Source organism: Pecten maximus, unplaced genomic scaffold (genome assembly GCF_902652985.1).
Source record: "Pecten maximus unplaced genomic scaffold, xPecMax1.1, whole genome shotgun sequence".
Classification (NCBI taxonomy): Eukaryota; Metazoa; Mollusca; class Bivalvia; order Pectinida; family Pectinidae; genus Pecten; species Pecten maximus.
The window spans coordinates 4,299-76,387 of NW_022979568.1; the positions used below are offsets into that span (position 1 = coordinate 4,299).

The 72,089-nt window shown below is 40.2% G+C and overlaps 1 protein-coding gene across 1 annotated transcript; it reads right to left on the reverse strand.

Annotated features, from left to right (window-relative positions):
• Positions 1-34,486: 34,486 nt before the first annotated feature.
• LOC117318935 lies at positions 34,487-47,981 on the reverse strand. The gene is made up of 5 exons (XM_033873866.1): positions 47,952-47,981; positions 40,006-40,134; positions 38,848-38,931; positions 38,738-38,815; positions 34,487-34,840 (listed from the first exon to the last, which is right to left on the reverse strand). Exons 1-5 carry the CDS (start codon positions 47,979-47,981, stop codon positions 34,730-34,732), a joined length of 432 nt encoding a protein of 143 aa, XP_033729757.1. The 3' UTR covers positions 34,487-34,729.
• Positions 47,982-72,089: the final 24,108 nt, after the last annotated feature.

Below are 72,089 nucleotides of genomic sequence, written 5' to 3' on the forward strand. Positions count from 1 at the left end.
TACCGGAAGTATATCTACTTCCGCTAATCTATTCTTCCGTAATCGTTATGTAATCTTAGCTCTCATTGGTTAGTTATTGTGTATTGTTGGCTAGAGTATAAATAGCGTCTGCACGTGTATTTCGATAGCCAGACGGATGCGTTTAGTCGCAGGTCAGCTCATTCTTTAGCTTCTTCTCTCTCTCTCTAACTCTAACTGTGATGTAGTAGTGTAGGGTACTTTGTATTATTAACATTGTAGTCACATATTCTGTGGAACCGGGATGGGGTGGTTTATTACACACACATCTGTATACCGGTAGGCGAAGTTGTAAGTAGCTACTGAGTAGAACAGGGTTATATACTAGGTAGTAAGGGTACGTATATTTCTAGGTATTATTGTTTGTATTTGCGTATGTATAAACTCGTCAAATGTTCACGGGGTATAATAAATGTGTTATTGAATGTTTATCTGCCTTTCTTGCTTATTCCACTTATAGCCTATTATTACTTACACAACGGAACCTCGAGTACAGAACCTGGGTACTATACTTCACGACTAGACAGGTGTACCTCGCCTGTTACAAACTGGTGCCGTGACTATTTGCTCGGGTAATCCGTTGTTAGCCTAATCAGTATTTTCTATATTTTTGTAGAATTTTTGTAGAATTTTGGTAGATTTTTTTTTCTCACAAGTGTTAGCCATGCAGGGTAAAGGGTTAGATAGGCCTAGTTGGTCGGTACCTACATGTAATGCCCCTAATTTTACAACACCTGTAACTAGTCATACGGACACATACTTGCCTCGTATGAGGGCTGACCCGTATACAGATTTGTACAGTCAGTCTAATTATTACACAGGTAGCGAGTTCGTCGACTATAGGCAGTGCGATACTGTTGACATGACTGGGTACGACTATGGCTCACAGAGTGCACGTGCTACTGTTTTGGCAGGTGTGACACCTATAGCTACGTATAGTATGGATGACAGAACGGAGCATGACTTGTTAGATTCCATTGACAGTAGTAAACAGTCAAACATAGGGAAGTCTGTGTCATTTGCTGATAGTTTACCTAGGAACCTAGTACAAAGTACACCCATTACAACAAGGCCTTATTACCGTAATTACTATGACAATTACGACGACGTGTCTTGTACATACAGTCAGGCAATTTCGAGACCTATTCCAGCGACAATGGTACAGTCTAGGAAAGATCCATGGAGGGTTGGGTCAGATGATATTACTAGACATATGCAGGGGTCTCCTGGTGCGTACTATCGGTATGCTAGTGAACCTCTATGGGATACACCTAGTCAGAGGGAGGTTGATGGGCAATATAATTACCGTACAACAGGTAGTTCAGGTGCTAATAGAAAAAGGCGACAAAAAGATCCCCAGGCATTTGATGGGTCCTCGAATTTGAAAGATTTCATTGTTCATTTCGAGCAAGTATCTAAATGGAATAATTGGGAGAAGGATGAGATGGCCCAACAACTTAGCATGTGTTTAAAAGGGAAGGCACAAATGATACTATCAGAACTTACCCCTAGTCAGTTAGAAGATTACTCACAACTTAAGTATGTACTATACACAAGATTTGCACCACCGGGAAGGGAGGTTGCTCACAAATGTGAATTCAGGAGTAGGATAAAGAAGGAGGGTGAATCTATAGTGGCTTATGGGGAAGATCTTAGGGCTTTAGCAGCACTAGCTTTTCCTACATTACCAGGTTCAGTGAGGGAAATGCATGTCATTGACCAGTTTATTGATGGGTTGGGTAGTCAAGAGCTACGTAAACATGTACAGTTTAGACATCCTCAAGGGTTAGATGACGCCATTAGTTCAGCTATAGAGTTTGAAGCCTTTCTTAAGAAAAACTCCTCGGTCCCACTTAGGAAGCCAAAGGCATTAGAGCCTGAAGCCCCTGTGTTTGTACAAGCAGTTTCTAGGGAAGATCTGGTAGTTGCCCCAATTAAGAAAGAACCAGAAAAAGATTTGGGTACCCTGCTGGTCGAACAGTTTGAGACATTATCAAAGAAGTTATCATACAGAAAGAGGCCTAGGCATCCAAACAACAAAAACTCTTTGTCTGGGAAAACTTGTTACAACTGTGGTGAACTTGGACATTTATCTTATGATTGTAAGAAGGGTGTGGAAAATAAGGATCAGGAAAACTAGGGCGGGTTGAGCTTGAGCCCGACAGTTCAGCCCAAGAGTCAGATAGCAAAGAAGGGCCTATTATCAGATTGAATGCAGTTCAACCAAGTTTGTACTTAGAATCCACTATAGAAGGGGTCAAGACTAACTTTTTGTTAGATTCTGGGTCGTCGGTTACTATTATACACATAGATATGTATAACCAGATGCCCAAGGGGACAAGACCTCAGTTGCGAAGTGGTAACATACAGCTGACAACTGCTTCAGGTCAAAATTTACATGTAGTGGGGAAAGCAGATTTTATCTTCAGGATAGGGAGATTGTCTTTTGAGAATGAGGCTATAGTGGCCCAGTTGGAAGGTTTGACAGGGATTATAGGGGTAGATTTCCTGACCAGAAATAAGGGGGAAATAAATTTTGGAGATAATACCCTCAAACTAGGTGGCCAAATAGTGAAGGTTAGCCCAATTCAGAACTCTAAATGTGCAAGCGTTAGGGTTACTGAGACAGTTGTTATACCTGAAAATACAGAATGTTACTTCCCTGGATATGTAGATGGGGACATTGATGGTGAGATAGGTATAGTTGAACCATTGCAAATGGTGGACAATAAAGGCTTACTTATGGCTAAGACTCTTGTTTCTAAGGCAGGTAGAAATGTTACCCTATCAGTCTTGAACTTGACTTCTCAGGCAGTTAAGATACATCAGAACACCCATGTAGGAAAGATAGAAACGGTAGATCAGGTATATAGTGTAGATGATTCTGAAACACCAGAGATATCAGATAACACATTACCTAAGCACTTACAACCATTGTTAGATGGGGTCTCTAGTGAATTGACACCTACTGAAAAGGGTAAGGTTAAGTCCCTGTTGACAGAATATAAGGATGTATTTTCTGGTCCAGATGGCAAACTTGGTCACACAGATGTTGTAGAGCACAAAATAGATACTGGACAGACACCTCCTATAAAAATCCCAGCACGTAGGATAGCTCCAAAACAAAAGGGTGTAGTGGAGAAGGAGTTAACATCTATGTTAGATAATGGGGTTATAGAACCTAGTAACAGTCCATGGGCAGCTCCAATAGTTTTGGTCAAGAAAAAAGATGGGACGATACGCTTCTGTATCGATTATCGGAAGCTAAATGCAGTAACACAAAAAGATGCTTTTCCCCTACCTCACATAGATGATGCTCTAGATACTCTAACAGGTGCTAAGTGGTTTTCCACATTGGACTTAGCTAGCGGTTACTGGCAATGTGGGATGGATAGTCAGGACAAACTAAAAACAGCATTTTCCACACACCAGGGTCTTTACCACTTCAATGTAATGCCGTTTGGGCTCTGTAACGCCCCAGCTACCTTTTGTAGGATGATGCACTTAGTACTTGGGGGTCTCCTATGGTCAAAATGTTTGTGCTATTTAGACGACGTCATAGTGTTCGGGGATTCTTTCACCAATGCATTAACAAACCTAGAGTCAGTGTTTCAGTGTTTAAGGGAAGCAAACTTAAAGCTAAAACCAAAAAAATGTAGTCTTTTCCAAACTGAAGTTCTGTATCTTGGCCACGTTGTGTCCGAAGCTGGCGTTAGTACTGACCCAGAAAAGATTAAGGCTGTCGTGGAATGGCCCCGTCCAACGGACATATCTGGTGTCAGAGGCTTCCTCGGTCTAGCTGGATACTATCGTAGGTTCATTCCGGATTTTGCTAGTGTTTCCAAACCTCTTACCAATTTGACAAGAAAAGACAAAAGGTTTCGGTGGGACGAACACTGCGAGCAGTCATTCATTAAGCTGAAAGAGCTGTTAACAACTGCGCCAGTTTTGTCTTACCCAGCCTCAGACGGAAAGTTTGTGTTAGACACTGATGCTAGTAATACAGGGATGGGGGCTGTGCTCTCACAAATACAAGATGGGGATGAACATGTTATCGCCTATGCTAGTAAGACACTGAGTAGATCCCAACAGAACTATTGCACAACACATAGGGAATTGTTAGCAGTAGTAACTTTTCTCACTCACTTTAAGCACTTTTTGTGGGGAAGGAATTTCTTGATTAGAACAGATCACTCATCTTTGGTGTGGCTGAAAAACTTCAAAAATCCAGAAGGTATGGTAGCTAGATGGTTATCAGTGATTGACATGTATGATTTCGAAATCAAACACAGGCCCGGCAAACAACACCAAAATGCTGATAGTTTATCGAGAGTGCCAACACGTAAGTGTAAATGGGAAGGGTGTGTAGACTGTCATTTACAATCAAAGGGAGATAATCCACCCCAGTTTAGTCCCGTTTACTGTCGTAGTGGTCAGAATGTGTCTGATGAGGTTCCAGTGGTGGCAGCTGTCACATCTCATGAGTTGATCAATTGGTTGGATAGTTGGGGCCCTGACACAATCCGTACCTGGCAAGAACAAGATAAATACATATAGCTCAGTTTAAACATCTAAAAGCAACATTGCTTCATAAACCCAGACGTCAGGCATTATCAGCTTTTCCTTATGAAGTTAGGATTTATTGCCAATCCTGGGAGGAGCTTGTGTTCCTGGAGGATGGTATCTTGTATTTGTCAGGGGGAGTTAATCCAGCAGGGGAGGTAACTCACAGGATAGTGGCTCCACAGAAACTGAGGGATCAAATTTTCAATCAGTTACATAAAGCCCGTACATCAGGTCACCTAGGTAGGGATAAAACTACTGATCTAGTTAAGAAAAGATTTTTTTGGCCTGGTTTATCTGAGGATATCAGAAGGTGGTGTAGACAATGTGATCAATGTGCTAGGCGTAAGGCTGGTCCAGGGTTGGGAAAGTCACCTTTACAATCATCAATCACGCAGGTAGCAAGACCGCTGGATAGGGTAGCCATAGACATCTTGAGTGGAATTCCTGTAACAGAGTCTGGAAACAAACATATCATTGTAGTGTGTGATTATTTCACTAAGTGGACAGAGGCCTATGCGGTTTCTGATCACACTGCATTGACAGTAGCAGACAAGCTGTGTACAGAATTCATAAGTAGATTCGGGGTACCTGCTCAAATTCATACAGATAGAGGGGCAGAATTTGAGGGTGAATTGTTCAGTGCTTTATGTGAAAAACTAGGAGTCTCAAAAACGAGAACTACCCCTTATAGGCCCCAGTCAGATGGGTTAGTCGAAAGATTTAACCGTACGTTAATACAAATGCTTTCGTCTTTTGTAAACGAGCACTATGATGATTGGGATGAACACTTACCATACATGCTAATGGCATATAGGGCAACTAAACAGAGTAGCACAGGCTGTAGTCCAAATTTGTTGATGTTAGGGAGAGAAACCAACTGTCCGTTAGATATAATGGTGGGTGTCCCTTCATCATCTTCAGTAGAAACTTGTCCGCAGTTATATGTAGAATGGCTAAGGAAAACCATGGGGAGTGCATTTGGGTATGCATATGGATATCTTGGTGAAGCGGCTGCTCGCCAGATTAAACATTATGATTGTGGGCTAAAACCTAGGGCTTACTCTGTAGGCAATTTTGTATGGAGGTGGTACCCTCCAGCCTTAGCATGTAAACTAGGTCAAGGTTGGACAGGACCTTACAAGGTCGTCAAGGTCATATCAGAAGTAACTTATGAGATACAAAAAGAACCTAAAGGTAGATCCGTAAGTGTTCATGTAGACCATTTAAAACCTTATGAGGGGGTAGTTGTTCCGAAGGCCTGGATGGAAGAGAACGAGACTTGTTCATCTGATTCAGAGCCTGGAATTGATGTAGATGTAGGTGACATGACATCAGAGATGGAGAATGTTGAAACTCCAGTGAAAACTCCAGTTAAAACTCGTGCTGGTCGGGTGGTAGTCCCCAAGAAAATATTTTCACCATAAGTACAGGGCCCGGTTCCACAGAATGTCTTCTACCCTCTCCTTTTCTTTCCTTTCCTTTCTTTTTCTTTCCTTCAATTCTCTTTTCCTTAAAAAGAAGTAATAAAGTAACAGTGAATTATATGAGCATGTTTGTTTAAGCTGAATAGTTTATATATACCATATCATTATTATATAATAGTTAATTTGTATTATTATACAATAAAATTAACTGTGACTAAGGGAAGTTTATATGGATTATAAATATAAATATACACTTTACGTCTAGTATTGTTTTATCAGTGCTAAATTTGTTGATAGCTAGCAGTATTAAATTTGAAATTGACATACCTGAAATTGAGTTGGATATGAGGTATTATCACTCGGTATATACTATAGCGCGCACATATATATGTATTATATACTAACTGATAATTATTCATTTTATAAATGCTTACCATTTTCTTGTAATTTCTGTGTCTGCAGATATGGATGTACTTGATTTGATGGTTGAAGTACGTGAGGTGCAGGCCCTGGACAGGGATTTAAGACCTGTCTGGAGGGAGTCTGGCATGCCTTGTCCTGTGGCATCATGTGGTACAGACATGATCTACACCAAGTACAGGAATCTGGTGGCGCATTGGGTGCAAATTCATCGTCCCTACATTAAGAAGTATCCTTGCTGTGTTGGCACCTGTGCCAAGATGGTTATCAACAAGCAGCAGCTTCAGAGGCACATGACAAGATCTCATCATCTACCTGTTGATGTGGCCAGGACCAATGTTGGCAGGTGTCAAGGTTCTATGGAGTCCAATTATCGGTACATCTCACCTGGGGAGGCTCAACTTCCTGTGGCTGAGGTTTCGCATCGTACAGCCAGCTTCCGGGAAGCTGCAGCTCTCCGCCGTAGGGAGGCTGCAAATGTGGCAAGTGTGGAAGCTGTGAATCTCTTCCCAGGAGTACACCAATCACGGGACGAGACCGTCGACGTGGACATCGAGGGAGATGAGGTCAAGGTCACAACCTATGTGAGGGGATGGGGGCAAGACCACACCCCCAGGGAAATTAACTTGCCAGAATTCCTGTGGAATAGTCAGTAAAATATATACAGGGTGGACTTAAAGTTCCTTCATTTTTTTTTTTCTTGTAAATACTGACTGTTATATACCCTGTTGGACGTGGTGTCACTTGTAATTTTTTTGTGTACATGTGTTAGATAAATTATTAATATGGATGCAGCTGTGCTAACGCGTCGCGTGTGGTGTGGACCCTGATGTCGCGATCAGTTGGACTTGGACAATAATTTTTGATTATGAAATAATTGCCATTTGTTTTAATGGCGTGATTATGTTTGAATTTAGTAACACTTTGATACATTTTTTTATACATTATAATATATTGTTACCGTTATATATTTACTTGAATGTGTGTTAGTCGTTTACATATTCCTGATTACATACTGAGGCAGCACTTAGAGTTATTTCTATTTTGTTGAGATCAGACTCTGCATTTTTGCATGAGATAGGTCTAGAGCAAAATGTTGTTCAGTAGTGTAATAGGGATAGGCATGATATGTTTGTGTATATAGTTATCTGATATGTTGTATATATATATGTTATAGGCAAATGTTACCTAGTTTAATGTTTTAGGTTGACATTGGCCTATTTTTCAAAGAGGGGGGGAGTGTAGCAGGAATGAATAGTGTAGGTTATATATATTAGAACATACCTCGTGTTTCACTGAGCGTCGTTAGTTATATACCGGAAGTATATCTACTTCCGCTAATCTATTCTTCCGTAATCGTTATGTAATCTTAGCTCTCATTGGTTAGTTATTGTGTATTGTTGGCTAGAGTATAAATAGCGTCTGCACGTGTATTTCGATAGCCAGACGGATGCGTTTAGTCGCAGGTCAGCTCATTCTTTAGCTTCTTCTCTCTCTCTCTAACTCTAACTGTGATGTAGTAGTGTAGGGTACTTTGTATTATTAACATTGTAGTCACATATTCTGTGGAACCGGGATGGGGTGGTTTATTACACACACATCTGTATACCGGTAGGCGAAGTTGTAAGTAGCTACTGAGTAGAACAGGGTTATATACTAGGTAGTAAGGGTACGTATATTTCTAGGTATTATTGTTTGTATTTGCGTATGTATAAACTCGTCAAATGTTCACGGGGTATAATAAATGTGTTATTGAATGTTTATCTGCCTTTCTTGCTTATTCCACTTATAGCCTATTATTACTTACACAACGGAACCTCGAGTACAGAACCTGGGTACTATACTTCACGACTAGACAGGTGTACCTCGCCTGTTACATAACAACCCTACAACATATCTTTTTGTTAGTACTTATATTGAAATTCATGAGAAAGTGACATTTCGCTAATTTTGCGATTTGTTCAGAAAATCGATAATTTCAGTCAAAGAATGTGTTCGAGGTGTCCGCCCTTCTTTTCGATGACATACTGAATTCTGTCCCTGAAATTCCTCACCACCTCCCTGCATGTGTCTGGCCGGACGTTCCTGATTTCCCTGTTGATGGCAGTTTTGAGTTCTTGGAGATTAGATGGAGGAGGAGTGTAAACACGGTCCGTGAGGTAGCCCCAAAGGTAAAACTCTAACGGGTTCAGGTCTGGAGAATGAGGTGGCCACTCAATGTCAGTACGCAAAGATATCAGCCTATTGCCAAAAGTGTCTGCTAGCCAGGTCAACACTCGATTTGCTGTGTGGGGTGACGCCCCATCTTGCTGATACCACACACCATTTAGTTCATGTCCTTTTCTCCTCAGTGCTGGTATGAACCTCTTGCTGAGGATTTGAAGGTATCGATCTGACGTCACAGTAGCCGTTTCGCCTGCCGACTCATAGAAAAAGTGTCCAATGATCCCATGTCTGCTTAAAGCTGACCATACAGTTACCATGTCACTAAGCATAGGTTTTTCTTCATAAAAGTCTGGTTTGGATGTCCCCCAAAACCTCATGTTCTGCTTGTTCACTTGGGCACTCAATGTGAACCACACACTGTCTAAAATGTCGTCGTGTTCCAGCACCCAGTTCGTGAATGTTAATCTCGACGCAATATCACTTTCTTTCAGGTGTTGCATTAGATATTTTGTATCGTGTCAATTTGAGATCGAATTTCATAATCCTTTGCACTGATGATTTACTTGGATGTTGGTTCATGTCAGACAGTACCTTTCTGATGGACCTCTGTGGTGTTTCCTCTATGATGGTCTTCACTTGACTGATGTTCTCGTCGCACCTAGCGCTCCTCCGTCTACCACTGCTTCCTTTCCTGCGATCGGTGACACATCCATGAGCTTCGAATTTCGATACAATTCTGTAAATCTGCTTCCTGGAGATGGACTGCATACCTGGGTGACGTTTTCGTAACATTTCATTCACTAAAGTAGGGGATTTTCCGGTCGCATATTAGAGTTCAATAATTTCAGCCTGAATCTTCATGTTGCTGGAAAGTCACTGAATTGTGACATCATCGATGACGTCATTATTTCTATTATGACGTCATCACACGTACTGATGATGTAATTAGTACGTGTGTTCCCAATTAAGTTAAATAAGGATACTCCTGCTTTCCATGGCCCTGCAGGTAGGGCGTAAGAATTGTACCTGCTGCCCCTATTGCATGATCGTAAGAGGCGACTAAACTTGGGATCTTATCTTTTCTCTTGATAACTTTCTTCTTCCTAATGTCTCCCTTGACAATGCCTCACTTTTGGCCTTTAGTTGATCGTTCGCCGCTGTGCGGAAGGTTTTGGGTTCTGTCCCCTAGCCGAGACATACCAGAGTCTTTAAAAATGGTAGTTGCTACTCCTTCTTAGCGCTCAGCATATTTGGAGTGGGACGACTGGTTGGCCCGTTGTCAGTATAATGTGACCGGGTGGGGTGTGCCGCTGGGTGTCTTCGGCAGTATGCTTCAGTGAGGTAGCACTTTAAATCGGCAAAGGTTCCGGCCTATCACAAGGAGACTCAACACGAACATACCGCAGCCTCCCAAAACACACATACGCACTCACCACACTCATACATGTTGCACGCACGGGAGGCCGTCCTTAGATGTTAATAGGACGTTAAACAAAATAAACCAAACCAAACCTATCACAATACAATTTAAGTTTCGCTATTTTCATGTTGAATACTTATTTTGGAATATTTTTGTGTTTTATTTTTACGTTTATTGGCACTCTTGAGGTGTTAGGAAATACTGCCATGGTTTTTTACGATGGAAAAAGTGGGCGTGTTTTGAGGAAGAGGATATTTTTCCGACTAAACCTTTCATCTTGTGTATATATTTATATTATTTGGTTAAAAAGAACGGTAATGTTGGAAGTTTAACTGACGCTTAAGAGGGCATTAGATGGGCACACAATATTGTGGATGAAACATCTCCCACGGATTCTTTACTTGTAAACATTTTTTTTGAGGGAGCTAAGCGATTATTGGCGAAACCTGTTAGGAAGAAGGAACCTATCACAGTTACTATTTTGAATAATGTATATGACAAGTTTTTTATTGTTAAATTTCTTTGATTATATAAATTGTTCCTATGTGTTTATTTGCATACTCAGGTTTTATGAGAAGTGCTGAAGTGTTAGCTTTACGGAGGTAGGATATCCAGATACGCACAACACATTTAGAAATTTTCGTGGAACGGTCCAAAACAGACTTATACAGAAATGGTGCATGGATTCTCGTGAGCAGAACGGAGTCGCGTTTGTGCCCAGTGTGTAATTTTGAAATTTATTCAGAGTTGTCTGGGATAAGTGATGATTGCGAGGAGTTTGTTTTTCGTAATGTCACGAAACATGGCGAGAAGTATGTTTTACAGAAGGCTAATAAGCCGATGTCCTATTCGCGATTTAGAGAGCAGTTTATAGAAGTGTTTTCTGATTTTGTGGCGGATATTAAATGTTATGGTTTACACAGTCTTTGTGCAGGTGGAGCTTCAGCTGCGGCTAATTGTGGTATTCCGGAAGGATGTTTAAACATCATGGGAGATGGAAATCCGAAACCGCGAAAGACGGCTACATTAAAGACAATTTGAGGAACGTTTAAGTGTTTCTCAACATCTGAATTTATTATCGTTTTATTAGAAATGTGACTATGTGCGTATCTTGGTTTAGATATATATATTTAAATGTATGAAATATTTTCCGGATTTCCCCCCGTTCTTTGAGTTCATCCGTTAGTCAGTGCCTATGTCGCTGGGAAATACACATCAGTTAGTCAGTGCCTATGTCGCTGGGAAATACAACTTTTGTGTTTGTGTTCTTTATCATATTGGATAGTTTAGGAGAGAAACACCTATATATATTAAACATGTTTCTTTTTTTGTTTTTCTCTGTCACATTGTGACCAATTTGATAATTCAATGAATATATTTTCTTTTAAGTGTAACTGTTGAACTTCGATGTTTGTCGCAGTGTTTCAACGAAAAATGAAACAAACAAAAAATTAGAATGGGTAATTTGTCTAAACCTTATCTGGTTATATGGAAAAGAAAGATCATAACTGAGATGAGAGTTTTGCTTTATGATAGAGAGAATAATTTATTGAAGAGAATGTATGACAGAGAAGAGAAAAGACTAACAAAGTATTTAATATATAAATAAGCAGAAAAATGAAAAATAGATATAACAGTAGTTAATGGAGATGATGAGTAAACAAAAAGGAAAAAAGAAGAAGAGAAAACCATCACCTATCTTCATACATACATGTATACATACATGTATACATACATACTTTACATACATACATACAGTTGGGAGCAAACACAACTTGGTAGTCCAGTGCACTACAAAAGTTAACATCGTAGTGCACCTGAGTTAACATCGTAGTGCACTAGAGTTAACACTGTAGTGCACCGGAGTGAACATCGTAGTACACTTGAGTTCACATCGTAGTGCAGTGGAGTTAACATCGTAGTGCACTAGAGTTAACACTGTAGTGCACCGGAGTGAACATCGTAGTGCACTTGAGTTCACATCGTAATGCACTGGAATTAACACTAGTGCACTATAGTCAATACATACAAAGAATTTGATATACAATGCATAATCTCTTGAACATATAAATGTTTCATTAAAACAAAATTTCAAAAATATATATACAGGGACTAGTCCATGTATATTGTGTGTTCATGATGGTGTGTACATTTTATTCCAGATATGTTTATTACATGTATATAAGTATACTACATGTCACGTATTGGTAAATAGAATATACACAAAAACTGACAAAATACAGGTACAAAATGTATCGTGTTACATTAATTCCACCCATTATACATCCATGCATTGACACTAAATTAAGATAAATTATAATTAAAGAAACATGGAAAATACCAGTTTTGAAATTAAAATTAAATCGATCAACATCAAGCAATATGGATTCTGCCTTCATTGAAACATATATTGTACATGCAACATAAATGTTATAGTTTGTATACCGTCAGGTATATAGTCTTTCCAGACCAGGTAAATCACACAAAATTGGATTATGATTAAACACAGCTGAGGAATCTGGCACAAGGAGTCCAGTTGTTCTGGGCATGGCCAAAGGGCATTAAGCTTAATTAAGGGTTTACCTGTACAGGTACTGTACTAGTCATGAATGGCTACCCCTCCCCTAAACACTCATGTAATTATATATAATTAGTCCCCAATCGAATTTTTATCGTATGTACCTAATAAGTGTATAAATTAGTTTCCCCGTTAAAATTATTGATTATTATTGAGAAATAAAAATACTGGTTTGCAAGTTTATAATAAGACTTTCGAGATAATATTATAAAAGTTTTTAAAATCCAAACAAAAACTTGTGGGTTTACCTGTCGTTTTGATAAGTGTCACCAAGCTGTGTGTATTAGAGTATGGGTCAAATTCAAGTGTCAAACATTATAGTTACAGTCATGCTAGACCTAATGTCTGCATCGACTAGATCTTAAAAATAATAGGTAAAACAAAAATGTTTATAATTTGATTACTTTATTCATTACTGATGTTTACATTCTTATATTTATAAATTGAAATTGAAATACATTTTTATATTTATAAGATTATCAACAAATGATTTTTTTTCAAATGTCTATAGGGAGGTTAATTACTTATCATTATTATTTTGCTGAAATGATTGATTACAAAATGTTGCACTTGACTGACCACTTTTACATGGAATTTACCTGGTGGTCACTCAGGTATGACCATACAAGACCAAGGTGCGAAAATTGATCTGTTGGTTAGACCTTACCTGTAATTATCCCCTATTGTTCTATTCTCACACCTGTAGTCTCACCTGACCAAGAAAATACTTTACCTGTATCTTAGTTCAGAATGTCTTACCTGGTAACGCTGGTTGTCGTATATTGATCAACAAGAATGCAAATTTATCAAAATTACATTTAAAGTTGGATTATTCACTTTGACTTTCTTTTTTTGGTGGGGGAGATGGGCACTATTGAAAAAAAGTCAAGGTACAACCGAGAAACCACAGGGAGTTCTAACTTGTTCCTCACTTTGAACTGTTTTCAAAATTATGTAACGCGACTCAACTTAATTACAGTTCTGTGAACAGTATACAATAGTAAACAGTGCTTGGTCAATTGTTTTATATTTTGTATCTGCAGTAAACAAAATTGCTTTTGTTTTCACTGAATTTTCAGTTTCATTATTAAAATGACAATCAAAATGCAGTATTGCTAATTAGTATATGGATGAAATCTAAAATGATTTCTCATTTTATAACAAACATGGCTTTCAATGGAGATTACTTAATATGTATACATAATTATAGGTATATTCGCTAATCAATTAATAATTAAATCATGAATATAACTATAATTATAACATTGTATGTGAAGCTTTCAGGAAAATATATAAATTTGTATGCTTATTCAATATAAAACAAATAATCAACATAAGTTGAGGGGAAGCTACATACTTTTACACACAATGAATTATATAGTGCCACTAAATCCTAATAAAATCTTAACTGCAAGAGACTGATACCAGTCCAGTGCCCTTGGGGCCCCTAGACCACTGCCTTTCATACCTGTTACATATTAATTACCCTGTGCGGTGTGGGTCACACCTGATCAGGCCGGTTTCCCCAATTAACTCCAAGGGGGTCCATTTATAGCAGGCATCATACCTTATGGAACTATAGGTACCTTATCTAACTATAGGTCTCCTCTCATAATATGTAAGTTATTAATTGACAAGATTAATGTACCTGTAGTCAGGTTTCATTAATACATCATTTACAAACATGAAATAAATGTAAATATAAAATCAAATAACTAGAATGTCTGAGGATGGAACTTAAATATTTCATAGTTTTAGCGTAGTATTAAAAATACACATTTCCTACATCTGGCATGCATTGAATTCCTCTGGCCTTTATACGTTAAGACTGACATTTTGACAGAATATATTATGTTATATTTAAGTCTAAATAAGAAATCTCTCTGTCAGCAAGTCTAAATTAGTACGGAGTCAGAAGGTTTAATTGTGCTAAATACACGAACATGGGTAGCTATACCTTCCAAACTTGACTTGCAGACATAATATACGACACATCAAATCATATAGCTCATAACAACATTTACCCAAGAACTGAAGTGCACATCATAGTGCACTTGGGTTAACATTGTAGTGCACTGGAGTTAACATTGTAGTGCACTGGAGTTAACATTGTAGTGCACTGGAGTTAACATCGTAGTGCACTGGAGTTAACATCGTAGTGCACTGGAGTTAACATCGTAGTGCACTGGAGTTAACTGCACTACGATGTTTAGTCTAGTGTACTACGTTGTTCTCTACGTGTGCACTACGAAGTGCACTTGGTACAAAGTTTAGTTTGCTCCCAACTGTACATAGATTCATGCTTACATATACATACATGCATGCATGCATACCAATGTCATCGATATCCCTATACTCGTTCACACACACATACATTTAAATTTAAACATATAATCATACATTCACATACATTGGTTTGGTTTATTTTGTTTAACGTCCTATTAACAGCTAAGGTCATTTAAGGACGGCCTCCCGTGCGTGCGACATTGCTCGGAATCCAAAGTAATGTTATTTTGCATTGTTTTAAGATACGAGATATTCGTAAAACACGGTTTTGTATTAGTGTGTTCTTTGGATCTCGTGATTGTAAATTCTGAAGGTTTGGTTTGGTTTGGTTCATTTTGTTTAACGTCCTATTAACATCTAAGATCATTTAAGGACGGCCTCCCGTGCGTGCGACATGTATGAGTGTGGTGAGTGCGTTTGTGTGATTTGGGAGGCTGCGGTGTGTTCGTGTTCAGTCTCCTTGTGATAGGCCGGAACTTTTGCCGATTTCAAGTGCTATCTCACTGAAGCATACTGCCGAAGACACCCAGCAGCACACCCCACCCGGTCACATTATACTGAGAACGGGCGAACCAGTCGTCCCACTCAAAATATGCAGAGAGCTCAGCAGGAGTAGCAACTACCATTTCTAAAGACTCTGGTATGTCTCTGCTAGGGGACAGAACCCATAACCTTCCTCACAGCGGCGAACGCTCAACTAAAGGCCAAAAGTGAGGCATTGTCAAGGGAGACATTAGGAAGAACGTTATCAAGAAAGAGGTGAAAATATAAGATCCCAAGTTTAGTCGCCTCTTACGATCATGCAATGGGGCAGCAGGTACAATTCTTACGTCCTACCTGCAGGGCAACAACGCCTATTGACGGCGGTAAACCTCAATGAGGAGAACACCAGATCTCATTGGCTTGACGGATTTTACCTCGCCCGCTATTCCCTGAATTCCCTTCCTCAACAGGATAGGCGATAACTCTGAGGTTTTCTTATCCTTATCTCTGGAGGACATGGTCAGGCAATGAGGGAACAACGGAGAGGCTCCAGTTCCAGATAAAGTTTTGGTTGCAGTTTGGATTTGGATTGGTATTGGTTTTGTTTGTGGGGTTTGGTTAAGTATCTTTGTGTTTGCTGCATGTGTGTCTGTTGTGCTTGATGACTCGCCTTTGCGTTTTGTGTCATTTTGATAGTTTGTACCCATATGTATGTAGAAATTGTTAACTATTTTTGTCCCCACCCACCACGGAGCCCAACAAGGGGACACTTTTGTTGGCACGGGTTTCCAGTGTCAAAAGTGTCAGAGTTACATCGAATAGTATACTTGCAAGAGAATGAAGCAGTTTTGTTCTCCAAAGCAGCAGTTTGGTTCTCCCACGATTGCCCCTAAGCCACTGTCGTCTGGAGACGTGACCAGCCGATTGAAAATACAGGGACCATATTGCCACCCGTCTAGTCTGAGTTTGAAGCCAAAGTCGTGTGTTGCAGACTGGCATGGTTGATAATCAACTTCCAAACTACTCAACCACCTTCTTCTCGGGATTTACGGGGCGCAAACCACGGCAAACGGTTTGGCTCAAAATTGAGCTACTGCATTAGATTACTTTTGGTCTGGTTCCTCAACTTTGACCTCTCTGGCATGGTTTGACCTAACAAGAGCTACTGAAGCTCTGGCCAGCCAAGCCCAAAGTTTCTTTGAAACGCTCAAACTTCTGGACCACGGCAAGGTAGTAATCCTTGCGAAAGATAGAGCAACTGAGTAAATATTAAAGAATCAATAGACAATATAGTTAACATTTTACCAATAGTGATATTGTTGATATGAATTCATTTATTAGAGTTTAACAACTGGTCCCCCATGCAAAGGTAAATACTGTACACATAGACCACGTGCTATGGAACACGACTGGATTGACGCTGAATTGTCAAAAACAAAAACAACTATCCTGTACCAACGGATATATAAGCAACCCCAAACGTCACTAGGTCAGGAAAGAAGAGTTTATTTAGGCAACACAGCAGCAGAAACAGGAGTTCCATCATCAGCACGAGTCACTGACAGAGTTAGTGGATTGATTTGAGGTCGTGCAAGTGGAGTACTGGCCATGAGAGGAGATTTGGGACGAGGTGCAGCTGCCTCAGCATACGAACGTGACACTGATGCAGCACGAGGAAACAAAGTTACAAGCTGGTCTGATGTGGTGATCTTATGGTTTCTGTCACTGGAATCACGAACTATGATAGCACCATCCTTAGTATAAGCCTTGCTTACCACACGATCTCGCACAAGCCCCCTAGCTTCCGCGAAAAGTTTTGCACGTTGGGGTGTGAGGGCTTCATTGATGAATGCTCTTGGATTTTCATTAGTTTGATTGGAAGCTTTTAAAGAGAGGTGCGCAATATAAACCCTGGCTCTGGTTCTGTAGGAATTTAATCGAACAATGATTTCTCTTGGACGAGTGGAATCTTGTCGATATCTATTGACACGGTGAGAATGAGAAATATCAGCATAAGTAAGAGGAATGTTCAGTCTGTGCTTGAATATATCACTATTCAAGCACAGACTGAACATTCCTCTAAGTTTGTCATCAGTGTTCTCTTCCCTCTGTTAAGGGATACCAGCAATTTTTAGGCAATTAATCCTACAAGTATAGTATAGCTATCTGATCAACGAGGGGTTTTGTCGCCTCAGCAATAGCTTTGGGAATATCCAGTTTGCTTGAATTCGTTTGTAGAATATTGAGTTAGACAAAAGTTGTTCAACTCGTGACTCCATTACATCACCTGCCCTGCAGGTAGGACGTAAGAATTGTACCTGCTGCCCCCCATTACATGATCGTAAGAGGCGACTAAACCTGGGATCTTATCTTTTCTCTTCTTTCTTGATAACTTTCTTCTTCCTAATGTCTTCCTTGACAATGCCTCACTTTTGGCCTTTAGTTGAGCGTTCGCCGCTGTGAGGAAGGTTTTGGGTTCTGTCCCCCAGCCGAGACATACCAGAGTCTTTAATAATGGTAGTTGCTACTACTGCTTAGCGCTCAGTATATTTGGATTGGGACGACTGGTTGGCCCGTTGTCAGTATAATGTGACCGGGTGGGGTGTGCTGCTGGGTTTCTTCGGCAGTATGCTTCAGTGAGATAGCACTTTAAATCGGCAAAAGTTCCGGCCTAGCACAAGGAGACTGAACACGAACATACCGCAGCCTCCCAAAACACACATACACACTCGTACATGTCGCACGCACGGAAGGCCGTCCTTTAATGACCTTAGATGTTAATAGGACGTTAAACAAAATAAACCAAACCATTACATCACTACTTTCAATGGGCGTTTTTTTATTAATGATTCCATCCACACTAACCTGCTCATCCTGGCGAAATAGTCTCGCTCCCTGAGAAATATTGCCACTGTTGTTGTTTTGTCGTTATCTCGGCATGATGATGAATTGAATACAGGATTCACGTTCATGGATTAATTTGACAGACAGTGAGACGCTTTTCAATATGGAGTAACAGGGGTGAGCCGATTTAAATAGCCAGATAGTAACCATTTCTAGGATACCTCAATAGTAACCATTTCTAGGATACCTCAATAGTAACCATTTCTAGGATACCTCCATAGTAACCATTTCTAGGATACCTCAATAGTAGCCATTTCTATGATACCCAGATAGTAACCATTTCTAGGATACCTCAATAGTAACCACTTCTATGATACCTCAATAGTAACCATTTCTAGGATACCTCAATAGTAGCCATTTCTATGATACCCCCATAGTAGCCATTTCTATGATACCCAGATAGTAACCATTTCTAGGATACCTCAATAGTAACCATTTCTAGGATACCTCAATAGTAACCATTTCTATGATACCTCAATAGTAACCATTTTAAGGATACCCCCATAGTAGCCATTTCTAGGATACCTCCATAGTAACCATTTCTAGGATGCCTCAATAGTAACCATTTCTAGGATACCTCCATAGTAACCATTTCTAGGATACCTCCATAGTAACCATTTCTAGGATACCTCCATAGTAACCATTTCTAGGATACCTCCATAGTAACCATTTCTAGGATACCTCCATAGTAACCATTTCTAGGATACCTCCATAGTAGCCATTTCTAGGATACCTCAATACATGTATATATTAAAATTAATTAATTAATTAAAATCTTAGGGGTTTATTTGACAGAGAAGCATTTAAAATCAAATTTTAATCGTCTGAGTTCAATATTAGTTTAATAGTTCTACATGTACATGTACATGTTGTTTAATTAACGTAATTATTAAAACATAAATAAAAATATTAAAGACACTTGAATAAACTGTATATAATTCAATAACCAACACAAAGGTTGCTTAATTGAAATAATTCAATTGTTAAGAATCTTTTTTTTTATATGCATGTTACAAAATAACTTTTTACACGTTTTATATTTCCAACATCCTCATTATGCAAATTCCACATGCACTTGTTTAATACAAAATTAGAATTAAAAATGACAAATGATTTAATATACATAATATGCAAGAAATGGTGAGCGCATGACACAGTAGAATACGAGGATTTCCACCCTACTAACATGGAAGTGATTTCTACCATATAAATTTCTCACACCGGGAAGATAATTGACATGTCTGAGTAACTCTAATTGGCCAGTGTATTGAAAGAGCAGGGGTGGGGAGAGGAGGGGGATTGATAACCTTGATCTCTATTTTTAACATGCGAGACATACCCAGAATTTCCTAAGACTGTCTTACTCTTGCTGGTGTTAAAAGACCATTTACATTACGAATAAATATGAATTATAACAACTATACACACATATGTGAATAATATAAATATCTACAAATATTGATAGATAAATAATAAATATATTCATCAAAAACAAATGAAAATAAAAAATCTTCCACAGACAGGAATGAACCCGGCCTCCACCACGGCGTAAGGAAAAACGGCGTCATCATTTAACTTCCACCCACGGTCTCCCGCCGTAAGGAAAAGCGGCGTCATCATTTCATGTTCACCCACGGTCTCCCGCCGTAAGGAAAAGCGGCGTCATCATTTAACTTCCACCCACAGTCTCCCGCCGTAAGGAAAAGCGGCGTCATCATTTAACTTCCATCCACAGTCTCCCGCCGTAAGGAAAAGCGGCGTCAACATTTCATGTTCAGCCACAGTCTCCCGCCGTAAGGAAAAGCGGCGTCATCATTTAACTTCCACCCACAGTCTCCCGCCGTAAGGAAAAGCGGCGTCATCATTTAACTTCCACCCACAGTCTCCCGCCGTAAGGAAAAGCGGCGTCATCATTTAACTTCCACCCACAGTCTCCCGCCGTAAGGGAAAGCGGCGTCATCATTTAACTTCCACCCACAGTCTCCCGCCGTAAGGAAAAGCGGCGTCATCATTCCATGTTAACCCAAGGTCTCCTGCCGTAAGAAAAAGCGGCGTCATCATTCCATGTTCACCCACGGTCTCCCGCCGTAAAGAAGAGCGGCGTCATCATTTCTTGAAGAGCTGCGTCATCATTCAACTTCCACCCACGGTCTCCCGCCGTAAGGAAGAGCGGCGTCATAATTCCATGTTCACCCACGGTCTCCTGCCGTAAGGAAAAGTGGCGTCATCATTTAACTTCCACCGACGGTCTCCCGCTGTAAGGAAAAGCGGCGTCATCATTTCATGTTCACCCAAGGTCTCCCGCCGTAAGGAAAAGCGGCGACATCATTTAATGTTCTCCCACGGTCTCCCGCCGTAAGGAAAAGCGGCGTCATCATTTAACTTCCACCCACGGTCTCCCGCCGTAAGGAAAAGCGGCGTCATCATTCCATGTTCACCCACGGTCTCCCGCCGTAAGGAAAAGCGGCGACATCATTTAATGTTCTCCCACGATCTCCCGCCGTAAGGAAAAGCGGCGTCATCATTCCATGTTCACACACGGTCTCCCGCCGTAAGGAAAAGCGGCGACATCATTTAATGTTCTCCCACGGTCTCCCGTCGTAAGGAAGAGCTGCGTCATCATTTAACTTCCACCCACGGTCTCCCGCCGTAAGGAAAAGCGGCGTCATCATTTAACTTCCACCCACGGTCTCCTGCCGTAAGGAAAAGCGGCGTCATCATTTAACTTCCACCCACGGTCTCCCGCCGTTAGGAAAAGCGGCGTCATCATTCCATGTTCAAACACGGTCTCCCGCCGTAAGGAAAAGCGGCGACATCATTTAATGTTCTCCCACGGTCTCCCGCCGTAAGGAAAGAGGCGTCATCATTCCATGTTCACCCACGGTCTCCCGCCGTAAGGAAAAGCGGCGTCATCATTTAACTTCCACCCACAGTCTCCCGCCGTAAGGAAGAGCGGCGTCATCATTTAACTTCCACCCACGGTCTCCCGCCGTAAGGAAAAGCGGCGTCATCATTTAACTTCCACCCACGGTCTCCCGCCGTAAGGAAAAGCGGCGTCATCATTTAACTTCCACCCACGGTCTCCCGCCGTAAGGAAAAGCGGCGTCATCATTTCATGTTCACCCACGGTCTCCCGCCGTAAGGAAAAGCGGCGTCATCATTTAACTTCCACCCACGGTCTCCCGACGTAAGGAAGAGCTGCGTCATCATTTAACTACCATCACGGTCTCCCGCCGTAAGGAAGAACGGCGTCATCATTTCATACTGCTATTAATTTCCTATGCAGTATATTATCAATGTAGACACGTTCAGCTTTATTTTATATATTCTTTAGATAACGGAGGCACCATTTCTTATTTATAGATCCCTAATAGAGTTATTCATGTTAACGTTGACATGGAATTTAAAAAGTCAAAATGTGACGGTCTATAAGTTAGTTAATTAAGATAACTGACAATATATCGTATAATTTTCTTCATCACCACAAGTTTTCATAATTTTGAATTGACTTCAGTCGGATCCGTTCAGTTTTTTTTTATCTTAACTGTATTTTGTTCACGTTAAAGTATCACATGGGATTGTATTATAACATTTCTTGCATTTTCTTTGTTTTTCTTATTGAGTTCATAACAATATGAGGTTGACATCTAAATCTCATCCAATAGCTAAAAGTATATAATCAATTTCATCTTATTAGATATTATGATAAAAAAATATCATTTGGGGTAAGCCCTGTCACGATTTAGGTATTTTTATCTTCAATTTAATCAAAGCACGTTTGAGCTACATAAGGACATATTTCGACAGTTTGAAAATCTACAAGTTTAATTTAGTCTCAAGGCTTGTTGGGGTATAGGTCTGTTTGAAGAGTTTTCACTCAATCACAGCCAAGATCATTCTGAGGCGGGTTCTCCAAGTAGTAGTTGGTGCCTACCTTACTGAACAACATACGCTGCCCAGAACGATAGTGGACATGGACAAGGCCACAACTAAAACAACACCGGGCGATCCTTGTTCTCAGCTTCCTCATCATTGGTTCTTAAAGAATGGTTATTAAAAAGGTGGAAACTCATAATGCCCCTGTCACACTTTACCGGATTGGGCCACCGGACGTGAAACGGATAACGTTTTTGGATATCCGGTGATGTTCGTCAATATCCGTTTTATGTCCGTTTTATGTTCGGTTCATTCGTTTCATGTCAGGTGATGTACGGTGCGTCCGGTGGTATCCGTTGGAAAGTTTTGTGCATGCACAAAACTTGAAACGGACAGTAACGGATAAGAATATTCGTTGGCTATCCTGTGCATGTCCGTTTTGTCCTGTATATATCCTGTCATTGTTCGTTAATATGCGGTAGGTGTACGGGGGGCATGCGTTACCCAGTCCGTTGATGGAACTTGGAACGCATACGCCACGCATAAACCGGACCTTCAGCGGACACATAACGAACACATAACGGACACATAACGGACAAACACAGGATACTTGCAGGATTAACACCGGACACGACGAATAGACAAACGGATTGAAAACGGATAACACGCACAGAACGGATGAATACAGAATACCTACAGGATACCTACAGGGGGAGGAACTGACTACCGACAGAAACTGATTAATTATCGCAGGCATATAAAAAGGTTCTTGGAAGCTTCCAAATTAGATTCACAGACAGTTGTCAGCATGGAATGTCAGACTAAAGTTTCTGTGCAGTTTAGGGCCGCCTTGCTGCAGGCAGAAATGCATATGAACAATGTTCAGATGGACCTTCACCAGTACCTTTCCCACATCTTCTGTGTCTGTGTCTTGCGCTTTTGCAGGAACGTTTTTATTTATTTTTCTACCGCGAGGCATTTTGGCGAGGCAGTCAGCCCTGTAACTTTTTGACAACTGATCGCCGGAGAAATGCATATATCTTGTTTTTTTCTGCACGTGCGCGTTAATGTCCGTTAGGTGTTCGGTTTGTCCGGAATGCATCCTGTACACGTCCTGATTCACCGGTTCATGTTCGTTTGTTGTTCGTTACTCATTCGGAGACACCCGGTTGGTAGTACGGTAGCCGTACGTTACATGTTCGTTATTGGTACGTTTTATCCGTTCCATATTCGGTGCAAGTACGTCGTCAGTTTGGATTTTTCTACCGGACTGACAACTTTGCCACCGTATACCACCGGATAACAAAAATTTCTATCCGTTGATGTCCGGTACACCAATCCGGTCAAGTGTGACAGGGGCATAAAGGTATAGACAGCAAACTCTTTTACAATAACGCTGATTATCTTTATTGTACAAAGTAATAACGATCCGCATTTCATGATATGATGTTTTCTGGTCTTGTCGAACAAGTTCGAAAATGAATAAACGATTCTTGTCTAAAGTTGTCTTTCCGTGTCAATTACAGCCTAAATTGACGGAAGAAATTTCACGTTTTTAATTGTTACCCGATTGGTCGCTCTATCAAGGCTACGTCAGAACCATTTATATCTGGCAAACCATATTAAGTAAAGCGAGTAGACAGCTTTGGAAATGACTTTTTAAAATTTGAACTTTTAAGATACCAACACTATGAAAAAGTTGTTTAAACTTTTTTGCATAAAGGTGTTTTAATTTGATTAAACAAAAATCCAGGGCACACGACAAAATTTCAATAATGTTTGAATTCTTTCAGCGCAAGAAATATAACCGACGGGGTTATGGCCAAATACTCCAAAATCTATTAATACTATTTTTTTAAATCAAAGTTACAGCCAAGTATATTTATACTGGCATGGCGTTAGGTTTTCTCAGTGTGTTATGTGCACACATAAAAACGAGTTACTTCCCTTACCATGTAAACGCGATGTATACAGGTTTTATCTTCACCAGTTTGTCAGCTTTGTCACCTCTCTTCATTAACCCTTCTCTGGTATAATCATTCGTCGACTTACATCAATCCTCGTAAACCATTCTTTTCATTTGACCAATCCTCGTTAGCCATTTCAGAGACGTACATATGTAGCTTCGCACGCGGGTACGCAGGTACGTGCACAAAATTATCAACCAAAAAAAAATTTCATTGCGTTTTTTTTTTAGAATTCCGAGTAATGAGAAAGTAAACACGTAGATATAATTTGAAAATGAAGAAAGCGGCAGGTATTAACAAGAATAGTGATTTTTTTAAAGCTAGTCAAAGCAGTCAAAGAGATATTCATAGCTTTTCTGAAACAGCGGGAAAGCATCATATATGTCGGATCCTGTTCTGGCCAGCGTTAAGTAGCCTCAAGCCTAGTCCACAGGCGCTTGCATAGAATATGTGATTTTCATTTTTTTTTTATTTGACAGTAGTATGTGTAATCTGTTAAGTACAAGGCCGGAAACTCCGCCACGAGCGAAACGGCAGACCACTACACTTCAATCGACTAAAAAACACTTTTATTCAAACTGACACGGCGCACACTATAAGCGACCGTCATCAGAAAACATTCATCTTTAACCTACTGTGCCACTCAATACGAATTGTTACATCCAAAACACAATAATCCGTGAAAACATCGCCGAATTCCTCGCTCAGAACGCCATTTCTCAAACGGCTCCCTGAGCCTGTCCAGATTCTTCATTTACATACGAAGTTGAAAGGTCATGTGATTGTATAATCGACTGTCACCAGGTGCACTTTTTGGGGTCATCTCGGCATTCTTTATTTTACAGGTGCATGCACAGGACGTCGTTTGCGATATTACGGGCTAATAAGATAGCATGTTTTAATGCCATGCAGTGATGAGATCGTCCTTTCCTTTTTTCAACTGCATCATTTCGGTAGTTGTTGAACTTCGTTTTCAATAAAAAAAGATTGCATATAACGGTGCTCAATAACTTGTTCAAGACAGGGCCGGGGCATTATACGTATACCATGAACACGCAGTATCAGTTGGAATTTTTCGAAGTTGGAGGGGGTAATATATAGCTGATGGTTGTTTGATATTTTGATTTTTTATTGTACTTTTCATCTATTTAGGGCTATGCCAATCTTCAATTTTTAAAAAATGGACCCCTACATGACTAGTTGAAAATGTATATACCGCACACAATACCGATAAGAATAAGAGGTTGTTCTGGGTATTCTGGCGTTAGCCCTAAAATACTATAAAAGTCTGGCGTTGACACAAAATAACCACTACTTTCCCCTCAAGTATTCTCTTTTCTTTCTCATTTTAATTCAGTTTCATAATTCTGTAAGCACTTCAGCCAGCTTGATTATTATTAGAGTAGCGTTTGATGCTTACACAGTCAATTAATCAGGTAATTCATCAATAACTTAAATTTTATATATGCGAGCGATGTAAAGTGGAATAAATGGATAATGAGTATTACAAAGAATACATTTTACAATGCGTTAAACTCTTTGACATTGTCACTGGCGGATTTAAATCCTCCCCCCCCCCCCCCCCCCCCCCCCCCTAAAATTGTCAAAGTAAGGGTATCTTAAAAAACAAATTCCCGTATCAATCAGCGAAATAATAATATAAAATCATTTAAAAACATCTCTCATATACTTGTTTTTATAAAACACACCAGGTATGAATCTATCGTGAAATACACTAGAATGCAGGATTTTGCATTTACTCCTGCTATCTGCTATTTTTTTTTCAGGGGGAGTAGTCATAAAATTTGGATTGAACTCGAAGAACTTCCAGCAAACATTAAATCTAACATTGTGGGAAATGAAAATAAATTGATGATGGATCATAGATCACAACGTACAGATCGTTTGGCAGGTCTGAAGTATGATTTTCGTATTTGACGACGACATGATATTTGTAAAATGTGCAGAAATAAATGAACAGCGCCAGTATTGAGAAAACACAATAAGACAATCAGTCTCTGAACACACTTTATAGGCTCCACATGGTTACACGGAAGTCACAACCGAGCGCGATCCCAAAGGGGAGTAACTCTAGACTATTGATTACTAAAGGTCGCGCACCACCAATAAACCACAACCCAACATCCATACATATTGTATGGTGGCGCGGCCTCTCTTCTTCTTTCTGAAGAACAGACTAGTAACAGTACTAAAAGAAAACCCATGGAGTTACCCCGGAAACCCCATAATTATTGTTGTATAGTCTCTAACTGACCTTTAACTAATTACACACTTATAACTATAAAAGTCTCTGGTGCAATGTCTTTGCAAGTACTAAAACAAAATCATTACAAGTCGTATTGTTTGATATACAAAACAGTGTATAGTTTGCGGCACTAGGTAACCCATATGTCATGTACTTGATTACGTAGTATCATAATCATCCAAATACTGTGGACGTCGGATAGTTCGTTTAGGCCTACTCGAGATACCAACTGGTGAAGGAGGAGCTGATATTGCTTCATTTGCGACATCCGGACAGGGTCTCTCTGGAGTGTCATTAACGGAACTTGGGTCATCCAAGTGGGGGTCAGACTCTGGTTGGCCAATGAGTATCGGCATATCATGATGAGGCACACTTAGGGGTACACCTTCTGTGTTTGCGGGCATAGACAGAATGTTTGGAATTTCAACGGGTGTGAAAGGAGGTCGCGGAGTTTGTGGAGTGTACTCCTCAGGATCACTGTCATTGTCTAGAACTTGATGAGGATGCTTCTTTTCAGGTATAGTGCTGGGGACACGGTAACACTCACTAATCTTAACCTTGTATGATGAAGCGCGTAGCTGTTTTCCTGAAAACTTCTTCACAAAACACCACTCTGAACCTTCATTGACAGACACAACAAGGTATCTGTCGCGAGCTTTTGCTTTGTCTTTGTCACTGTACAAGTAAACTAGATCACCCACATTGATGGTAGTGTGAGGAGACAAAGTATTACCACGATGTTTCGCCTTGACGCTGTTAGGGTGATTCGATAAACGACGTTCGTGTTGTTCGATAATCAAGTCTCGGTCGGAGATGGGTAGTTGATCATGTGTGTACTGACTGCGTTGAGTCCACAACTCTCGAGCTGACAGACCTGATCCACGAATACGCGTATTGAGGCGAGCAACTGCAGTTGCTAAGCCAAGATCAGAAACAGGACCACCTCCAGGTTCCTGTCTTAACAGCTCATCTTCCAGCTCACCAATTGCTTTCTCCGCAACAGGGTTTTTATTAGCATTCTTAATCCGGCCAATTTCCAAAGAAATACGGAACCTGCGGAGAGACTCGTCATCGCGCAAAGACACAAATCCTGGGGCAGGGTCAACTCTGATAACTGCGTGAGGACCATCTAGAGGACGTAGTTCAAGAGCTAAACGTAAAAGTCCATCACGAAGTGTGTGACGTTTTTCATCCTCTACCAAGCATGCTGATGTGTAAGATGTAACAGTTTCACGGAGAAGGAGAATTAATTGACGACTACGCTTAAGAATATCTGCCGCAAAGGAGACACCAACTGCATCAGGAGGCTGTTCTGAGGACTGTTGTACTAAGGTCTGTGGCAGCTTCTTGAGCGATGCACACACATGGCACGAATCACAAACCTGACTAATGACAGAGTTCATGTCTAAACCATAGAAATGCCTTTTCGTGACAAGTTGCATTTGGTGTTTTGTTGGATGGTCCAACTTGATATGTAGGGCTGTAATGAGTCCATCTAGTACGGAGCGCGGAACAACTATGAGCTCCTTAGAGGGTTGTAGGGGATCACTACGATGAACAACCACTAAGCCATCCCTTGCAATTGAGGCAACTGACAAATAGCGCTTGACATCTTTAATGTTGGTTAGCTTTTTGGACGGTCGCGTACCTTGTTTCAGATGAGCGTGAGCCCGACGAAGATCTGGACAGTCTGACTGAATAGCCATCCATGCTGATCGAGTAGTGAAAGGAAGTGGCGACACATTATTTATGATATCCTGCACGCACACTGAACGGACCACAGAATCCTCTGTTGTCATGATGAAGTTGCAGATTTGACAATGAGGCTCTTCACATGTAGGAGCATTCCTGCTGGCAAAATCAGACGGTACATTAGCAGAACCGGATAGGTGACGTACACTGACTTGGTATCTGCTGACTGTTGTTAGGAAAGCTGTAACACGAGGGCTGGCCGAGAACTCACCGCGAGCTAGCTTATCAATAGCTTGAACGCATGGTTGACTGTCAGTCAGAATACATGCCTGATGTTTAGACTGTATGATAAATGGACTAAAATGTTTAACAGCTGCGACAATGCACAAGGCCTCAACCTCACAAGGTAACCAGGTAACTTGATGTTTTCTCAGCTTGGCACTGAAAAACCCAGAAAGGTGAAGCCGGTTCCCACGCATGATGTACAGTGTAGCGCCAATACCATGTTTAGTCACAGAGCCGTCTGTAACGATCCAAAGTACATCGGAAGCAGTTGGTAAGGTAATTGACTTGTTCGTTGATAGGGATGCTTGAGCATGGGAGAATCGTTCTTCCAGTTGATCAGTCCAGTTAATTTTGTCCTTTGACTGTTGACCTGCAACTGCATTTTCTAGGGGTGCTAGGAGATGTGAGCAGTTTGGGATGACGCGGCCCAACATTTTGTAGGCTCCTAGGAAAGAACGGAGTCCAAACACAGTATCTGGCCGCTTGCATGAGGCTAACACAGCAACTCTGTGAGGACTTGCTGATATCTGTCCCTGGGACCAAGTCCATCCAAGTATGTTTGTAGAACGAGGGCAAATGATAGTTTTTGATGGGGACAAGCGAAGGTTACAGCGTTGTAAAGATTCCAGAATACGCGACCAGTTTGCCAATAGCTCGGAAGGGGTAGTGCCACCACAATACAGGTCATCTGCTAACTTGGCCACTATGCCGTCCTGTAGGCAGTCACCGAGAACACGACACATCATTTCCTCCAAGGCTGTTTCAGATCCTGGCATTCCCATCGCGCAGCGCGTGTACACTCTAACCCCTCTGAATGGGGTAGCTACCCCACAATACTTCATAGATGATCTAGACAGTGGGATTTGATAGAAAGCACTTGTCAGGTCTGTTACAATTATATACCGCCATTGGGCAATCCTGCGTAAGGTGGAGTCCACGTCGGGCATCAAAGATGGTTGCGGTTTGCTGTAACGTCCAACGTCCTCAAAAGCTGTCACGAGTCGGAAGCCACCGTTAGGCTTTTTCACGAGGAATGAAGGGTTTAGATATTCTGCTGTGACACCGACATCTTCGGGTTTGCGGAATACACCTTGGTTCTCTAGCTCATCAAACTTTTGCTGTAAGGTGACTAGCTTATCACGTGAGTATTGTGGAATCCTGCCCTTTCTCTGTGGCGGTTGCACTGGACCCATGTTTATTTTGGCTTCAAACTGTCCTGCAGCACCATTATAACCTCTGATATCAGGGTTGAAAATATTGTCAAACTGGTTGATCTTGTCACGAAAGGCCTGTTTGATGTCCTCTGGTAATAAATTGTCAGGATCAAGCTTTACCAGGTCTGAATGGGGAGTGCGACATGTACTGGTCGTCTGGACGATAGGGATGGTTTTATCAGAGTCAGACATAGGCGTAGTCTCCATTGTACAATGACCGACTTGACAAAAATGTTCGTGTTTACGAAGTAGCTGTGGCTCCTGGGTATGGTTAGGAATGCGAATAGTGCCTCCAACAGCTTCCACGATGGTCGGACACGGCCAATCTGGTGATGAACTTTTGTGATTGGTGTGAGGCTCTAAGGTTAGTGTGCTCTCGGGGTCAAGGTTATCTGGGATTTTAACTTCCACATAGGAGCCAGGCCAAATGACTGTTGAAGTTGATCCGGCTCTCACAAGATGGGTTTGAGCCCTGCGAACATGGTTTTGAGCTGTATCTGGATGTGCGTTACCATAATGCACTGTACAATCATCGATCTTTATTTCTTGTTTAGCTGGTCGTATGGATATGTCGTTGACACTCATAAATGGGATTCCTGCGAGGATATCAACATCAATGTCGTCCACCACTAGAGCTTCCAAGTGAAGATCACAACCATTCCTTGTCAATGTGAGATGAGTTTCACCAACTATACGAAGTGGTGTGATGCCATCTGCCTGAAGTGCATTTTGGTTACTTTTTTTTATGAAAGCTCCTATTCGTTCGGCGACGGGAGTTTTTATCATACTGACTTCTGCACCGGTGTCCAAAGTAACTTGGATTGGAAAATGATTGTGGAAGACCTTCATTTGAGGGGACTGCTTAGTGCTGACACGGCGGGTAGACGAAACTGCACGTTGGTTATGGGTTGGACCCACATTGCAATCAACGTCTGCATCAAACTCGGTGTACTCACTTACTTCAGTGTCATCAGCGGCATAATTGTCTGTACAGTAAGCTTGTCGGGCTTTTGTCATGAAGCGCCGGTCCTCTTCAGGTAGGTATTTACATCCGCTCAGGAAATGGTTAGTATTTGGCCGTCCGGCTTGTTTACACAAGGCACAAGTCTTGCTAAATCGCTTATGTTGGAATGACATCGGGCGTAAATCGTTGTTTGCTGGTATACTTCTACGAGGAGCAGTACGCAAAACCTTAGCCTCAGTAGAGGTGTGTATTTCATCTAAAAGGCTGTCGAGGGCCTGTGAGATTTCGGGCTTGAGGGATGCGAGTGTTTGAGAACGCAGAACAGTGCCATAACGCTGTTTCATCAATGATGGAAGGTCTTTATGAATTTCCCTCAGCCATGTCAGTACGATTAAATTTTCCAACGTTGGTGACATTTCTTCGTCAGCTCCTGGGATTTCACCATGGTGGCTTATATTTCCATCAACGCGCAATAAATTGTCCTCGATGAAACTGTTCAAACGTTGGAACAAGTCCTCAGCACGTTCTCCTGCCTCGAGATGGATGTTATTGAAGTCCAAAAAATGAGAGCCTGTGGACTGAAACCCATAGTGCATGCGAATTGCTTGCCATATATTTGTTAATGATGTGGCGGTTTTGACAATGGTGTTCCTCGAAATTATTGGGCAGAAGTTGGCGATTTGACCAAGCATAAGCTCGAGATGAGTCACTTTTTGAGCTGCTGTGCGCCGATTTGCCTCCGGAACAGGTTCGGCGTCGTCGACCATTCCTCGTAATGGGTTATCAGCAGTTTTCTTTAACCAAGTAAACCCGTCTACAAGGAATGCTGCAAAGTTCCTGTCTAGAGATAATGTGTATTGTAAGTTTTGTCGCCATGCTTCAAATGACGTGATCGTCTCTTGTTTGGTAAGTGACCACTGCTTTGGAGCTCTATTCATTGCCATGATGTTAAAATTATTGTACGTACGTGTGTTCAATGACGAATAACAGTTTCCGTACTAACTGTGATTATCTCGCTTCGCTTTGCGGGAGTGTCAATAATACTTTCCTCCATACACTTCGGAAGGTTTAGAGACGTAGATAGGTAATCGCCGCTGCCACCACGCCAGTATTGAGAAAACACAATAAGACAATCAGTCTCTGAACACACTTTATAGGCTCCACATGGTTACACGGAAGTCACAACCGAGCGCGATCCCAAAGGGGAGTAACTCTAGACTATTGATTACTAAAGGTCGCGCACCACCAATAAACCACAACCCAACATCCATACATATTGTATGGTGGCGCAGGTCTGAAGTAAGTAATGTTGGTACACATGTATACGTTCGAGTAACCTGATGTCAGTCTTATTCGTGATTCACTTTTCTTTTTGTTCGTCCAGATTCCAGTAAACTGACAAAAGTTAATAAAAAATAAGCATTTTGTTCTACCTTTGTGACAATTATTGCATTATATAGAAAACGATACGATAGTGACGTTCTGTGTGAATCAATTTATGCCCCCTCCCCTCTTTCCACTTATCGAAAATCTTAATCTCGAAAGATTGCAAAATTTGCTATAATCATTTAATCATTTCATTTTTCCGAAATTTTGTTCCGAAAGTTTGGCCCCCAGACCTCTCGCAAAAAAAATCGGCTCCCGCCTATGGCGCACGCATTACCATGCACATTACCACTAAATTACTTTCCAATTCCTGGATCCGCGCCTGCTGTGTACTGTCATATACGGTGCATGGTAATCTAACGTTCAAAATAATGAATAATTTATGATTATAAATCATCATTCATCGACGAAACTCTTCAAATAATCGTAAATTAGACGAAACTCTTCAGCGAGCCGAAGCATTTTCCGGACAAAATGCATGCGGAGATGACCCCCGAAAGTGCACCTGGCGGCAGCCGATTATATAATCACATGACCTTTCAACTTCGTATGTAAATGAAGAATCTGGACAGGCTCAGGGAGCCGTTTGAGAAATGGCGTTCTGAGCGAGGAATTCGGCGATGTTTTCACGGATTATTGTGTTTTGGATGTAACAATCCGTATTGAGTGGCACGGTAGGTTAAAGATGAATGTTTTCTGATGACGGTCGCATATAGTGTGCGCCGTGTCAGTTTGAATAAAAGTGTTTTTTAGTCGATTGAAGTGTAGTGGTCTGCCGTTTCGCTCGTGGCGGAGTTTCCGGCCTTCTGTATTACACAGTACACATACCACTGGTATCATTCCCCCCCCCCCCCATTTTTTCTAATTTTCTATGCAAGCGCCTGTGGCCTAGTCCGACGTTACCAGAATACCCAGACATACAGCTATTGGAGAAAGACAAATTGCGAATGATTCGTCTCATTTGATCAATCTAGTTAACCATTCGTCTCATTTAATTAATCATTATTAACCATTTGTCTCCTTTTATCAATCATTGTTAACCATTTGTCCCCTTTGATCAATCATTGATGAACAATTGTCTACTTTGATCAATCACCGTTAACCATTCGTCTCCTTTGATCAATCATCGTTAACCATTCGTCTCCTTTTATCAATCATTGTTAACCATTTGTCCCCTTTGATCAATCATTGATGAACAATTGTCTACTTTGATCAATCACCGTTAACCATTCGTCTCCTTTGATCAATCACCGTTAACCATTCGTCTCCTTTGATCAATCATTGTTAACAATTCGTCTCCTTTAATCAACCATTGTTAACCATTTCCCCCCTTGATCAACCATTGTTAACCATTATATCCCCTTTGATCAATCCCGTTAACCATTCATCTTTGTTCTACCTTTCAGTTAACCAGATGTCCTTGGATTATTTTTCATTTTTTTCCCAAATTAAAAAAGAAACACAAAAACATTCATTTCTATTCTTGAGTCTTTAATGATATATATATATAGCAATATATTCTTTAATTTTCATTCACATAATTGTGTTATCCTTGAAAAAAAAAAGCTTACTACCCCCGGTATATGGTTATTACTAGGGCTGTAACGAGTTCTCGGGTGACGCATCACAGGCCAGTTTTGATCCTGACCCGGGTTTGAAATTGTGTACTCGAACCCTTAAACTTTGTATTTACATAGTACAAACTACTACAGTTCACCGAAGTACACCATAGCCTTGAGACACTGGAGTCATCACATATAGATAATTAAACATTGATTTTAGTGTTCTGTAAACATGTCTCCTGTATGAACAGTTACATCGTCTGTTGACACTTTCTCATAGCCGTGAAACATGCTGCCTCAGCCCAATCATTTTTATTAATTTAAAGCCCAGCCATCTTGAGATGTTTCCACTGAAATATAAATGTCAAACATTGCTTAGGTCCAGAGAAGAAGTCGTTTATATCAATATTGTCAAATGGACCCCTTTTGGCCCCGCCCCTCAGGCCCCTGTGGAGTCAGCTCCATCATATGTATAAATTTGAATCCTAACCGTCTAGGGATGTTACTGCTGAAATATCAATGTCATACATTGCCTAGGTCTAGAGAAGAAGTCATTAATATCAATATTGCCAAAAGGACACCTTTCAGCCCCGCCCCTTAGGCCCCTGGGGGGTCAGCCTCATCATATGTATCAATTTGAATCCCTCCCACCTAGGGATGTTTCCTACCAAATTTGGTTGAATTCTGATCAGCGGTTCAGAAGAAGAAGTCAATTGTGTTGACGGACAGACGGACCGACGCCTGACGCCTTCCGACCCGGTAAGCTAAAAATCTACAGCTACATGAATAAATAAAAGGATGAGAAAGGCTGAGTAGATTAATATTCAACAAACATCAGGTGTAATGAACTCTTGACCACTTGACCCTGGCTCATCAATCTTGGGGCCCATTGGGGACATATAATTTGATAAACATGAACCATGGTAAATAGAACACAATAATACAACAGAATAATTTTCTGTTATCTAAATATGACATCATCCCCCCCCCCCCCCCCCCCCCCCCCCCCCCCCCATTACAATTTTCGAATACCAATTCAAGTATTGGTATTGTTTGCGCTGTTCATAACTAAGTGAACCCTGTCTTTGGGCAGATACCTTCAGCCATGACCTGTGACAGACAGCAGCTGTGGTAGAATGTTGGTCTGTTTTAGGAAGTTTGCTGTGTCCAAGTATTGTTTGGTGTTGTTCCTTGGTGAACCTGGTCTTTGGGGAGCGGAGGCGTCCTCAGCCTGTTACTGTAACTGGTAGACTTAATGTTCTGTTCTAGGAAGTTTTACATGTCCATGAGCTGGAACTCTCCATGCTGGTCTTTGGTCAGGTCGTTTCAGAATATATATCACAAGCTCTGTCCTACACTTAATCTATTAAAAGTAAACATATATTATTAAAATACTCGATCATGCAGTGGTTTCACCAAAAAAATACAAAAAAAAGCATTTGAATCATTTAGTTTTCAAGGATACACGGTAATAAACTGTTAAATAAACCGGCATTTTGTTCAGTCTACATATGGATTGTGAAATACCCAATCAGTTATTTGGGCTTGTTATATAACATCAAATAATTATTTATTTTTAATTATTTATCCAACACCAATCATTGAGCATCATGATTGTTAACAGATAAGTTATCTCCCTTTAATCATCCTATCAAGATAGTTTGTTTGGTTTAGTTGATTTTGTTTAACGTCCTATTAACAGCCAGGGTCATTTAAGGACGTGCCAGGTTTTGGAGGTGGAGGAAAGCTGGAGTACTTGGAGAAAAAACCACCGCCTACAATCAGTACCTGGCAACTGCCCCACCTAGGTTTCGAACTCACAACCCAGAGGTGGAGGGTTAGTGATAAAGTGTTTGGACACCTGAACCATTCTGTCAACGAGTCAGCAAGTTTGATACATTTTGGTATGGTTTTGAGCAATAATGAAATAAAGAATGAAAATGATTAAAATGAACTTGACTAAGCATGGTCAAGTACATTTTCATTTGTTTTCTATCCTTTAAAAGGTAGCAGTGTACAGTAAATTTGACCTGAGCTCTAAAAAAGTAAGTCATATGTTTTAGATATGTAAACAGGGCCAGTTAGCCCTGTATATTAACAATACCATTTGCATAAGTGAAGGATGAATAAGCTTAATCTTCTTTAAAACCTGTGAAAACCATAATAAAAGTACATCAAAATAACTACTGTAACACTATTGCAAAATATCATGATTTTTGGCCAAAAATGACACAAATCCCTACGAATTGTTTTTCTGAAACATATTTAAAATCAAACATCTCTATCCCAATGACATAAATGTTTGATATGTGTTGATTAATTATAAGGATTTTCTGCTATGTCACCTCATTTGCTAGGTAATTAATTACTTTTACCACTTTCAGGATTCTGGTTTAATCTGGAACCAAAAAAATGTACTTCATATTAAATCATCCAATTAGGCCTATAGCTTACAATTAATTTTATCTGCCATAACACATGAGTTATCTGCTTTACATAAAATCACCTATGGCCAGGCTATAATCCTACTGTGTGTTCTGTTACCACACGACTGGCTGTAAATACATACAAAACAGACGGAGAGGACAACTAAACCCCCCCCCCCCCCCCGTCCTCACTGGTAGGGGACTTACAGCAATATACAAAGGATGCAATCACAATTTACTGAATAACCAAACATAATTTTGTCCGACTTGTCTGTGAAAGAGTTTGACCAAAAAATTATCTTGAAGGAAAACTTTATCTCTCACTGACTGAAATTTTAGAATTCTGTGTGAACTTAATTTATTTTCCAACAACTGCAAAGCAATCTATTGTAGAACACTTATTTCAGTTTTGTACAATATCTGTCTATCACCTTTCATGACAGTGAATTTTTGTACAATATCTGTCTATCACCTTTCATGACAGTGAATTTTTGCATTTTGCCTAATATGAACAAGATGTCCATGTACAATAAGTCAACGTATCGTCATATTCTATACCATCACAATCTCTGGTACTGGTATGTCCATATCACTTAAATTGTCCCAGAAAAGTGTTTTTGTTCTCACTCATCATCGTAAGAATCTTCCATCATTTGTTATTTCGTAAGGTTCAATTTCTATCCCGACACAAGTTATCATTTCACAAAATGGAGCTTATGACAGTGGGTATTGAAAATAGGGAACCAACATTGTAGAACAACTTAGTATCTGGCTAATCCCCAATTGTGTTTACAATTTAAGATACATTAGGAGTGATTAGTTATCATGTCAAAACTAATCAAAATTTATGAGGAATTAATTACCAAATTAACATCACATACATGTTATTTATATACATGTAGTACCCCGTTCTGGTAATAATGGTCAGATGTTACAGGATATTGTTAAAGTCAGTGGTCGGTAAAGTCAGGTTTCACTGTATATTATAGGTACCCATCATTTCAAAGATCAAGAAATTAGAAGTCTGTGACCTATCTATCTCACCTGTAGAAGTCTGTGACCTAATTTTCTCATTTGTAGAAGTATGTGACCTAATTTTCCTACCTAAAGAAATCTGTGACCCACTTATCACACCTGTATAAGTCTGTGACTTAATTGTCTCACCTGTAGAAGTATGTTACCTATTTACCTCACCTGTAGAAGTATGTTACCTATTTACCTCACCTGTAGAAGTATGTTACCTATTTACCTCACCTGTAGAAGTATGTTACCTATTTACCTCACCTGTAGAAGTCTGTGACCTAATTTTCTCATCTGTAGAAGTCTGTGACTTAATTTTCTCACCTGTAGAAACCTGTAACCTATTTATCTCACCTGTAAAAGCCTGTGACCTAATTTTCTCACCTGAAGAAATATGTGACCAACTTATCACACCTGTATAAGTCTGGGACCTAATTATCTCACCTGTAGATGTGTGCGACCTACTTATCCTACATGTAGAAGTCTATGACCATGCTCCAGGTGTTTACATATGTACCCCTCCAGTTTTGCTAGCCTGCTGACCTATTTTTGCTGTAGTCTGTAGCTATCATCTGAAACACAGTTGTAGGTGTGGCATTTCCATTTAAAGTTTGTGACACAACATAATCTACAACACTATAGGTAAAATGAAGGTAATCATGTACAATATTGCGGCCCAGTTTTATCTGGTATTAACCAGATTAATTTTTGCTGTCTCATGCTAATTTAACTCAATTAGTTTAATTTTGTACAAAAGTATCTTAATGATATACTAAATCAAGATGTCCAGAGGGCCTGTATTGCTCACCTGGTTTATTTGAGCAAACGTCAAAATGTGTTCATGTTTAATTTGTTAATAGCTTTATTTGTTGATGTCTAACAATGCTATATATATGGTTATGGGGTGGGGATCTCAACTGCTTCAAAGATATAACACGGAAACAAAGTCAGACTTAACATGATTGTGTTTAAAGAAACCAAGTCCCTTGGGGTGGGGAAAGGCCCCTGGGCCTATTTCTTCATCAGGATTGTGTTCATCTCTTGATGCCCAGAACTGCTGTATACGGTTAAGGGGTTGTGATCTGAATGGTTTTAAAGATAAAACAAAGAAACTAGGTCCTCAGGGGTGGGGAACTTAACAGTTTCAAAAATACAGGCCCAATCCCTCAGGCCGCATCATTTGTATAACTTTGAATGCCAGTCACATAGAGATACTTACTTATAAATTTGGTTAAATTCTGATCCGTGGTTAAGAAGAAGAAGTCAATTATTCATGGATGGACGCCAGACGACCGCTGCCACGGTATGGAAGAAGCTCACATTTGTCCAATTTTGACCAGGTGAGCTAAAAGTCAAACACATTGTATGGTTATACTTAACATGAAGATGGTTCATATCAGATGAACTGCACTTTATTATGGTTGATGCTGATATGTACCTCAAAGCCCTAACATCTGACTCTCCACATTTTGATCTTTCACCCAGCAAACCCTTACTTTTGACCTGCCATGTTTTGACCTTTCACCCTAAAAACCTTGACCTTTCAGTCTCCATAATTTGACTTGTCACCTTGCAATTATAAACCCTTACTTTTGTCTCTCCAAGCCTTAACCTTTAACCCTCAAAATTTGGATCTTTTACTCTCCAAACCTTGATCATTCACCCTGCAAACCTTGACCATTCATTCTTCTAACCTTGACCATTCATTCCCTCCAAGCTTTCATCTTTCACCCACATGTGACATTTTACCCCCAAAACCTTGACATTTCACCCTCAGTACTGTGTACATCACCATGGCCTAATGTACCACTTACAGTACAGCCATCCTTTGAAGGTACAGCTTCGTCTGTTGTTCCTGGTGTTTCATCTGATGGAAGAGCTCCTGACCATGGGGACTGGATTGTGTCCCTCACGATCAGGATCATCTAACTTGGTCAAATAAGGGGATGGACTCCTGGACAAAAGTTTGATTCTTTAGGAATGGCTGAATCAAGTTGTAGATACAAACCTGCAACACAATTTACAGGTTTAAAGCCGTTTAAGGATATGACAGGTCTCCATGTTGGAATACCGGATGGTTACATGCACCACCAGTGCTATTTTGGGAAATACCTGGTCATTTTGCACAGTACAGTAAAATAAGTATATTCTGGACAGTTTGAAATATATACTTCAAATAAATATCAGATATGTCAACATTATATCTAAACATTTCAATCAAAATACCATTACAAGAGGCCAATTGGCCCTAATGGTCACCTGAGGTGTTTTATATATAAGTCTTTGATTTTAAGTCTTTATAAGTCTTTGAGGTCATTCATTTGAACAAACTTTGTAACACTTCGTCCATATACATGTAACAAGGACTATATCAGGCCTCTGGGCCTCTTGGTTATTGAGAAGAAGTCATTAACAGTATTTAGCATGTTTGAACCCTGTGACCTTGAATGTAGGCCAAGGATATTTCTCTAAACAAACTTTGGACCTCTTCATGCCAGCATGCAACAAGACCAATATTAGGTTTCTAGACCTCTTGGTTATTGTGCAGAAATTGTTTTAAAGATTTTATCATATTTGAACCAGATGAACTTGAATGAAACTCCAGGTCACCCAATGAACAAACTTAGTAGACATTCATCCCAGCATGCTACAGACCCAATATCAGGTCTCTGGGCCTCTTGGTTATCAAGAAATTTATTAAATATTTTAACATCTTTGACCATAGCTGTGACCTTGATCCATTTGAACATACTTGGTACCCCTACATATCAGCAGGCTACTAACAGGGCTCAAAGTGCCGCCTATTTTAGTGGCCATGGTACCTTAAATTAGCCATTGGTGACCAGTTTAAAAAATAATAAGGCTCCTGCATGGCCACTAAAATGATTGTGTAAATTTTCAATTTGGTTCAATCTTTCAAAGGTTGCAGTCAAAACTAAAAAGACAGTCAACATCGAAAAAGTTACAGATTGATATTACACTGATCTAAAGAACTGAAAGTTTTTTGTTTTTTAGTTTTTTATTTAAGACTTTTCAAATTGGCACCTAGGTTTAATGAATGGTTTTAAGACAAACAGGCCACCTTGTAAAAATATCCATTTTGAGCCCTGCTACAGACTAATATCGGGTCTGTGGGCCACTTGGTTATCAAGAAGTCATCTACAGACACAATAACAGGTCCCTGGAATGTTGGTTTTTGAGAAGTTGATGACTAGGGTCCAGGATCTCATTGAATATAGAGTTATTCCCCTTGGTCTGAGAGTGCAGTACCAAATTCCACATGACTAGTTTACCTGAAAATACAAACAAATATAAATTCACAGACAGCACAGTTTTTTTAACAGAATTATTTCATGTTTGGTACCCATGATTCTATTCTACCAGTACATTTCATGAGCAAAAGACTTTCAGTTAATGAGCTATTAATGTTGTACTGCTCAAAATAAATATTTTCAAGATTGATAACAAAGGTGAAATGAGCATATTCAAAGCTGCTGGGAAAGCCGGAGTACCCAGAGAAAAACCATCGGTCTACAGTCAGTAACTGGCAACTGCCCCATATGGGTTTCGAACTCTACTCCCAGAGTTGAAGGGCTAGTGATAACGTGTCAGGACACCTTACCACTCGGCCACCGCGGCCCGTAAAGAAGTCAAAGCAATGGGGATGGGGTAGGTCAGAGAGACTGCAAAGTAATACCTGCCAATATGTCATCTTTTAGCTGAGATCTGTAGGTTCAGAAATCACATCTAGTTCAACAGTAGTCAAGAGACTGGTTTCTGTGAACAAAAAGCAAATATGTCACCATCTCAGACAGAAGGAACTTACATAAAGCACCGAGGCCAACTTTGCATTAGGAGATCTAGATATGTATCATTCGAGGAACCAGGCCCCTGTGTCAAGTCATTGATCAGGAATGGACAATCCTAAATCATCAAATAGTGACCATAGCAAACAACTGTGTGCTAAATATGAATATGTGAATCATGAACTGTGCAAATAAAGTGTGCTAAAAATGAAATGTGCTATTACACTTCATTGAAATATTTCTAATGTTATGTAATTAGTGTGCACATGTAGTTTTGAACTCCAATCAAATATTTAAACTTATATTTAATCTTTGTTTTATTTTACCCATTCATTTATACCACTTTTATAAAGCCCATGACCTTTGCATGTTGGTGGTAGCATGTGTTTGCAGATCTGTGTATTGTTATATACTGAGATGTCCAGACTGAGATGATGACCTGACTGAGATGTCCAGACTGAGATGTCCAGACTGAGATGATGGCCTGACTGAGATGTCCAGACTGAGATGTCCAGACTGAGATGATGGCCTGACTGAGATGTCCAGACTGAGATGATGGCCTGACTGAGATGATGACCTGACTGAGATGTCCAGACTGAGATCATGGCCTGACTGAGATGTCCAGACTGAGATGATGGCCTGACTGAGATGTCCAGACTGAGATGTCCAGACTGAGATGATGGCCTGACTGAGATGTCCAGACTGAGATGATGGCCTGACTGAGATGTCCAGACTGAGATGTCCAGACTGAGATTGTGGCCTGACTGAGATGTCCAGACTGAGATGATGGCCTGACTGAGATGTCCAGACTGAGATGTCCAGGCTGAGATCATGGCCTGACTGAGATGTCCAGACTGAGATGATGTCCAGACTGAGATGTCCAGACTGAGATGATGGCCTGACTGAGATGTCCAGACTGAGATGTCCAGACTGAGATGTCCAGACTGAGATGTCCTGACTGAGATGTCCAGACTGAGATGATGGCCTGACTGAGATGTCCAGACTGAGATGTCCAGACTGAGATGTCCAGACTGAGATGATGGCCTGACTGAGATGTCCAGACTGAGATGATGGCCTGACTGAGATGTCCAGACTGAGATGATGGCCTGACTGAGATGTCCAGACTGAGATGTCCAGACTGAGATGTCCAGACTGAGATCATGGCCTGACTGAGATGTTCAGACTGAGATGATGGCCTGACTGAGATGTCCAGACTGAGATGTCCAGACTGAGATCATGGCCTGACTGAGATGTCCAGACTGAGATGATGGCCTGACTGAGGTGTCCAGACTGAAATCATGGCCTGACTGAGATGTTCAGACTGCGATGATGGCCTGACTGAGATGTCCAGACTGAGATGTCCAGACTGAGATGATGGCCTGACTGAGATGTCCAGACTGAGATGATGGCCTGACTGAGATGTCCAGATTGAGATGTCCAGACTGAGATCATGGCCTGACTGAGATGTCCAGACTGAGATCATGGCCTGACTGAGATGTCCAGGCTGAGATGATGGCCTGACTGAGATGTCCAGATTGAGATGTCCAGACTGAGATGTCCAGATTGAGATGTCCAGGCTGAGATCATGGCCTGACTGAGATGTCCAGGCTGAGATCATGGCCTGACTGAGATGTCCAGACTGAGATGATGGCCTGACTGAGATGTCCAGGCTGAGATCATGGCCTGACTGAGATGTCCAGACTGAGATCATGGCCTGACTGAGATGTCCAGACTGAGATCATGGCCTGACTGAGATGTCCAGGCTGAGATGATGGCCCGACTGAGATGTCCAGACTGAGATGATGGCCTGACTGAGATGTCCAGACTGAGATCATGGCCTGACTGAGATGTCCAGACTGAGATCATGGCCTGACTGAGATGTCCAGACTGAGATGTCCAGACTGAGATGATGGCCTGACTGAGATGTCCAGACTGAGATGATGGCCTGACTGAGATGTCCAGACTGAGATGTCCAGACTGAGATGTCCAGACTGAGATTGTGGCCTGACTGAGATGTCCAGACTGAGATGATGGCCTGACTGAGATGTCCAGACTGAGATGTCCAGGCTGAGATCATGGCCTGACTGAGATGTCCAGACTGAGATGATGTCCAGACTGAGATGTCCAGACTGAGATGATGGCCTGACTGAGATGTCCAGACTGAGATGTCCAGACTGAGATGTCCAGACTGAGATCTTGGCCTGACTGAGGTGTCCAGACTGAGATGATGGCCTGACTGAGATGTCCAGACTGAGATGTCCAGACTGAGATGTCCAGACTGAGATGTCCAGACTGAGATGATGTCCTGACTGAGATGTCCAGACTGAGTTCATGTCCAGACTGAGATGTCCAGACTGAGATCATGGCCTGACTGAGATGTCCAGACTGAGATGATGGCCTGACTGAGATGTCCAGGCTGAGATGATGTCCTGACTGAGATGTCCAGACTGAGTTCATGTCCAGACTGAGATCATGGCCTGACTGAGATGTCCAGACTGAGATGATGGCCTGACTGAGATGTCCAGACTGAGATGATGTCCTGACTGAGATGTCCAGACTGAGTTCATGTCCAGACTGAGATGTCCAGACTGAGATCATGGCCTGACTGAGATGTCCAGGCTGAGATCATGGCCTGACTGAGATGTCCAGACTGAGATCATGACCTGACTGAGATGTCCAGACTGAGATCATGGCCTGACTGAGATCATGGCCTGACTGAGATGTCCAGACTGAGATCATGGCCTGACTGAGATGTCCAGACTGAGATCATGGCCTGACTGAGATGTCCAGACTGAGATCATGGCCTGACTGAGATGTCCAGACTGAGATGTCCAGACTGAGATGATGGCCTGACTGAGATGTCCAGACTGAGATGTCCAGACTGAGATGATGGCCTGACTGAGATGTCCAGACTGAGATGTCCAGGCTGAGATGTCCAGACTGAGATGATGGCCTGACTGAGATGTCCAGACTGAGATGTCCAGACTGAGATGTCCAGACTGAGATCATGGCCTGACTGAGATGTCCAGACTGAGATCATGGCCTGACGGAGATGTCCAGACTGAGATCATGGTCTGACTGAGATGTCCAGACTGAGATGTCCAGACTGAGATGTCCAGACTGAGATGATGGCCTGACTGAGATGTCCAGACTGAGATGTCCAGACTGAGATGTCCAGACTGAGATGATGGCCTGACTGAGATGTCCAGACTGAGATGTCCAGACGGAGATGTCCAGACTGAGATGTCCAGACTGAGATCATGGCCTGACTGAGATCATGGCCTGACTGAGATGTCCAGACTGAGATCATGGCCTGACTGAGATGTCCAGACTGAGATCATGGCCTGACTGAGATGTCCAGACTGAGATCATGGCCTGACTGAGATGTCCAGACTGAGATGTCCAGACTGAGATCATGGCCTGACTGAGATGTCCAGACTGAGATGTCCAGACTGAAATGTCCAGACTGAGATCATGGCCTGACTGAGATGTCCAGACTGAGATGATGGCCTGACTGACATGTCCAGGCTGAGATCATGGCCTGACTGAGATGATGTCCTGACTGAGATGTCCAGACTGAGATGTCCAGGCTGAGATCATGGCCTGACTGAGATGTCCAGACTGAGATGATGGCCTGACTGAGATGTCCAGACTGAGATGTCCAGGCTGAGATCATGGCCTGACTGAGATGTCCAGACTGAGATGATGGCCTGACTGAGATGTCCAGGCTGAGATGATGGCCTGACTGAGATGTCCAGATTGAGATGTCCAGACTGAGATGTCCAGATTGAGATGTCCAGGCTGAGATCATGGCCTGACTGAGATGTCCAGGCTGAGATCATGGCCTGACTGAGATGTCCAGACTGAGATGATGGCCTGACTGAGATGTCCAGGCTGAGATCATGGCCTGACTGAGATGTCCAGACTGAGATCATGGCCTGACTGAGATGTCCAGACTGAGATCATGGCCTGACTGAGATGTCCAGACTGAGATCATGGCCTGACTGAGATGTCCAGACTGAGATGTCCAGACTGAGATGTCCAGACTGAGATGTCCAGACTGAGATGTCCAGACTGAGATGTCCAGACTGAGATGTCCAGACTGAGATCATGGCCTGACTGAGATCATGGCCTGACTGAGATGTCCAGACTGAGATCATGGCCTGACTGAGATGTCCAGACTGAGATCATGGCCTGACTGAGATGTCCAGACTGAGATCATGGCCTGACTGAGATGTCCAGACTGAGATCATGGCCTGACTGAGATGTCCAGACTGAGATGTCCAGACTGAGATCATGGCCTGACTGAGATGTCCAGACTGAGATGTCCAGACTGAGATGTCCAGACTGAGATCATGGCCTGACTGAGATGTCCAGACTGAGATGATGGCCTGACTGAGATGTCCAGGCTGAGATCATGGCCTGACTGAGATGATGTCCTGACTGAGATGTCCAGACTGAGATGTCCAGGCTGAGATCATGGCCTGACTGAGATGTCCAGACTGAGATCATGGCCTGACTGAGATGTCCAGACTGAGATGTCCCGACTGAGATGTCCAGGCTGAGATCATGGCCTGACTGAGATGTCCAGACTGAGATCATGGCCTGACTGAGATGTCCAGGCTGAGATGATGGCCTGACTGAGATGTCCAGATTGAGATGTCCAGACTGAGATGTCCAGATTGAGATGTCCAGGCTGAGATCATGGCCTGACTGAGATGTCCAGGCTGAGATCATGGCCTGACTGAGATGTCCAGACTGAGATGATGGCCTGACTGAGATGTCCAGGCTGAGATCATGGCCTGACTGAGATGTCCAGACTGAGATCATGGCCTGACTGAGATGTCCAGACTGAGATCATGGCCTGACTGAGATGTCCAGGCTGAGATGATGGCCCGACTGAGATGTCCAGACTGAGATGATGGCCTGACTGAGATGTCCAGACTGAGATCATGTCCAGACTGAGATGTCCAGACTGAGATGATGTCCTGACTGAGATGTCCAGACTGAGTTCATGGCCTGACTGAGATGTCCAGACTGAGATGATGGCCTGACTGAGATGTCCAGGCTGAGATGATGTCCTGACTGAGATGTCCAGACTGAGGTCATGTCCAGACTGAGATCATGGCCTGACTGAGATGTCCAGACTGAGATGATGGCCTGACTGAGATGTCCAGACTGAGATGATGTCCTGACTGAGATGTCCAGACTGAGTTCATGTCCAGACTGAGATGTCCAGACTGAGATCATGGCCTGACTGAGATCATGGCCTGACTGAGATGTCCAGACTGAGTTCATGTCCAGACTGAGATGTCCAGACTGAGATGATGGCCTGACTGAGATGTCCAGACTGAGATGATGGCCTGACTGAGATGTCCAGACTGAGATGATGTCCTGACTGAGATGTCCAGACTGAGTTCATGTCCAGACTGAGATGTCCAGACTGAGTTCATGTCCAGACTGAGATCATGGCCTGACTGAGATGTCCAGGCTGAGATCATGGCCTGACTGAGATGTCCAGACTGAGATCATGACCTGACTGAGATGTCCAGACTGAGATCATGGCCTGACTGAGATCATGGCCTGACTGAGATGTCCAGACTGAGATCATGGCCTGACTGAGATGTCCAGACTGAGATCATGGCCTGACTGAGATGTCCAGACTGAGATCATGGCCTGACTGAGATGTCCAGACTGAGATGTCCAGACTGAGATGATGGCCTGACTGAGATGTCCAGACTGAGATGTCCAGGCTGAGATGTCCAGACTGAGATGATGGCCTGACTGAGATGTCCAGACTGAGATGTCCAGACTGAGATCATGGCCTGACTGAGATGTCCAGACTGAGATGATGGCCTGACTGAGATGTCCAGACTGAGATGTCCAGGCTGAGATGTCCAGACTGAGATGATGGCCTGACTGAGATGTCCAGACTGAGATGTCCAGACTGAGATCATGGCCTGACTGAGATGTCCAGACTGAGATCATGGCCTGACGGAGATGTCCAGACTGAGATCATGGTCTGACTGAGATGTCCAGACTGAGATGTCCAGACTGAGATGATGGCCTGACTGAGATGTCCAGACTGAGATGTCCAGACTGAGATGATGGCCTGACTGAGATGTCCAGACTGAGATGTCCAGACTGAGATGTCCAGACTGAGATGTCCAGACTGAGATCATGGCCTGACTGAGATCATGGCCTGACTGAGATGTCCAGACTGAGATCATGGCCTGACTGAGATGTCCAGACTGAGATCATGGCCTGACTGAGATGTCCAGACTGAGATCATGGCCTGACTGAGATGTCCAGACTGAGATCATGGCCTGACTGAGATGTCCAGACTGAGATGTCCAGACTGAGATCATGGCCTGACTGAGATGTCCAGACTGAGATGTCCAGACTGAGATGTCCAGACTGAGATCATGGCCTGACTGAGATGTCCAGACTGAGATCATGGCCTGACTGAGATGTCCAGGCTGAGATCATGGCCTGACTGAGATGATGTCCTGACTGAGATGTCCAGACTGAGATGTCCAGGCTGAGATCATGGCCTGACTGAGATGTCCAGACTGAGATGTCCAGGCTGAGATCATGGCCTGACTGAGATGTCCAGACTGAGATGTCCAGGCTGAGATCATGGCCTGACTGAGATGTCCAGGCTGAGATCATGGCCTGACTGAGATGTCCAGACTGAGATGATGTCCAGACTGAGATGATGGTCTGACTGAAATGTCCAGACTGAGATGTCCAGACTGAGATGATGGCCTGACTGAGATGATGTCCAGACTGAGATGTCCAGACTGAGATGTCCAGACTGAGATGATCTGATTTCACAAAAGTTTGACTGTGACATACAGGCTGTGTTTGTGTGAACACTGTTAAAACAAGGGTACCCTATACTGTTTCGTTAGGTATTATTTTACATGATTCTTTTGATGTGTTCAGGATGTGGGTTTCTCAATTATTTCATCATTACTGAATACATTTTGATGATTTTTGTTGTCCTAACACAGGCGGTGTTTTCGTGAATACTGTTACATACAATACATGGGTACCCTATGTCATTGTCTGATCCAAATGAGTGTGCCCACCCCTGGCATCAGTCACCGATCTTACTTTCTTTAACATCAAGGTGTTTATTGCCCTTTACCGATACAATAACAGACCCTCCCCCCAAATATGTCGCTTTCCATTACACAAGCCTCAGAATATCACTTACCATGACGTCCATAGACACGTTGTCATCCATCTGACAGTAAAGTGAGACCTGTCTGTGAACATCATGTGTCTCCAATGGGTCAAATCAGAAACGTATATACCTGATATACAAGTCTCTGGTCAAATGAGACCGATTAGGTACATGTGCCAGCAGCCACTGCATTTGACGTTGGTGTCGCTACTGTGTAAGTGGTGGACCAGCATAGGGATGTCATAGCCTTAAATATACTCCCGCAAACTTGATGTGCCGCCTCCCTCTGAAAATTGGTTATGGAGCTAGGTCAGGAAGTAATTATGCCTCTATCGTGGCGTTCAAGGTAATGCATGGGAGTCCGCTCCGGGGACGGTCACCTCATTTCCCTGTGGCTCTGAGATTATATATATTGCTGGGCTGTGTGACCTTGCTAATGCTCCTGCATTATTAAAGCAATGGCCCAACCCCTATCAACTTCACTAAATCGCAGCATTTTGTTTTACAATCCCTTAAAAAAGAAATACATTTGTATTGTACATGTATAACTTTTAAATTTATACTGTTTCAGTTTTACATTTGAAGTGATTTACCCACAAGATACTTTCTTGAAAAATCTGCTGAGAGAATGCAGGTTGACTGAATTGCAACTGAAGAACATTTTCACAGTGCACATAGTTAGCTAAGTATGAAATTGAATTAGGACCATGTGTCTAAAAAAACAAACTTGCCTTTCTTTTTCCCCCTAGTATAGAATGGTTTGGTAAAGTAAAACCTTGACCATTGATTAAAGATACACAACCAATTCTGAAGCTCTGGCTTCTTCCCAAATAAGTGTACCTATTTAAATGTCCATAATATAAGGTACCAATATATGAACATATTCCTCTCTGGAATTTATCAACTCCTACTATATACCCAGGTAGTCATCAAAGTAGCTACTGCGATCACCTAATATTTCAATTTCCAAATTCCACTCAAGTTAGACTCTATGAAACTACCAAATTTAATTGATTTCCTTTCTCCATGAATTTGACCAGATTAACATTCTACATGACATGGTGTCAGGGCCCGAGGAAACTCGAGCTACATTCAATCCTTAATAGAAATCACCACATGAAAAATGAGGATGATTGTTATTGATATAAGTAAAAATGCACTGTAATGTTAAGTCAGAGACATATATATATCTCTGTATATATGTCTCTGGTTAAGTGTATAGGAAAATGTATATATGCACATCTACATTTCTGGTAGAGATTTCAATTTGTGGCAAATAACATACTCACTACGTATACACAAGCAAAGGAAATAAAAAAAACTATTTTTTTTACTAAACTTAAGGCACAATATACCTTCCTCTCCTTTGTCAACAATCTCCATATTGACATTATTTAAAATACACTTTTAAAACTAGAAAACTAACGGACCACGATTTGGTTTGAGTATGCAAATTAGCTCTAGCTACTTATTTTCAAAACGTCTCTGCACAGGCGTCTGAAGTTCTGACAGTAAACTGAGATATATAATACCATATAAAAATAAGAGTATCTACTATAAATACTTTATAAAAATAAGAGTATCTACTATAAATTTAAATATTTATAGTAGATACTCTTATTTTTATATGGTATTATATTTCAGTTTACTGTCATGAAACGGGGTGGGGATTTGGGCAGAGGCTGATTGATAACCACAATGGCACAGTTCTTTTCACGTTTTATTCATAGACAACTTCAGTCAGACACCCTAAAACAGTAGAAACAAATACTATCAATTTACAGTAGATATGGACATCACAGATACATTTAACAATACAGTAATAAAACTCTACATATGACCACATACAGTTACCATGATAATAATACAATTACATCATCCCCAAATTACATTGACAATAATATGAATGATAAGGAAAATGACCTTATAACTAATTTGACATGTCTTATATTAATAACACTTACTCTATCAATGTGACAGGGGTTCTCAATATCAATTCCGTCCTGTTGTTACAAAGAACCTGACAAAATGAAAGAGACCACCATATACCACTATACTTTATACAGTGACAAATATATATATATCTATAAAAATACTTCAGAGATAACTAAAATACCACTTAAAAGTGCTATATTGGACAAATGGCCTGAACTTAGAAATAATTAAGAATTATTTTCAATATGGCCGCCAGGCCCAACACCTTACATATTTTTGCAGATAAAGTAGATACTGAACCTGAAGACAATTAATTACCAGGTAATATTGTAATTGGCTAAATGGTATGTACAAATACAATTTCTAAGTGAACTACAATACTTAAAACTAACTTAAAGAACTTTATGCATATACTTAAAAATACCTTATAATATCATGGCTCTGTGTGTCCCCTGGTGGTCCAACTATCTCTGTCCCAGCTCTGCATGTGCAGGGTGGGCCAGGTGTGCAAAAGGTGGTCACATGGTTACAGGTGAAGGGTATGAGGTCAAGGGTCACAAATACAAAACATAAACACAAGCACATGGCACTTGACATGGACACTGACACGACTTGATTACAGTTGACATAGACGGTGACATACAATAGACAGAAACTCACAACCTCACTACTATACTATTATATATATATATATTATATATATATGTTATACACACTGTTTAAAATATTCTATGAAAATTGCATTTAATATTAATTTCTAAGACTGGATGTCTCCGCCACATACACCCCCTCAAGGTTGAATGACGTCCCGGAATTCGAATTAAGTCCTGCGGCTACAAGAAAATAAAAACATGCTTATCAAAACTGCTATGTCATGCTGAAATAAAAAAAACAACTTACCCACTACTGGACAAGATGTCTACCAAACAGTTTGCTACCCGGTCTAGAGTCCGAGCATTGACCAGGCCACCACGGTCGATCAATCTCTCGAGGATATCTGCCTTTTCCTTCCACTCGGGCTCCACAATCTGCTGAGCCAAGACATACTCCTCGCTTCTCATCCATTTAGGAGGCTGTCGATTCCTTGTGGGGCGGCCTTCCGGTTCTGCCTTCCCAGATAAATCTGACTCCGCTCCACCTCCTTCCGATGGCTCGGCCGTGACAACCTCCTCCTCCCGCACAGCCTCAACGGGGTCGTCACCACCGTCTTGCTGTTGCGGCAAATATTCCGGTACCGGTGTCTGTACTTCACTAGTCTCCTCCCCGTCCAATAAAGACCTCTCCTCTGAGAGAGGTTTCCTGACAGGAGTTACTTCCAGTAGAATTGAGTTTTCATCCTCATCTTCATCATCTTCATCCTCTTCACTATTTCCTTTGTGATCTTCCTGTTTCTCAATTATAAGTGGTGCCTGTATTTTCCGTGGCCTAGGCTTAGGCTTAGGTGTTGGTGTTTCAGACTCTGATATTTTCGGAACCTCTTCCTCTGTCGGAAGATAACCGATAGGTAGTAGATTATTTCTATGGAGTGTCCTCCTACGACCATCAGCTTCACTCTCAACAACAAAAACAGGGATATCATAACTTGGTTGCTTTATGACTGTGTAGGGCGCATCCTCCCACCTATCCTCAATCTTGTGTTTCCCCTCAAACGCTAACTTCCGAACCAAAACACGGTCCCCTTCCTGAATAGATGCCCCTCTGGTCTTAAGGTCATAGGTTCCCTTCTGACGGCTCTGTCTCTTCCGTGAGGCTGCAGCCGCCGCCTCATAGGAATGCCTCAGCCGTTCCCGTAAATCCTTCGCATACTTCGTCATGGGAACGAATGAACTGGAGTCATCTTTCCGGAGATCAAAAGCGATGTCGATCGGCAACCTCGGATCCCTGCCAAACATCAAGAAATATGGTGTGTATCCAGTACTCTCTTGTCTGGTACAGTTGTATGCGTGAACCAGCGGGGCCACGTGTGATTTCCAATCCTTTTTCTTGTCTACATCTAGAGTGCCTAGCATGTCCAATAAAGTACGGTTAAATCGTTCGGTCATACCGTTTCCCATGGGATGATAAGGAGATGTTCTAGATTTCCTTATCCCTGCTAATGCGCAAAGTTCTGTTATAACCTTACCGACGAAGTTCGCTCCCTGATCGGAATGGAGGCGTTGGGGAAATCCATAATGGACCATGAAATTCCGAAAAAGGATATCAGCGGTGGTCCTGGCTGTTTGATTTTTCGCTGGAAAGGCCTGCGCATACCTTGAAAAATGGTCGGTTACAACTAGAATATGTTGATATCCCCCGATTGAAGTTTCCAATGACAGGTAGTCAATGCAGACTAATTCCATAGGTTGTCTAGATGTGATACTGACCATGGGAGCTCTGTCCACCGGTGATTTTCGTCGAAGACATCTCGGACATGACTTAACCCATTTCTCTATATGAGTAAACATGTTTGGCCAATAAAACCGATCTCGAACTAAACTCGCGGTCCGATCCCTTCCCGGGTGTCCCGTGTCAGTGTGAAGTTCCTGAAGGGCTCGCTCCTGGTAAGCTGTCGGCAAAACAAGCTGTATGTGCTCAACATCTTCTACCATTGTCACCCTATGCAAGACTCCTTGCCTGAACTTGAGATTGGAAAAATTCTTAAGCAACGCTGCATTCTCCGGCGTATGAGGGATATCCTTCCATTTAGGTCTCACTCCCTTTCTCACTGCAGACATCCAGGGTGCTAGCCTAGGATCCTGTTCCTGTCTTTTCCTCCAATCCCGGAATGTTAACTCAGTAAGCTTATACTCGTCAGGCTGCTCAAAAACATCCACAGCATCGACAGACATACTGCATTTCCCAATGATAGGCTCCGTGGTGATAGCTCCACATAAGGCCTTGATGGTATCTTCTGCAATACACTCCAGGCTGGGTTGCGATTCCTGCCTTGGTAGGCGCGACAAAGTGTCAGCATCTATATTGCTGGTTCCAGGCCTGTACCGTATCTCAAAGTTATAAGCAGCCAATGCAGCCAACCAACGGTGCCCGGTGGCATCCAACTTTGCTGTAGAAAGCACATATGTTAATGGGTTGTTATCTGTTAATACTATAAACTTCTGAGCTCCATACAGATAGTCCTTAAATTTTTCAGAAATCGCCCATTTCAATGCCAGGAACTCCAAGCGATGGGCCGGGTAATTCCTCTCGGCCTTGGTAAGGCCCCTACTGGCATAGGCAATGACTTTCTTCACACCCTCTTGTTCCTGGTAAAGAACAGCGCCTAACCCATCTTGCGATGCATCTGTGTGTAACTCGAATGGCAAGCTATAGTTCGCATATCCAAGAATGGGTGGTTCTGCTAGGGCCTGTCTCAAGGTCTGGAATGCTAACTGTTGCCGCTCTCCCCATTCCCAGGCTTTCTGCACAGAGTTCTGATTCCGCTTGGTCTTTGATGTTTTCCGTTTTGGCACTGGCATCAACTCCGACAAAGGCCTAGCTATCTTCGAGAAATCTCTCACGAATTTCCTGTAGTATCCCGCAAACCCCAGGAAGCGTTGGACATCCTCTGGGGTTTTCGGAGTGGGCCATGTCCGTATTACCTCTGTCTTCGCAGGATCGGGCTTAATACCAGCTGCCGAAACACAATGTCCAACATAGACGACCTCTTCCTTGAAAAACTTGCACTTCTTTGGGGAAAGCTTCAATCCACTCTCTCTGATCCGCTGAAACACCTTTTGAAGTCTTTCCATATGTTCTTGGTATGTTCTTGAGAAAATAATCACATCGTCGAGGTATATGAGACAGATGTTCAAATTGTAGTCTCCCAGGATATCCTCCATTAGACGTTGATAGGTTGCTGGGCTGTTTGTCAAGCCAAATGGGAGGCGATTGAATTCATAAAACCCTAAAGGGCCCACTGTGAAAGCCGTCCTCTCCTTATGTACTTCAGCAACCTCAACCTGGTGGTATCCACTTTTCATATCGATAACAGAGAAGAAACGTGAACCCGCCAAACAGTCCAGGATATCCTCCACACGAGGAAGTGCATAGGAATCCCGTATCGACATCTTATTCAGCTCTCTGTAGTCAATGCACATCCTGAGGGAATTATCTTTCTTCCTAGCTAAAACAACGGCTGATGCCCAGGGGCTGTGAGATCTTCTAATGATACCAGAGTTCAGCAGTGTCTGAAGGTGGGCTCTAACCTCATCATACAGGCCAGGTGGTATTCGCCGGTGTTTCTGTTTAAATGGCTTGGTATCTTCTATGTTGATGTAATGTTGGACCGTGGTACTGTGTCCAATATCGGTATCCCCGTGAGAAAAAATGTCATCAAAATACTCAATAACCTTGGTTCCCTCACGAAATTCCTCATCAGTGAGACTGCCTTGTGTGAAATCAATCTTGGAAAGTGTTGAATCATCTTTCGCAGAGTCCACACGAGTTTCCAACTGCTCAATACTTACTGGTTGCAATTCGCACAACACCGCCCCAGGTGCTATCGTTACAGTGCGAGTAGAGAGATTGGCGATACTTACCTGCACTGGTCCTGTCCCTCTGTAGTTGTAATTTATAACTGTCGGTGCAATACTGAGGTCAGATTCAAGGACAGAGTCCTTACATGCTTGTAATAAAGCACATGAGTTAGGATAGTGCTGACTTTTGTCCACATATCCTGAAACAACAACCTGTCGGTTAGGGTTAATGGTAATACTCCTGCGCTCTGCACTCTTTACAATTCCCAATCGATGGTGATGACGGGCCATTCTCTGCTCCCTTAGGGCTATGCATCTAAAAGCGATATAAGATGGGGTATCCATGGAACATCGCTGCATAAAGCGTGCTCCATAACGTGACTGAAAAACAGACATAATCCTGCCAAGTACATTAGTTCCCAGCAGAACAGGAACTCGGGAATTATATGTACTCTCCGCCACCACTAACATCAGGCAAGGTACTCTAATACCTTCAGGCTGTCCATCCCACGAAAGTTCCACCTCTATGAAACCTTCATAGGGCAAAGGATTCCCATCAGCACATTCTATGTTTAACAAAATATCCAATGGCTTCACATCTAAGTGTGGAAAATTAGCCTGGTAAAATCCAGTACTGATAGTTGACACACAAGATCCTGTATCCAATAAAACTGGTGTTGCAATATTTTCAATAAATACTGTGGTCTCATTGGCTTCACCAACTAGCTGCTGTGACTCGGACTGGGCCGCTATATTGGGACTATATTGTTGGTACAGACCTACAGAGTGTCCCTTCTCATAGGTCCTTCTCAAAAATCCTGTGGTCGTCGGACATGATCCACATTAACACGACAGCCGTATTGTAGATGTCCACTCTGTCCACATCTCCAACATGTTGGTTCGTCCCGCTGTTCCCATGTCCCACCATCATTGTGGCTATGGTGTTGAGGATAAGTAGATCCACCCCAGTTGTTTGTTGCTTGTTGATGAGAAGCCCTATCCTCCCTGTGTTGGTTGTTTCCTTGTTGGTTTTTGTTGTGCTTGTTATGCTGAGACTGTTGATGTCTGTCTCCTTGTTGTTTATTCTTGTTGTCATACTGTTTCTTGGAATTCCCTTTCTTCAACTCAGCCATATCCACAGTAAGCTGCTGTACCATAACTGCTAACTTCTGAAGGGGATCCTCTTGAGCTGACTTTGCAGGTACAGACTTCTTCCCTGTAGGCTCCTTTAGTACATCTGCACTGGTGGCTGGAATCTTATGCTGCTTCTCAATACGTCTCAGGGCTATACGAAGATCGTCAAAATGGAAATCTGATCAACCAAATACCCCGATATATCCTTGAGGTCCTGTCTCAACCCTGTCCACAGCATATTTCTCAACATCTTGTTGGCCGAATGAGGCAGGTTACACTGCTTCTGTACAGAATCCAGGACACTTTCCAGCCTACATCCCCAATCAGCCACAGACTCATCCTTGAGTTGTTTGGCTCCATAAAATTCTGCAAGGAGATCAGCCTCACTATCAATCTCTCCAAAAACGCTGTCCATCTTCTTCAGTATTTCTTCAATGGAAGCTCCATTCCTAATCCTGGCAAATACACTTGCAGCCTTACCTTGCAGAGATGAACGGAGAGCATCCATGATATCCTGAGTCTTATGGTTCTCCTGCACCAAACTGATGAGTTGATGTCTCCAAACTGCATAGCTATCCTTATCAGTCCCATTAAACTTGGCAATCCAGGGTTTTCTGTTAAGATGAACCTGAACAGGGGCATTTTCATCTTCAAAGACTTCGTCATCATTGGTAGTGCCCTCATCTTCCTCCTTAATGGGCCTGTCAATATCAGCAGTAGTTAGGACCCCTTGCTGCTTTAGATAGTTCACCATCCATGACTGAAGCTCCTCCTTGTTGCTAGTCTTGGGCTTCACCCCGAGTTTATCAAAAAATTCCTTCATTGGATCCACTTCGGAATCCGCACCCTCAGACCTGTCAACTAATGGTTCTTGTCCACCCTCAGCCATTACAAATGGTAAAATGTTAAACAAGAATAGAACCAAAGCTGAAATAAATAGAAAATTCTGAAAACCAAGTCTAATATAAGTCATCAGCTGAAAGGGGAAAAAAAAAACAAAGTAAGGAATAATTAACAACAACAACAACAAGAGAAAAAAATTAAAAAAAAATAAAAAATAAAGAGTTATTCCCCTTATAACGCTAAGGGTCAAACCCTATACAATTATCTCCCCTTGATTGGGAGGGGCACCTGCTCACTAGTTGCTACCGTCGACAGATGACCAGAATGACACCAAGTATGGACAGCCACACTGGGTACCCACTACAAAGCAATTAATCATATATATATGCAAAGAAAAAAATGAATATGCCAATGTAAAATATCTAGCTTACCAGATCCACACACAACAAATAAGAACATTCAACACTGAGTCAACAAAAAACAAGGGTGTACTACATATAACACTGAACATATAAACATAAAATGCAAGTGTGAATGAATGAGAGTAAGTTAATAGGGTAATGGGTAGGTGACCTGCTTCAGAGCTTTAACCCACTGGTAGAATTTAACACTATGTACTTACCAAAAATATGACAGTATTGTAACACGAAATATGAGTAATCTATCTATCGTACACAAGTTACAACTAAATTGTTTTTAAAAAAAAACACGCAAAAAACAATATTCATACACAATTAAGTTAACAGTTCGAGTCTCACGTAGTATTCCCGGTGATGTATGACATTCCTTGTAACAGTAATTGTTCAATGTTCCATAAACTGCAGTAGTAACTTCTCGGCGATAGAATGTAAAGTTCTGTTTTCCGCAATCACTTCCGGTATAACGTTGACTTCCGGTGTGACGTAACCTCTTGTTCGATTAGAAACTCACGTACGCGTATGGGGTCACAGCACACGTACCCCGTGGAATTCACTGGTCTTCTGAGAAGCGAGCACTTGGCGACTTCCCATGAGTATATATATAGTTATATTCAAAAATAGCATGTTGGTGAAGTTCATAGGTAAAGTTGGTTAAAAGCGTGGCAAATATCGTGTCTAACCGGCAACCGGCGAGATAAAGCTAACTGTTACCTTCTTAGCTTCACTAGAACATCATATTCCTCTCCACATATGGAAACATGTTGAAAGTTCTCAGAACTGTTCTGTACTGATGTTGGGCGCCTCTGCCCCACGTTGGGCGCCAATGAAACGGGGTGGGGATTTGGGCAGAGGCTGATTGATAACCACAATGGCACAGTTCTTTTCACGTTTTATTCATAGACAACTTCAGTCAGACACCCTAAAACAGTAGAAACAAATACTATCAATTTACAGTAGATATGGACATCACAGATACATTTAACAATACAGTAATAAAACTCTACATATGACCACATACAGTTACCATGATAATAATACAATTACATCATCCCCAAATTACATTGACAATAATATGAATGATAAGGAAAATGACCTTATAACTAATTTGCCATGTCTTATATTAATAACACTTACTCTATCAATGTGACAGGGGTTCTCAATATCAATTCCGTCCTGTTGTTACAAAGAACCTGACAAAATGAAAGAGACCACCATATACCACTATACTTTATACAGTGACAAATATATATATATCTATAAAAATACTTCAGAGATAACTAAAATACCACTTAAAAGTGCTATATTGGACAAATGGCCTGAACTTAGAAATAATTAAGAATTATTTTCAATATGGCCGCCAGGCCCAACACCTTACATATTTTTGCAGATAAAGTAGATACTGAACCTGAAGACAATTACCAGGTAATATTGTAATTGGCTAAATGGTATGTACAAATACAATTTCTAAGTGAACTACAATACTTAAAACTAACTTAAAGAACTTTATGCATATACTTAAAAATACCTTATAATAGCATGGCTCTGTGTGTCCCCTGGTGGTCCAACTATCTCTGTCCCAGCTCTGCATGTGCAGGGTGGGCCAGGTGTGCAAAAGGTGGTCACATGGTTACAGGTGAAGGGTATGAGGTCAAGGGTCACAAATACAAAACATAAACACAAGCACATGGCACTTGACATGGACACTGACACGACTTGATTACAGTTGACATAGACGGTGACATACAATAGACAGAAACTCACAACCTCACTACTATACTATTATATATATATTATATATATATGTTATACACACTGTTTAAAATATTCTATGAAAATTGCATTTAATATTAATTTCTAAGACTGGATGTCTCCGCCACAGTCAGAACTTCAGACGCCTGTGGTCTCTGGTGACGTTCACCAGAAAGTGAGAAACGTATACGTACACCTCGAGATCCTTGCTTTCACCTGAGACATACTTTCACCAATGCCCACGATATCTAGATTAGCAAAATTAACACTTTGTTTTCTTACTTCATGACCGTCTGATGACTTGTCTAAAACCAGCTTTTACCTGACCTTTTTCAGTGTCACAGTCTGACATGTGGCGTCCATGTCGTTTGTTTACTTCTCGTCTATGCACCAGCTGGCCTTGACCTTGGTCTCATTCCTGTAGATCCACGCGCGTTGTAGATGCCGAACTGTTACCTTTCCACCTCTGCCTGCCGAACTGTGGTAGTTACGCATGAGTGTTTGTATTTTCTGACGTTCTACCAAATTCCTTTAGAATAAATCTGATATTACTATGTCCATCTCGTTCAGCCAGAGACGTACATGTATGTATGGTTCTTTCTCACTTTGCCAACATTTTGAAATTTACCTGTATTACCTTGCCAACATGTCAAATTTTACACCTGAGCGAGTTGCAGCCATAGTCTGTTCTTACTTTTCATGAAAGAAAATATGAAAATGACAAGTTGAATATGACTTATATAATAAAGATTAAAATGAATTTGTGTAGGCTACTTAGCATAACAAAGCTAAGATGTTTGCGGTAAATAAACAATACCCAATTTTATTTAATCGACATATATTATGAAACCTGGCTTCATCTCTAGTTTCAAGCTTAAATTGTGCTTTTGATAATGTATTAAGTACAGTTGTCTTTCATCAATGTTACTCAAATCTGTCTGTACGTATTTTTTTTTAACAAAATGACGGATTTCGGGGGGGGGGGGGGGGGGGGGGGGGGGAATGAAATCTATTCTGTGCATACAAGTATTTATAAAGCATAGACGTTTGTTCTTACGATACATTAGAACAAAAGTTGTGAATATTAAAACGTCGGCACTCAAATAAATATTATTGTAGTGTTGTATTGTATAAATTATATCAAACAGCGGATGTGTTTCTTAATGAAGTAAACCAAGGTTGGCGTGAATACATTTGATGAGGTGATGTTAGTGAGATGATACCAAAAAATTCTATATAGATATATCTAATGTCAGTCCTGAAACTACACGATATAAATCATGTATCCTCTGTTGTATGTTTTACCAAAACTTCCCTTTTTGCCGTGGTGAATATTTTAAGAAGGAAACACATGTTAAAGACTTAGGTGTATGGCTCGATCAAAATCTTAACTTTTTATTACATGTTTAATAAAAGGTTGGTAAGGCCATGCCAATGTTTGGATTTTTAAAACGTACTTGCATGCCATTTACAAACGTGACTGTTATCCGCTCCCTGTACATAAGTATGGTACGCATTCGGATAGAATACTGCTCTGAAGTATGGTCACCATATCAAACATCACTTATACACCAGGTTGAAGTAGTACAAAGAAAGATTTTAAAGTTTCTGCATTAAATTAAATGTAAACTAGAATAGTCTATCTTGCTTGCAAATGTGTACACAATTCAACTTTCCTAGCCTGGAATATAGACGTAAATTCATATATTTTACACGTTTATTCAAATCTGTACATAGCCTGATCGACTGGTTCGCCCGTTGTCAGTATAATGTGACCGGGTGGAGTGTCCTGCTGGCAATCGCAACATCTCGGGGAAATTTCCCCGAGATGTTGCAATTGTCCTGCTGGGTGTCTTCAGCTGTATGCTTCAGTGAGGTGGCACTATACATCGGCAAAAGTTCCGGCCTATCACAAGGAGACTTAACACGAACATACCGCAGCCTCCCAAAACACACATTGCAAACACGGGTGGCCGTCCTTAAATGATCTTGGCTGTTAATAGGACGTTAAACAAATAAAACCAAACCAAAGCTTGATAGAACTCTGTAGCTATTTCATAAAAGAAATGAACTTTTTAGTTCCACATCGGTTTTTAAGGTAGCTCAACTCTGTTGTATCCCTGTAAATGCCGAATTAATGAAGTCACCAAATTAATTCTTACTACCTTGGGCATGTTTCTGACAGGTTTTTAACTTCTTACTTGAAAGATTTAAGTTGGACTTTTGGAGATTTGTTTTTAGAATTGAGTTTTTTGCTGTTCATAACATGATTGTCTAGATGATATTTATTTGGGACATCAATTCTATTTTACATGTGCATGCTCTTTATATACCGTACTTGTTCTACTATGTATTGTATTTACTCTTATGATATAATTTATTATATTTTTATCACGATGACATCCTCATTCAAGTTTGAAGTTTTATGAAGCAGTCTATAGCCTTACCTGTAATTATCTACTATTGTTCTACCTTTCACACCTAGTATCACTTGGCCAACAAACTACCCTACCTGTATACCTCAACATTCAGAATGTTGGCTAAGCGAGAAGACACCGTATGTATCTGATATACAAGTCTCTGGTTCAGCCGATCAGGTCATTTTCAATAAACACATTATTGAACTGCTGTTTCTACTTCCCCACATCTTATCTTTTGACGTCATCACCTTACGCTTTTGCTCTAAAGTTTGAATGTTCGCAATTTCTATCCCTACTTTACTCGTGGGTTGGAATCCATCCTTTTGCAGTATGTACAGGTTCTCGTTCAGTCCTTAAAACTCATCAAATATCTTGACATAAACCTCAAAGCGTTCACTGTGTGCATGCTGTTGTTGAGGTCATCTTGTTTAAAATATAATTTCTAATGATATCATTGTGAACTCTTTTCAAAATTGTGTCCCCAGATCCAGAGACGTGTATACTGTAAATCAGATGTGATGTACACGTCTCTGGTGTACTGTATATCAGATGTGATGTACACGTCTCTGGTGTACTGTATATCAGATGTGATGTACACGTCGACGTCTCTGGTGTACTGTAAATCAGATGTGATGTACACGTCTCTGGTGTACTGTATATCAGATGTGATGTACACGTCTCTGGTGTACTGTATATCAGATGTGATGTACACGTCTCTGGTGTACTGTATATCAGATGTGATGTACACGTCTCTGGTGTGCTGTAAATCAGATGTGATGTACACGTCTCTGGTGTACTGTATATCAGATGTGATGTACAAAAATGTACGCGTCTCTGGTGTACTGTATATCAGATGTGATGTACGCGTCTCTGGTGTACTGTATATCAGATGTGATGTACGCGTCTCTGGTGTACTGTATATCAGATGTGATGTACGCGTCTCTGGTGTACTGTATATCAGATGTGATGTACACGTCTCTGGTGTACTGTATATCAGATGTGATGTACACGTCTCTGGTGTACTGTATATCAGATGTGATGTACGCGTCTCTGGTGTACTGTATATCAGATGTGATGTACGCGTCTCTGGTGTACTGTATATCAGATGTGATGTACGCGTCTCTGGTGTACTGTATATCAGATGTGATGTACGCGTACCTGGTGTACTGTATATCAGATGTGATGTACGCGTCTCTGGTGTACTGTATATCAGATGTGATGTACGACGTACGTCTCTGGTGTACTGTATATCAGATGTGATGTACACGTTTCTGGTGTTCTGTATATCAGATGTGATGTACACGTCTCTGGTGTACTGTATATCAGATGTGATGTACACGTCTCTGGTGTACTGTATATCAGATGTGATGTACACGTCTCTGGTGTACTGTATATCTGAAGTATGATTTATTTTGAAATTTATCAAAATTATTAAAAGTGCGGAAATTGATATTCAGATGGCACGGTATGTCCTAAGGGCAGTATATTTGTAAACGTGGCCACTACCTGTTGACACGGACACTGCCCCTGGGTATACAATGCCATTTACATAAGAACTCTGTCTATTTGGACACAAGTTATATATTTACCTAAGTATTAAGTGATTTGGATTATGTAATTAACATCGTCCCTAGCATATAAAGAAGCAGTGCGACGAGTTAGGAGAGAGACAGCCTTAGGACCAAAGGTGACTGGTCCTTGGGACAGTCCCGGCCAGTAGGCCGCGCGGAGACACACCTTACAACTATCTATCATTGGACTTATATTGTAAAAATACCTGCCATATATGTATAGAACTTGTACATAATAAATATGAAGAAGAGTCTACGGCGTCGATCATCATTCATCAATACATCTCATCATCTACATACACACAAACATGTAGTTCACATATCAGATGTGATGTACACGTCTCTGGTGTACTGTATATCAGATGTGATTTACGCGTCTCTGGTGTACTGTATATCAGATGTGATGTACACGTCTCTGGTGTACTGTATATCAGATGTGATGTACACGTCTCTGGTGTACTGTATATCAGATGTGATGTACGCGTCTCTGGTGTACTGTATATCAGATGTGATGTACACGTCTCTGGTGTACTGTATATCAGATGTGATGTACACGTCTCTGGTGTACTGTATATCAGATGTGATGTACACGTCTCTGGTGTACTGTATATCAGATGTGATGTACACGTCTCTGGATTAATTACCCTATTATATTTTCGTATACAACTAATGACATTTCGTATTCATTTCCAGATCGCCATAGCATTGTGTTTGTTTACCCTGGTGACAATGCTCTAAAGGAGGACTTGGTCAGATATTACTTGTCGTGTGGTTACTCAAGATCGCCATATGTGGCTTGCTGCTGTTTAATCAATTAATTATTTATCCGTCGCCGAAATAACGCAGATGCGCCTATCACCGACATTGTCTTAAAAACAATTGAACTGCACGCATTAATTTTTTTTACAATGAGTCGTTCGTTATAAAAATACTTGTACGTATTAAACAACTTTGAGTTTAATACGAATGTTGACGACGCCACCTCTAGAAAAGTAGCGCCGGAGTCTCTAAGATTCACACACGAAACGAAAAATCTTTTACATGTCTAATACACACTGACATGATATGAAACACACTAAATTATTAAACGTTTCGCATATCTTTATAAGCTTGCATATATACATGTACGTATTTCAGCTCATTATTCATTCTATAATTACTTTTTCACTTTCAAATATTTTCACTATTTACTTTTTCTGACGAATCCAAGCATTGCTTACAAACGACGATGGGAGAACTTTAAAACTGCCCCATGAGTAGAGTTTGCTATAAATAACAGTATCTTCAGTATTACCAAATATATTTCACTCGTTATGCTAATATTTTGAAATATATCATGTGTGCAAGTTTTTTTTACAGCTAAGCGCGTCTTTTTACCTTAACCGATGACCAACAGAATCTGATCAGGTGCAGAATTTCATACAGTGATGTTATGGTGTGAATATGAACTAATTATGTCTAGTTCAAGAGAAATGTGTGACTTTGGACCTGTAACCTTGACCGATGACAGTTGTAAAACGCAATGCTGTGAATATGAACTTAACCTGTCTGGGGGTTCATATAAGATATCGTGTACACAAGGTTATCACGGACCCACAGATAGTGATTACTATATATACGCCCTTACCTAGTGAAGGGTATAACAAGAAACCTAAAGGGCCTGTATCTGCTGTTTAATGTATCTTTGAAGTTGATCTTAGTCATTTACAAAGAAATTCGGATAATACCACTTTATTCAAATAGCATATACTACTCGCCCAATATCAGGTCTCTGCGTCTTGGTCATGGATGAAATCGTTGTTTAATACATTTTAACACATTTGACTTCTGTGACCTTGAATGTAGGTACAGGTCATTCATTTGAGTGTGCTACGGGTCCAATGTCATGTCTTTGAGCCTCTTGGCTATTGAGCAGTTCTTTAAAAGATTTTAGCCTCTTTGGCCACTGTGACCTTGAATATGGGTCAAGGTCATTCAAGCAGGTGAGTCAATAATTGATGTTTTTCATTTCAGCATGGTACTGGTCCAATAGTGTGTCTTGATTATTGAAAAGAAGAATTTAACATACTGGACGACTTGTGAACTTGAAATTGGATCAAATGTTCATTGACTTCATATCCAATTGGTCAGTACCAGTCTCCCTTTCCATTACTGAGAAGATGTTTAAAGGCTAAATTGATGACGGACAGACCATGCATGACACACAACAACATAAGCTCTGGCATGTGACAAAACCAGAAGATACAACAAAAAACTAAGTGATATCTAGTATGCTAACTTTATTTCAAACAGAGTGCACTGCATGTAGTTATTCACAACAAATGAAAAAAATGTAGTATTGATAGGTATATAAAACTGGACATAAACATCAAGTATAATTATCAATAATGACTATTATAGTAATCCCTATATAGAAGTCATTAAGACATTGTGAATTAGTGTATATTAAATTACAATGTACAAGTGTATATAACATATCACATAGGCACTGACCTATAATTGTAGTGTTTCACACAGACATTGTTTAAAGTACTAATACACAGTATATGATTGGTAGTTCAATATTATGATGACATATTACATACTTGTATGATTGGTAGTTCAATATTATGATGACATATTACATACTGATATGATTGGTAGTTCAATATTATGATGACATATTACATACTGATATGATTGGTAGTTCAATATTATGATGACATATTACATACTGGTATGATTGGAAGTTCAATATTATGATGACATATTATATACTGGTATGATTGGAAGTTCAATATTATGATGACATATTATATACTGGTATGATTGGAAGTTCAATATTATGATGACATATTACATACTGGTATGATTGGTAGTTCAATATTATGATGACATATTACATACTGGTATGATTGGTAGTTCAATATTATGATGACATATTACATACTGGTATGATTGGAAGTTCAATATTATGATGACATATTACATATTGACATGATTGGAAGTTCAATATTATGATGACATATTACATACTGGTATGATTGGTAGTTCAATATTATGTTAACATATCAATAATGATAATAATATCTTTTATTTATCCAGGGTTACATATTTAGACAATGTGTAGTTTACAACATGGCCCTGCATCCTATATATGAACAAACATAATACAATTTAAGATAACAATATAATAATGTAAGCAGTTATCACAGTTAATGGAACTTAAAATTTAGCATATTGTAAAACTTAAATATTGAATACTTGCATATCACACAAGTGTAATTCATTAACATGGTATATGGAAGCTAAATAATAATATTTTGAGTAACAATCAATATATTACATTAATAACAAAATGTATAAATGATTCTGTGCAATATTCAAATCAAATGAACTTCAACAAAAGGCAAACATGGGATCTTTGTAAAGTCAACATCAAACAAGCAAGAATTAAATTTTGTAGTCAAGCTGCGAAAACAACTAAAACACAATTAGACACCCTCGAAAAAAGATTAAGAATATTAAACCAGAAAGAAAATATCAATGAAATTGAAAAATTAGAAATAAAGAAATTAGAAAAAGCATTAAATGATTTGTATGACGACAAAGCTAAAGGGGTACAGGTTAGATCACGCATTAAATGGATAGAAGAGGGCAAAAAAACACCAAGTATTTCCTCGGTCTTGAAAAAGCAAGACAATCACAAAAAGTAATAAATGAAGTTGAGAACGAAAACGGTCATATTATTAAGAATCATAGTGAAGTCATGAGTCGAATAAAGCAGTTCTATGAAAATCTGTATCGCAGTGAAAATCCAGACAAAAAAGATATCGATGAATATGTAAATAGTGTAAAAGTAGAACGGCTCACGGAAATGGATAAAAATAGTTGTGAAGGTTTAATTTCATTGAAAGAAAGTACAGAGGCAATCAAAAAAATGAAAAAAAAAGTCCAGGAACAGATGGTTTATCAGTAGAATTTTACCAAAAATTCTGGAACCAGATTGGGATTCTAGTAACCGAAGTATCAAACGAAGCACATGTACACGGGGAACTTAGTGACACACAAAAGTATGGATTAGTGACTTTAATACACAAAAAAAATGACATTACTAAATTAGAAAATTGGAGACCAATATCATTACTTAATGTCGATTATAAAATAGCAGCCCATGTGCTAGCAACACGATTAAAGCAAGTAATGCCAAAAATTATACATACCGACCAGAATGGATATATTAAAAACAGATTCATAGGTTTTAATATCAGGCAAATACAAGACATTATCGACTATTCGGAAAAATTTTAATCTAGACTCATGTATTTTATTTTTAGACTTCCAAAAGGCTTTTGACTCGATTGAATGGAATTTTTCTTGATTAAACAAATTTGGATTTGGGTTATCTTTCCTAAAGTGGGTTAAAACACTTTACACAAATATAAGAGGCGTGGTTAAAAACAACAAGGATGGATAGTATTGCAACAGCAATACAAAGTCCCCTGCCTGAACCAGGAGTGCAACTATTTATTTCCCATTTTTTAAACTACGTGTTATACTGATCACGTATACCAAGTTTCGTTAAAATCGTAGTAGTAATTTAGGAGGAGTTGTCCGGACAAGCCTCAACCAATGAGAAGCCAGCAGCCATTTTGAAAAATGAATTTTTGAAAAATAAAAATGTGGGATGCACAACTACATGTTATACTGATCATGTATACCAAATTTCATTAAAATCGGAGTAGTACTTGAGAAGGAGTTGTCCGGACAAGTCTCAACCAATGAGAAGTCGGCGGCCATTTTAAAAATTGTTTTTTTTCGAAAAAAAAATGTGGGATGCACAACTACATGTTATACTGATCATGTATACCAAGTTTCATTAAAATCGGAGTAGTACTTTAGGAGGAGTTGTCCGGACAAGTCTCAACCAATGAGAAGTCGGCGGCCATTTTCAAAAAAAAAAATATGGGATGCACAACTACATGTTATACTGATCATGTATACCAAGTTTCATTAAAATCGGAGTAGTACTTTAGAAGGAGTTGTCCGGACAACTATTGCGTGACAGACAGACGGACAGACGGACAGACAGACAGACGGACGGACGGAGGGTAAACCTATAGTCCCCCCGTTTTTCAAACGGCAGGGGACTAATAACTGGTTGACAGGAGATTATGCAATACACAGGGGAATTAGACAAGGCTGTCCTCTTTCATGCTTACTTTTTGTCATTGCAGTAGAAATAATGGCAATACAAATAAGGAGTGACAAAAATATAGTTGGGTTTAAAATCAAGAATAAACATATAAAAATTGCTCAACTTGCAGACGACACCACTCTATTTTTAAAACGAAACGATGTGACAAATGCTATCCAAAAAGTTGAACAATTTGGAAAATTATCTGGTTTAAAACTAAATAAAAACAAAACAGAAGGACTATGGCTGGGTAGAAATAAAGGAAACCAAAAAAATAAGTTTGGTATAAATTGGAAGTCAGTAGTTAAATCGCTCGGTATTTACTTTGGAACAAACAAAAAAGTATGCAGCAACTTGAATTGGGAAAATAAAAAAACGTCATTAGACGCCATGATTAAAAATTGGAAAAAAACGCAAATTAACGTTGCTAGGGAAAGCATTGGTGATACAATCATTGCTAATTCCAAAAATTACATACCTTGTAAACGTACAACTAATAGAAAAAGCATGTGTAAAACAAGTGGAAAAACGAATATTTGAATTCATATAGGATGGTAAAACAGAAAAAATTAAACGTACAACCATGATCGGTTATTACAAACATGGAGGATTAAACATACGCGATATAGAATCACATATTGATATGTTGAATATTAATTGGATTAAAAGGTTAGTGATTCCAAAGAAAACTGGAAAGTAATTCCTATGGAAATTTTTGATGTTTTCGGGCCTAACCTTCTCATTTTTTGGATGAATATTGAGAAACTAAGTAATCTTCCGAAACAAAATATCAGCCAAATTCCTGAATTCTATAAATCAGTTCTAGATTCTTGGTTAAAATTGGGGGGAGGATTAAAACCACACTGTTTGAACTTTGCTGATATTAGAAAAGAGATACTATGGGGAAATAGAAATATCAAGCTAAAGGGCAAAACATTAGTAAACAAGAACTGGGCAGATAGTAATCTGATCGCAATAGATGACATCACGAACGAAGAAAGGATAATCGACGAAACGATTATTCGCAACAAATTAATAAATAAGCGTAACTGGATCAGTGAAGTAACACAAATTAAAAAAGCAATTCCAACAGAATGGAAACGAATAATAAGAAGTGAAAATTCGATTAAGACAGAAATAAAACATCAGATAAACTATTCATTATATCAACATAAATACAATATTCATATTAAGATCGAAACCATGAATAATAAACAAATTTACAGGCTAGCTGTGACCAGAAAATTTAAACAGTCTTATAGTAAAGATATTTGGAACCGGAAGTTCAATATTGAGAATACTCAAACGGCCACAGATTTAATGTATTTTATCTTTAGTCAACTAAAAGATAATAAACATAAAATATTTAGGTGGAAATTGTTTCATAATATCGTACCAAGTAAAGAACATTTAGAGCGATGGAACATTGAAGAAAGTAACCTCTGTAATGTATGTCATGTTAAGGAAGACTATTTACACTACTTTATAGAATGTAAGTTCCTAGACATATTTTGGAGGGGAATTGAAGAAACATTCAAAACATATGGATATACAACAAATGTGAAGAATTTACAATACATAATTATAGGATATAAAATCAGTCAAGAAAATCACATTGAAATTAATATTATTTTTACATAATAGGCTACGCCATATATAGAGCCTTTCATATAAGTGAACAAAAGCGTAAAACTGTTGATATTCAAAGGCTGTTTAACTTATCATTAAAAACACCACGAAACTTAAACCTAAAGGGCTCATTAAACATTTTGCGTTAAAATTTAACCTCTAAATGACAATCTACGGGCATCTTATTATATCAAAAGGGGACACGGATCCTGGTCAATCGTACCAATAGTTCAGTAGATGTGGCTAGAGTTGATATGACCAACACGGAAACTGGACTTTTGGTATAATTGATCAGGTAACCGCAAAATTATGTCAAATGTGTTGAAGAACGCATTGCTTATGGCAAGAAAAAATATACTTACACTATAGACAATTATATGCTTGGATTCATTATCGATTTTGAGACTCGGATCCTGGTCAATCATACTAATAGTTCAGTAGATGTGGCTAGAGTTGACATAACCAACACAGAAACTGGACTCTTGGTATAATTGATCAGGTAACCGCAAAATTAGGTCAAATGTGTTTAAGTTCGCATGGCTTATGGCAAGAAAATAATTATATGCTTACACTAGACAATTATATTCTTTTTATCACATGTTTATTAAACCTAAATAAAATAAAGAAGAATGCACAGTGATGAGATCAAAATGAGAGTATAAACAACAAAAATAAAAAAAAAAATGTGAAAAGCCAACATACAAAATCAATGTAAAGGTACAAAAAAAAGTGTATTAAGAAAACAATTTGATTTGTTATATTCCCTTATAAAGTTATATAATAATACTGTTTCCAGAGAAATACTTTACAATCTAGTGATAAATTACTTCTATCAAAGCTTATTCACTATTTCTAGAGGAATGTTCTGACATCTTAGAAACTTATTTTGTAAAGGTAGTTATTCTGGCTGCTTGATTCTAGAACTCGAATATTGTTTTAAGATCTTTTTTTCTTCTAAATTATGTCTGTCAGTTGTTGTTGTTATTTTTTAAGTCGTTGCCCTCGAATGACATCCTGGTAGCAAGTAAATGCTCTCTCTCTCTCTCTCTCTCTCTCTCTCTCTCTCTCTCTCTCTCTCTCTCTCTCCACCATCATCATCAAAATAGGCTTCTTTTTTATACTTGTTTCTTGGTTTTTTGATCTTCTACGGTGCTCTTCTGCTATCGCTATATACCCTCTAGGCCCGTATATATCTTAAGCATTGCAAATAAATTCTTTGACTACTGAATTTCTGCTTTTCTCTTTTGATAGTTGATTTTTTTCCTCATAGGTGCTTGCTGTCCTTTCTGTATAATTTTATAACCGGATTGTTGTTCACCCGAAGATATTAAGCATATTAACTATACTATATATTAGAATCCCAAAAAATATCGTATTTTATAATTATTGGCAATTCACACTTTTTTTTATTCAAATCGTTGGCAAAAACTCCCATTCTCTGAGTGTTAAAAAAAAAAAAAAAAACATGGTTAAATCACTATGATAGTGGAATATACATACAATGCTAATAAAGCACTGAACAAGTATATACAAAGGAACGTTTGGCATACTTTGTTCTTGTTGTTGGAATATATAATTTGTTGGAAGCAGAAGCTCTTGTTGTTCTTATATTAACATTACTTACATAACAAAACATATTTGTAACAGTATTAAATGACTCAAAATACAGTGTAAAATTTTAAAACAGAGAACCATTTTTCTAAAAATGTGAAAGTCTGATAATGGCATCCATTTTAATTTTTCAAAGAGTATTCTGGAAGGAGTAAGGACATCTCTGACATTCAACGAAATTCTTGCAGCTTTTTTCTGTAATTTCATAATCTTATTTAAATGTGCTTTATTGCTAGGCTCACTCCAGACAGTTGAAAAATACATAAAATGTGGAAAAACAATACTGTTAAACACAGTTTTTAAAACATCACTTGACATAAAAGAACTTTCCATGAGAGACAACTATCAATAAAAACACCCAGTAACTTAGCACAGTTTACAGTTTCAATCGTGAGACCCCCAACTTTCACAGAAAGCTGCCGACATCTTGCAAGCTTCTGAGAGGACCCTATCATCATACACTGGGTTTTAGTTCAGTTTAAACTTAACTTATTGTCTCTCATCCATTTTACTGTAAAATATCATCAGACATTTTTTTATTCTAGATCATCTACTGTTTTCCCCGCACACTCTGCGATGTATCATCTGCATACACATATTACATACTGACATGATTGGAAGTTCAATATTATGATGACATATTACATATTGACATGATTGGAAGTTCAATATTATGATGACATATTACATACTGACATGATTGGAAGTTCAATATTATGATGACATATTACATATTGACATGATTGGAAGTTCAATATTATGATGACATATTACATACTGACATGATTGGAAGTTCAATATTATGATGACATATTACATACTGACATGATTGGAAGTTCAATATTATGATGACATATTACATACTGACATTATTGAAAGTTCAATATTATGATGACATATTACATACTGACATGATTGGAAGTTCAATATTATGATGACATTACATACTGGTATGATTGGAAGTTCAATATTATGATGACATATTACATACTGACATTATTGAAAGTTCAATATTATGATGACATATTACATATTGACATGATTGGAAGTTCAATATTATGATGACATATTACATATTGACATGATTGGTAGTTCAATATTATGATGACATATTACATACTGGCATGATTGGTAGTTCAATATTATGATGACATTACATACTGGTATGATTGGAAGTTCAATATTATGATGACATATTACATACTGACATGATTGGTAGTTCAATAT

What these genes read in the sequence shown, in the direction of transcription:
- LOC117318935 (XM_033873866.1), bottom strand. Translation starts at nt 47,981, where the DNA reads ATGGATGACAACGTGTCTATGGACGTCATG. An exon ending in ACGTGTCTATGGACGTCATG is followed by an intron (nt 40,135 to 47,951) that starts GTAAGTGATATT and finishes CCTGGACCCTAG; the next exon opens with TCATCAACTTCTCAAAAACC. An exon ending in CTTCAAAGGATGGCTGTACT is followed by an intron (nt 34,841 to 38,737) that starts GTAAGTGGTACA and finishes TACTTTTAATAG; the next exon opens with ATTAAGTGTAGGACAGAGCT.